The 53,438-nt window shown below is 37.6% G+C and overlaps 3 protein-coding genes across 5 annotated transcripts; 2 read left to right on the top strand and 1 right to left on the bottom strand.

Annotated features, from left to right (window-relative positions):
* Positions 1-1,361: 1,361 nt before the first annotated feature.
* LOC131548458 (5-hydroxytryptamine receptor 7) lies at positions 1,362-11,261 on the bottom strand. The gene is made up of 2 exons (XM_058789729.1): positions 10,434-11,261; positions 1,362-3,811 (listed from the first exon to the last, which is right to left on the bottom strand). Exons 1-2 carry the CDS (start codon positions 10,898-10,900, stop codon positions 3,061-3,063), a joined length of 1,218 nt encoding a protein of 405 aa, XP_058645712.1. The 5' UTR covers positions 10,901-11,261; the 3' UTR covers positions 1,362-3,060.
* A 1,907-nt stretch (positions 11,262-13,168) lies between these two features.
* Positions 13,169-44,254, top strand: ppp3ccb (protein phosphatase 3, catalytic subunit, gamma isozyme, b). Of its 3 annotated transcripts, none has more exons than XM_058789727.1 (14): positions 13,169-13,664; positions 19,084-19,278; positions 20,709-20,833; positions 26,030-26,141; positions 28,429-28,574; positions 30,132-30,271; positions 30,424-30,501; positions 30,587-30,681; positions 30,864-30,989; positions 31,306-31,383; positions 33,194-33,278; positions 33,926-34,023; positions 36,772-36,798; positions 38,258-44,254. In XM_058789727.1, exons 1-14 carry the CDS (start codon positions 13,613-13,615, stop codon positions 38,431-38,433), a joined length of 1,533 nt encoding a protein of 510 aa, XP_058645710.1. In that variant the 5' UTR covers positions 13,169-13,612; the 3' UTR covers positions 38,434-44,254. The 3 variants fall into 3 exon arrangements, with proteins under 3 accessions (XP_058645710.1, XP_058645711.1, XP_058645709.1); XM_058789726.1 differs by having other exon boundaries at positions 13,173-13,664; positions 19,081-19,278; XM_058789728.1 differs by lacking the exon at positions 36,772-36,798 and having other exon boundaries at positions 13,171-13,664; positions 19,081-19,278.
* A 6,155-nt stretch (positions 44,255-50,409) lies between these two features.
* On the top strand, positions 50,410-51,427 carry LOC131548462 (transcriptional and immune response regulator-like). The gene has a single exon (XM_058789740.1). It carries the CDS (start codon positions 50,624-50,626, stop codon positions 51,065-51,067), a length of 444 nt encoding a protein of 147 aa, XP_058645723.1. The 5' UTR covers positions 50,410-50,623; the 3' UTR covers positions 51,068-51,427.
* Positions 51,428-53,438: the final 2,011 nt, after the last annotated feature.

Below are 53,438 nucleotides of genomic sequence, written 5' to 3'. Positions count from 1 at the left end.
TTGAGCAGCACTCAAAAAAGTTATGTGATGATTCTGAGCAGCTCGCTTGCACTATTTTCTTAGCGCTAAATGATGCATGTTGAAGCTTCATCACAACTCTAGATGTTTGTGTGGTTTGGTTCATGAGAGCCTCTGTGACGCAGCTGTGATATTTCATGCTCTGCACCAAAGGGAAAACATTTTTTTTTTTTTCTCTCTCTCTACACTTATTAGAATTTATCATTTAGCATGTCCAATTTTCATCTGAATAATAGGAGGTAGAGCTATCTAATATGGGGTCAGAATCAGTTTGATTCATAAGCTCTTGAAACAATTCACTTTTATTTGATTCCGATGAAATAGTATCTTTTTGCTAATGCTAATGCTAATGCAGAGCAGTGTTCCGGATAGACTGATAAGAGAAAACTGTAGATCTAGAATCGAGCTGATTAACTAAAAAAATGGATCTTAAGAGTCACTTGTTTCAGAAATCGGGCAATGATTCATTGAAAAGAACCGGATCATAAGAGCCTTTTGTTTGTGGAATCGGCTAGTCGCGTTGTATGTTTTGATTCACTTCATAAGAGTCTTTTGTTTTCTTTCTGGAATTGGACTAACGTTACACTGGCCGCGTTGTATGTTCTTAATTCACTAAATAGAACTGGTTCATAAGAGACATTTGTTTCGGGAATCAGACTGCAACTGTCTGGTTGATTGTTATTGATTCACTAAAAAGAACCTGTTCATAAGAGTCATTTGTTTTGGGAATCCGATTACTGTCTCGTTGATTGTTCTTAATTCACTAAATAGAACTGGTTCATAAGAGTCATTTGTTTTGGGAGTAAGGCTACATTTGTCACGGGGTATGGTTTGATTCACTGAAAATATATGGCTCATATGAGTCATCTGTTTCATAACTTCACTTGGGCACGTTGTATGGTGCTGATAACTCAACAGAAAGACATTTGTTGTCGTTAGGTGCAAATCCACTAAAAACCAACCACATTAAATAACCAACACTGAAAAGCAAGTAGCATGTAAGTAATTTGTTAATCATTCAAGTTGCAATATAATTTTTAATTATATTTAGGCTAAATTTGATGTGTATATTTATTTTTAATATTATGTATTTTTTATTTTATATGTATTGCTATTTATTTCTGATATAAAATTATTTTTAATTACTTTATATAAAATCTGTATTTATTTTGCATTTCAGCCGTTTTCACCTTTAGTCAGATTTAAAATGCTGACTTGAGAGGTGAAGTAAACACATTAGTTCTAAATATATTCAAGACCTATACCATGTGGTAAACAAGACACTTGGGCTTCTAAGAGTATGCTAATAAAATACATGTGCAATCGAATATTTATTAGGGTAATGTTTATTAAGAAAACATGAGTATTGAGACCGCTAGATTTGTACACCATCTTCCAAAACAAACACTGAGTGCACAGCATGTGCAAGCAGAATACTGATACAAGCTCGCTGACAATATGTTGACTATGAGGTTCAAATTCTAAACTGAATATTCAGCACATCTTGCCACAATATATGTATATACTTTATACAAAGTTCTTGAAACCCTTTGTCAATCAACGTCTTTCGCAGTTCAGATTACATTACAGCAAACCCACTAAAACACAGACAACAACATATTTGTACATTGTAAAAGTGTAGATCTAGGACAAAAGACAATAAGGCAGTGTGAAACAGGCCTAATATCTACTCATTTAATTTCTAAATTAAATGTCAACAATTTTAAAGGGTTGATAAAGCAATACACATTCATGCAGATTTACATAGTACCTGAAGCAAGCCATCAAATGTTTGATGTAGCAATCACTGAAACTCTGAAATTACTACCCTCGCCGCCTTGTTTTAATTGTTTAATTAATTAATTATATTTATTTACATTTTTGTCTATTTATTTCATAGCTGTATTGTTAAAATGAAAGGCCATATTATCTTGTCACTCATATCAAGATTTTATCATCTCATGTAAAAATTCAAGGCTTTACACAAGCACAACAGATTTATCCAACTGTGCATTAAGGCCCTTTTACTCTCCCTATGACTCGCATTATGCTTTGACCTCCACATGAAAATCATTGCTGATAGTGTCACAGAAGGTTGATTGGATAAACTTGCTATGTAGCATGAAAGCTGGAAATGTACAGAGTGGACAGTGAAAAGTACATTGTACGAAATAGGAAAAGATTAGTTGAATGTGGATTCAAGAAACTTTCAACCCAGGCTCACTGAAAAAAAATGTCCCTGAGGTGACATTTTTGCAAAGTGATTGTACACTGGTCCTTGCGAGTTTCGTAACACTTTCAAAGTGATGAAATGTTCAAAAATGAACAAAAATCTTAATGTTCTATCACTTTTGAAAATATTGTGCCACCTAAAATCATTCTTAAAGTGGATTATAGGTCAATTTTCGCATCATCCAGCACTCTTTTCAATTCCCAGGTTGTTGTACAGTAAGGGTCAAGCAGTGAACCTTAGCTATTTTGATAAAAGCAAATGTGAAATAAAAACTGGCATGGTTATGAAGTATCTCACTTCTTTTATCATGATTTGAGTTTCACTGGACTCACACCCAAGTGCTCTGAATCGCAATTGCATTGCTCAGTGTACTAGGTGGGCTACCAAGCAAGTTTACTATGCCAGAACAGCCATAGAGCTGCTTCTGTGAGACAAACATCAAAATATATATGAGTATATAATTGTTACAAGGTTGTATTATAGTATTGTGCAAGGAACCTAGTGAAAATAAGTCTTTAGTAGCCAATGATCTGCCCTATAATCATAATTTGTGTGAAAAGGAATAAAAGTTATTGATATTCTCTTCAGTGAATTGCACGTATAGAAACATTTTTGGAGTTTTGCAAGTGGGTAGAGGGACAATTTTCCACTGAGCCTAGGTTGGAAACTTTACAATCTTAGAATGTTTCTGTGAATCAGAATTATTGTTGTCCCCAGTGAATTCTCTCCAAATTGTGCTACTTAACTTGTAGAAGAGTCAAGAAGATATATATTTGCACCATCCCATCATATAAACAGATTGTGAGAAGTCAGAGCTTTAGGGCCTCATGCACTCCCTTAGCCGAGAGTCGGCGATTAATGTTTCGATATCTGCAGCGTAGCAGGTCTTTATAAGTTGAACGTAGGTCTCGGTTGAAGAAGGCATAGATGAAAGGGTTCATGAGCGAGTTGGTATAGCCCAGCCACAGTAGTACCCGTTCCAGCCAGACAGGGGCGCAATTGCAGAGCAGGCCGCAGATGAACGGCCGCGCTGTGGTGAAGAGGAAAAACGGCAACCAGCAGAACGAAAACACTCCCATGATCACCCCAAGGGTAGTGGCTGCCTTCTGTTCGCGCCTGAAAATCGAGGCACTCCGCCGTTCGCGGTTCAAAAGGCAGGACAGGGTGGAAAACTCTTCGGTAGCTGCGCCGATCTTCATCCCATGCATGCAGAGCCCCTCTACGGTGGCCAACGCTGGATCGGGACAGGCCTTCTGAATTGGGGGAAGTGCAGTGAAGTGGTGTTTGGCCCCACTTTTGCGGGCAGCTTTGAAAATCTTGTAATACATAAAAAGCATGACCACCATTGGGATGTAGAAGGCCACAGCGGTTGAGTAGAGGGTGTAGCCCACATCCTGGCTGATCAGACACACTCCCGCAGTGTTGATGTTCTGAGCCCAGCCGCAGAACGGCGGCAGAGTGATGGATGCCGATACCAACCAGACACCGACTATCATCTTGGCCATCAGCTGTCCATTCTGTCTCGCTGGATAGGTCAAAGGCCGAGTTATTCCAAGGTATCTGCGGAAACAGAGGATAACAAGGTTAATGAGGTAACTTCAAATTACGTGTTTTAGCAGAGAACTGCATTCCTCAAAACAACTGAACCCAAAGATCTTGCATCTGCAGTACCCCGCAAAATACCTCAAAAGCACCAGACCCAAGAAATCCCTACTGACCTGAATTTCACCAACAACCTGAGTGGAAAAGACGTCGCGTTAAAAGCTGAATCTCCGGCATGTCAGATTATCCAGCTATTCTAATCTAATTTAGTCCACAAAAGTAGATATTTTTCTGCCCAAAAAGATTTTTGAACAACGCTCCTAAAAAGGTACCAAAAGGGAGTTTTTGCAGTGATGCCATAGAAGAACCATTTTTGGTTCCCCAAAGAACAATTCAGTGAACAGTTCCTAAAACAACCATTTTTACTTTGTGTATCCATGATTTTACTCAACGATTTCTTCTCTTTCGCTTCAGACTTCGATGTGCATTCACAACGCATGTGCTTTCCTCTGCTTGTAAGCAAGCCGCAGCGCATCCGGGTTCTACGTCAGAACGCAGCTCCTGCGTCAGCAGCATCACACACATGCGTTGTGGTACTCTCGTGAACGCGCATCGGCGACCGACCCGGAAGAGAAGAAATCATTGAATAAAGTCGTTATTTTTGTTTTCTTTGCGCACAAGAAGTATTCTTGTAGCTTCATGACAAAAATGGTTGAACCACTGATATCACATGGACTATTTTAACAATGTCCTTGCTACCTTTCTGGGCCTTGACCGTGGTAGTCCCCTTGCAGTCTATGCAGGGTTAGAAAGCTATCAGATTTCATCAAAAATAACTTAATTTGTGTTCTGAAGATGATCGAAGGTCTTATGATTTTGAATCGACATGAGGGGGAGTAATTAATGACAGAATTTTTATTTTTGGGTGAACTATCCCTTTCATGGAACTATAGATAACTTGCTCAAACTGGCCCTGCATCTGAATATGCCTGTAGTATTTCACTACTAGCTACATAGTGGGCGAAAAACAGTAGCTTGTCTGAATTAACAGCATGAAAATGTAAACGAAAAGTACCCGGATGATCTTCTGCAGAGATTCTCGAGAATTGTTAAATTTCATTCATACTACACACATTCATACTATACATATATGGAACAGGGCTTCTCAACTCTGTCCTTTTGATGTCAACTTTCTGTTTAGCTGCAGAAACCCTTCTCAAAGAGTATGCAATTTCGGAAGCTCCATTGGATTCATTTACATATTATAACCATACGATTGGTTGGTATTTGATACACTCACAGTCAGTTGTTAATTTTTTATGAACTCTCTCAATGCCAGCTGTAAAAAAGCAAAATTTCTTGGTGCAAATTAAACTTGCACTGAGATGTTCAATGTGATGGCTTTGTCAAAAAGTTTTAGACAACATTAGTGTATTCACTCTGGATGGCTTCAAAAAAACTCTCATAATGTTCCCCATTATGAATATGTAATGTTTGGCTTAGCAATCTTTCTTACTGCATCTTTCTCATCTCTTTCTTGAGAAGTAATATAGTTGGGCGCGGAAGATTGAATATAGCTTCTGTTACAAATGATCTAATCTCATTGTCAAGACAGAAATGCACCTCTACACTGTACATTCTGTAATTAGTGCTGTGGCTTGCTGGTTATTGCAATCCAACACATTGAGCCTTGGTGCTCATGTGGATGACATGAGTTTGAATCTGTGAAATTGAAAGAAAAAAAAATCACACTCTCTAAAGCTTTCACATATCACTGCATTCATCAAATGCAGTGAACATTTCAAAAGACTTCAGCGTAACTAAAGGTTCTATGGGTCTAAATTTTGAATGTAACATATGGTACATTGGCTTTTCTTTACCTACTAAAGCAGAAAGTCTCTATTCCCCTGCCCACCTCTAAAAATAAAAAGCTTTCATTTCACGCATGAGAATCCCTCTGATCAAGGAACGGCTTAGAGACACACTTATTGGATCGGACACTTAAGGTAGTTAAAACCTTTCATACACCTACACAGAAACGCTGGACCATGAAACCATTTCACATTAGTTTCTAAAATGCTCTCTTTACCTTTTTTTTCCCCATCTGACAATTAAAATACAATATGTTTTAGATATAGCCTATTTAACGAATTGAATTATATATTGGTAATTTTATTTATTTATTATTATTTGCTTTTAAAAGAGGTTTGTTCAAATAACCCTACATATGCCCAACAGTATTGGTGATGTTAGCAAGGCACCACTGATGATTTGCTGAAAGCCTCATTATAATACACTGATATCATATCAGCTGGGTGGACATCTTTTGATGTTGAGTACTACACTTCTGTTTGCTCTTTGTGACCCCCTTCATACCGGATGAAACACAGAACACTTGCACAAGCCTCTCAGAAATAGGAAATAATAACTGGATTAAAACAGTACTCAGTTTATAAGTCCTATTGGAGATGAACAATGTAGTCTGGGGCACTTCTCAAGATTAGGTATAGCTGCTGACTGTGGAAGATCAATCAAATGAGCGGAACTTACTGAGACGCTTAATGAGTCAGAAATGATTCGAGCACCATAAGCAGTGGAAAGCAAAACATTTAAGGGACTGCATGGACACTGGTAGTTCTAAAATGTTTGAATGAAGGCATGTTTTGCGTTCCATTATTCGGTCTATAGAGATGGTGCATAAATCAACCGAAACCGAAGTTTAACGAGCTTTCATTCAGTCAGACTGATGAATGGATGTGTTTTAATTGGAGTGTGATCAGCAAGCAGTTTTGCCAGTGTGTGAGTATAGTATTTTAGTATTTCTGTTGCAGTGAGATGCCGACGTAGGGTATTTTAAGGCATTATAAGTAGGCTCTGACTGTTCCAAAACTTAATTTTTCTGCCTTTTAAGACAAGTTCCAAAAGCAGGCAAAATTATAAGTAGAATCAAAGGTGTCCATCCCAGAGAAGGCAATTCCAGAAAGCAGACAAAGTGTTTAAATATATTTAATTTAGTACTGAAAAATATATTAAAATTCAGTGTACTTAAGAGGATTTTTTTCAATAGTGTTATTTTTTTTAGCATTATTTATATACTGTATTATTTATTAATATTTCAAATTAGCTTTTATTTTCATATTTTTAAATTTCAGTTGAATTTAAGTTTAGAATTTGCTGTTTTTTCAAATATTTCTATTAATTTTAATACTACAGTTTCACCATTCATTTCTTTTGAGTTTGTTTTTTCCAGCTTAATTTTAATAAATGAAAAACATGAGCAATACTGTTTTTAATGCTTAATAGTATTGTGCTCTTAGCTTAGCAACATGCTAACATCAAACATTGAAATCAATTGCAAGTCAATTCTTTTGAGTATATTTGTATGCCATTTGTAGCAATCCAAATGAGATTCCATGACAATTAGGGTGCTCCCTTAGAAAGCAGCTCCCATGTTGGCGACTCAGTTTTGTTGTAATTCAGTTATTGCCACAGAAATATTGAAATACAGCAATAGCCACAGGTTCGTGTGAAGCTGGCACAAACTGAGAGTTTCTGTGGCATGATGGTCTGATAAAAGCAAAAAACAGAACAAAACAAAGTTGAAGGTCTTAATATGAGAGGTTTGTTATGGGTGGTAAGGTGTCAATTACATCCGTAATATTAAATTTGCATCTCAGCGTTCAATTATGTGTAATGAAAGGCCTCTTGAACTATCAAATATATCAAAGCTAATTAATTTAAGAGAACTGCAGTAGTTGGAAACAAAGTAAATGAGACCTCATTAGAGAATTGTACTTTCAGTATAATCTACTGAATTCCAAACCTTTTTGTGTGTTTTATTAAGAGGTCTTATCTGTTCATAATGATAAATGATACTAATTTACCTCTCATCTGGGATGTGTTGTATTTTTCCCTTTCACATTTACGAATGGAGGGGGAAGGGGGCAAAATACAAAAAACATGAAGTTGTAAATAAAACTCTGAAATTCACTTGCAATTTCTGAGTGAAAATTGTTTCAAATCCTATACCAATCTTTTTTCAATGCAGTCATACCTTCTTGAAGAACATAAAATCATATATATGCCGTATAATCCCGTACCTATCTATTTTACTCAATTCATACACTGTAAAAAGCGATAAGTTGACTTAAGTTAAAAAAATTGAGGAAACCCGTTGCCTTAAAAATTTTAAGTAAATGATAATTAATAAAAATAAGTTAAGTGAATTAAGTTCACTTAACATTTTTTTTTTAATTATTATTTTTTTACTTAATTTAAACGCAACGGGTTTCCTCAATTTTTTTAAGTTAAGTCAACTTATCACTTTTTACAGTGTATGAATTGATTGAAGGTTGTTGGAGAGCTCTTTTATTGAAAAGAAAAGCCTTAGTGCAAAATGAAAAAGCTCCAGCAGCAGACCTTGGTTGGTTAGTATTTTGTCATTATCTTCTAAATGAAAACCTAAAGTTGCCTTTAATTATGACTTCAAAGTTGTAGAGAGAACTTTTTACAAAGCTGCAAATCTCTTTAAAAGAGAATATTTCTTCAGTCAACTATAATCCGTGAAATATTTATCTTCAGCACTTGAAAGATGTACTATTCACGGTACTTTAAACTTTAAAGGTTAGTGAAATAGTCTTCATCTTTAGGGCTGTGAGTCAAAGCCTAAAACTGTTTTGTAGACTTGCAGTCTTAGTCACTCATGAAACAAAGTGAAAGGATTGTTTTAAAAATAGGCATAATTCTCAGCCCACGACTAGGAAATGTTTTCAAAGGTTATTGAATAATACTGTTTAAATCATGACAATTAGGAAGAGTGTTTGCAGAAAAAAGATTATATCCTATAAAAAATAAATAAAAATAAAAAAGAACCATTAGCTGCTCAGCAGAGTATTAAATAATAGATTAATCCTGTAGGAAATATATATATATATATGTATATATGTATATATATGTATGTATGTATATATATGTATGTATGTATATATATGTATGTATGTATGTGTATATATGTATATATATGTATGTATGTATATGTATGTATGTATGTATGTATATATGTATGTATGTATATATATGTATATATATGTATGTATGTGTATATATATATGTATGTATGTATGTGTGTGTATGTGTATATATATATATATATATATATATGTATGTATATATATATGAAATATCCACATTGTGCTGTCCTACAAATGCCAGAAACATTCCTGTAGGTTTAAGGCAGGGGATTCATGTTGTTGTCGAATCAGCGCTCATCACTGAGACTTGTGAAAGCACCTAACTATTTAATCGAATTACCACAGCCAAGCAGCGTGTTTCAGCATGCGGTACTCACCTCCTGGGGTTCCAGCTCAGAACTTTATCAAAGAGCACCATCAAAATTGCATACACACCAGGACGCAGCATCAAAGTCTATTTCAGACAAGCCTCAAATGACATGGAAGCATTTTAAATGTTCAGTTTATTTATTTAGGGTTACTCTAGAGTTTTTGTCTTTCATTTTTATGAAAATGAATCAATTGAATACCTGTACGATTTTCAGTTTTCATTAAAATAATGTGAATAAACATTATGCAATGCTTAACAGACTAGAAGCTCATATACTTTCAATTATAAAGGAAACATTTTGACATTTCAGTAAATAGTTTTAGATGCTATTTTATAAGGTTTGGAGTCAAAAATACAATACAATTATATTTACATTTACATTACATTTAGTCATTTAGCAGATGCTTTTATCCAAAGCGACTTACAAATGAGGACAATGGAAGCAATCAAAATCAACAAAAGAGCAATGATATGCAAGTGCTATAACAAATCTCAGTTTGCTTAACGCAGTACACGTAGCAAGGTTTCTTTGTTTGTTTTTTAATTATATAATAAAAAGAAAACAGATAGAATTGAGCAAGCTAGTGTTAGAGGCCTTTTTTGCTTTTGTTATTTGTATAATAAATAAAAAGAAAACAAATAGATAGAATACAAAAATATTAGAAAAGTTAGTGTTAGTTGTTTTTTTTTTTTTTTTTTAAGAATAGAATTAGAAGAGAGAGAGCTAGAGTAAGAGGGTCAAATAAAGATGCAGAGATGTGTTTTTAGCCGATTCTTGAACATAAAGAAATGACAATTAAAAAGACAATTAAATGCTTCTTTTCTATAGATATGTGTGTTGGAGAAAAATCACAAATATTATTTTGCAATAGCTTTTGGATAAAGGTTAGGGTTAGTTATTTTTATTTTTTTTATTAATTAATTTATTTTTAAATGAATATCAGGTTGGGCAAGTTTTAACAGGTTTTATTGGGGCATGTTGTCACAATTTTTTTCTGTGAGTATTTAGTTTGGTTATTAATACATTTTTCATATTTGTATTGTTTTAGAAGTTTTTATGTAATTTCTATATAGATTTTACATCAAAGTTTTATATATATTTTATACATGATAGATTTTTGTTGCATATTACATAATCAAATTGTGTTGCATATTATTTTCACACTAAATGCTGGTTACAACCATGCATAGCCTATATATATATATAATATATATAGGGATCACTAGCCTAGCCAATAGAATTCCACTTTCTCTAAAACTAACCAAAACCTTTAAAGAATCTTGAACTCTATGAACTTACCTATCCACACTGATCACACACAATGTCATTATTGATGCTGTACAGCACATGACATCCATCCCAATAAAGATGTTGCAGAAAACCTCCCCAAACAGCCAGATGCCTCCTGTCAGGTCAGTCACAATGACAAAGGGCATCACCGCCACAGCCACAGACAGATCAGCGATGGCCAGAGATACTAGCAGATAGTTTGACGGCTGTCTGAGTTTCTTCACGACACACACCGCAATCACAACCAGCGTGTTGCCCATCACAGTGACCGCGGTGATGGTGCTGAGCATCATCCCAATGATCACTTTTTTAGTCAAGTCCAAGTCCAGAGTCTGCTGCTCCCCACACGACTCATTACTTTTGGGCTCCTCTGTGGTTACTACGGTGGGGGAAAACGCAGTTGTCCCATTGGGAAAGGCGATTTCGGTCTTGCTGGAAGCCCAAACCAGTTCAACATCGCCATGCGTCGTGAACATCACTGTATGGATATTTTGAGCGCGAATAAATCTTCCGCGCGCCTGAGGTGTAAAGTCAACGTCATGGTGCCTACGACCTCTCTGAGTCCGGCAACAACCAAATACACGAAAAACCCGCTCACGGAGTCAACGAAGAGACGTGAAACACACACTGAACTCTCTCTCAGCCTCCTTCCGCTGAGAAAACGCGAGCTATAAGTAGTTTTGAGAGCCGCACTATGAGTGAACCTGCGAGTAACCCTGATAGTCGCTAAAAATAGACTGTTTTAAATTAAAATATGCTTTCAGCCCACGCCACTCAAACAGAATGTATTATTTACAAGTATATGGATATTGAGTTACTTTATGATGATTTCATTAATATAGGCTAGAAGTCATAACTAAGCAACATTCTAAACGAATGTTCTGGTTCTGGTTTCTGATTGGTCAATACAGCATTCGAATCCGGTTTTAATAGCGTCGATATCACTACACGACTAGTTTTTTTGTTGCATGGCAACTGTCAGGTCAGGGATTTTGTTTTCGAGCGGAATGATTTCGCTTTAGCAACTCTAGCTATTATTTTAAATGGCATCAAAATAATTACAATAATAATAATCAGAATAATAATTCAGGCAGAGTAAATTCTCTAGTTTTAATGCATTCAGTCATGACCAATCCAATTCCAAAAGACTCTGGTAATGAAGCACTCTCACACCTTTCCCATACAAACTATAGCTTCTGCAGTGTGTTGTATATAAAATTCATAATCATCAGTCACTTATGTTCCAGCATGATATCAAATTTGAGAGGGGGTATTCAGATCTATTTTGTAGCCTAAGCAAACATTCATTTCGCTCATATTTTAATGTGCATGCATAAAATCATAGCGCCCTCTCTGTGCAGTAGAATGTCGCCCTCTGCTGATGAATATCGGCTTCAAAAACTTTCCATAGAATAGCCTACACCAAATTAGCTGTATTGAAGATATGCAACCTATCTGTAGATAGTCACCACTTCGTACGCTGCAACCTTTACTCAATTAAACGTATTCTACTGTCAAATTAGCGCTCCGTTTATTATAAATTGATATTTTAAACGTAATCGTATTTAGGCTGTACCCTCTTTATGGCTACTTTGTGTGTTGAATCAACACAATTATTCACGGTTTTGATTCAGATTTATAGCCTAAAGAAAAGAAAACAATAGGTTTGACCTAAAGCCTAAATGAGAATATTTTTCCCATACTCAGGTGATTAAGGGGTTAGTAGCCTAAAATTTCAAGTCTGCATTCACTTATACATGCTGTGGTGTGTAAACAACAACAGCAATAATAATAAAACACCTTTTAAAATCAGTTTTACCATATATCTTTCAAGTCAGCAATGAAAAAATCAGTCGTTTCTCTATTTGACCACTGGGTGACAATGGTGGATTACTCTTTATTAATTCTCTCATATTCATAATTCAAACCTGTTCCTCCTTGTGGGTCTCTATTAATGTGCTGTCTGGATATAAAACAATTTACACGTCAAGATAAACGGATTATCCTAGCGGATAATTGTATAGCGATGCATTTAACTGACTTCATAAAGCGTTAGGCGTGGATTAAAAACTACACTACCCACAAATATATGTGCTGAGCAGATGCCGCCATGTTGTAGGAAATCCGTTTGCACTATGGATTAGAGTTTAATCCGCAAGAAGGGAGTCAGGGCGTCTCAGCGGATCAAAGAAAGAAGAAAGACGAGCCAGTGAGACACAGAATTTGAGCTTTACAATAAACACGAACCAGAATACGCATTTATTATACACAAGCCGCTGTAGTCGTTTGACAAAAACAGACAACATCTCGTGCAGAGCCTTTTTATTGTTGCGCGTCGTTCACTCTCCCTCCGCCACCCCTCCTTCATAAAGATGAAGTCTGAGTCATTTTTGAACTCGGTTCTTTTGAACAGTTCGTTTGAAAGAACCAGTTCAACAACCCATATTTAGTGATTCTTTTACGTCATTACGTATTGCGTCACCTGCGTGGCATATAACATGTTGAGCCATTTGTAGACATATTGCAGATTACTACGATTTTTTTATGGGTTTTAATAAAAAGTTATTAATGTGTCCAGATTGATTTAAGTGCCTTACAATTAAGCCATAAACACATTTCCAGTTATTTTGATTAGGAAATGCTATTAGTACTTTTTTTTTAAAAATCAACTCACTCATCAGTTCTTGGCTGATTGTGAATAGGACACGTCCAAAAGAGACGGTTCTTGGTTCAATGAGTCGTTTGACTGGAGAACCGATTCAGTTCTTTTCGTCAACGAACCGTTCAGACAGGATTTACGAACAGGTTCAAACGATTCCCTAAGAAAGATCCGACTCAAGCGAACGATTCGTTCACGAGTCGGACATCGCTACTCCCTCAGAGAAATTGACAGCAGCTGGGTCGCCTGTGTGAGCAAACCCGAAGGACAGACACGGCAGAAAATAAAACTCTGCCGTTACAGTGGGCTCCCCCTTCCCCTTTCCCCCACGGTTTGAGCGTACATATCAACAAAGCGAACCCGACGAACGCTCTTTCTCCGTTTCCCCGCTCTAACAGCGGAGCGGTCAGGACTTTTTTTCCTCGCGAACTGAAACGTCAGTAGCTTAGCCGAGCTAGCGGGCTAACGCGACTAGCTGGGTTCAGCTAAAAGGAGGAATTACAATTATTACACCGAGAGACACTGAAGGATGTCGGGGAAGGAGCAGAATAAACAATCCACCACCGAACGGCTCGTCAAAGGTACGTTTTCTATGTGAAACGGTACGTTTTTGTTCAGTTCGCCTGGTTGTGTGTTAGCTAACGTTAACCCGCACTGGTAGCTGATGGGTGACATTCAGTTTATGTGTAATATAAATATAAGTAAGTCAAGACATCTGTTGTGTTGACTGAGTTTTGGATTACTTAAGTCTAATGACACATGTTTATGGTTAATTTGACAGGTTGGCTCAGTCTGCATGAGATGAATTGGCAAGAATTAAATGAGATCAATGAAGTTTTAAGCTCCAGTATGCAAACATTACGTAGATGCAAAGCTGTCGTTAGTGAATTAGACCATTGTAGGGATATTAGCGGGAATGCATGATACTCAAAGTGGTCTGAATATGCAAAGCCCCTGGGATTCATGAAACTGAAACTGCCAAAGCTGTGTCAAGTACGAAAAATAAACATTTGATTTTGCATTACAGATGTTTTTCTGCATTATTAATAGGAACATATATTACTATAGGACTGTACATATAATCTTATAATGGGAGACTGAGAATGAGAATATAGCCTATATTTTTATGTAAACTGATTTTGGTAGGCTTAACGGGTATAGGTAGTTAATATACAGAATGGACAATTTTGTAGTTATTTTTAATTTAATATTTTATGATAGAACATGTATGCATTTCTGTGTGTATTATTAATTAAGACATTAACTTTAATCAGATTTTGGTTGGCTTAATACAAGTGTATTTCAGAAATCCCGTAGGTTTACATTCATCGTCATTGCGCAACGATTAATTCACTGTAGTACATTTGCTTTCATCCTTTTTCTTCCTCCTCCTTTAGGGTTTAGGCCACATTAGAGAGAACTGTTTCACTTCAGCTTTACTCTTTTGTCTGAGGTAGAACTAAACTAATTGAAGTTATCCATGTGATCCCAATTAACCTCATGCTTATAATCCTACTTTAGACACACAAAAAAGGATTGACCCTTGGATAGGTGATGCATTTGATTCGTTTAAGCATCAACTCCTTATCAAGGGCTCGTGGGAGTTTTTTATGTCAAAGAGGTGAGACGCAGTAGAGTACTACAACTAATTGGATCATTAGGTCTGTGGCTTCATGGGTATAGAGGCACCCTGGGAACTTTGACTTGTTTTTGATTAAAACTAGTGTGTCCGCTGACATATATAGTGTGTACTTTCCTCTCATTCCCTTATGCGCTGCTGTCAGCTCGCTGTGTTTTGGCTGATCGGGCTCAATTAGACAGTCTCTGTAATGAGCTGATAGCACGGGGCTCTTCAGTAGTCTAGTTCTGCATCCGTAATGACTTGCATCTCCATTCCCAAGTCAGACCATTCAGCGATTAAAATCGCTACAGACAAAAAAACCCTCCTCATTAAAAAGAGCCGACTCTGTTTCTGTCGAGAATCCCTGTTCTTCTTTTTTTGCATGAACAGGAGCATTTCAGCTTCAAATTGGTTCCAGGTTTCACTGAATGCCTCCTTTCAGTTTAAACACTCCAACACCTGGATTTTAAGCCACACGTATGCGTAATCGCAGGCTGTCTGAAAATTTTTTTTTGTGGGGTTTGTTTTGTAAGCCATGATGGACAGACATCTGCATTGAGAAAGGTTTGAACTGGAGAATCATAGTCAGTCAACCTTTATTTATATAGTGCATGATACAACAGAGATTGTTCACAACAGCTTTACAGTATTGAACAAGGAAGTAACCGAGTCAGTGATGATGCCAACTTCATCACATATGGGACAATTATACAAAGAATCAGGACAGCGGAGAGGGAATATTGTCTGATGCAAGTGTTAATTGTAGATTGTTAGCACCTTGAAAGCGCTACTACCCAGTGACCAATCAGTGTCTTGCGCCAGCATTCTTCTATCACGTCTGTGATAATTCTGTCTTAGCATATTTTCTGGCTGATGAGAGATGAATTCAGTCGACTCAAGTGTTAAAAAATGTAAAAAGCCTGTGGAGAGCAAGCCGGCCTGTCGTTTCGTCCATTGTGTTTGGAAGGTAAAATGACTAAAGCTTGTGTTTGAGAGGACTATAAGCTCTGCGAGAATGAACTCCAGCATGATTGAAGTGCTGAGTGGGAGTTGAGGTTCTCGCCAAGGCCGCGTCTTGATGAGTCCTCCCACAGTTAAAGCACGGAGCGTGGGGAATCAAGGATCGCAGCAGCACTTTTCTACTCCGCACTCATCAGTTGAGCCATGCTTGGAACAATGTAATGGAGGCGGAGGAAAGATGAGGTTAAGTGCCTTTAAAAGCTTTGATTAGTTGCTAGACGTTTCCACGCAACTCTTTTCTCACTTTCCCCTGCTGAGAATGGCGGACAACACGGTGGTTGTTGTGTTGTGCATTTAAACATGGGTCAACAGTCAGCTGAAAGCTTGAAAGGTTAGCATGAAAGAGCAACTCAAGCTGTGTTGCTGTCTGGCATTTTTTTTTTTTTTTTTTTTTGGGAGTAACATCAACACCCTGCCCACCCTGAAATCATATCACCATCTCATGCACGTCATCTGGAAATAAGCGAGTTATGCAGCTGATGCTATAAAGTTTTGGACCCCTGTCAGGCTGATGGTGAATTTGATGTTTTGACCTTTTGGCTTATTTACAGATAGAAACTAGAGCTGTCAGGGTCAGCGTCACCCTGCTTGTGTAATTATTCTGTCCTCATGCATGATTAACGGACCTCAGGCCCCGTCTCTCACCCTTTCACCGCGGCTTTTCTCTCTAGGATCGCTCATACCGCCCAAGATAGCTCTCGACATCCTTACTGAGAAGCTCAAAGTCCATATGTTTTCTTACCTAGTGTGTTCTCTAATATCAGCCCCCCCAAAAACAACAAAAAACAGTTAGTGCGATAAAACCACAGATCAGGCCGAACACAGGAAGTTACGCCTTTTCTAGCTTCCTTATTAATATACATGCGGTCTGGTCCAGAAGTCTCTTAAAGGGATAGACTACCCAAAAATTCTGTCATTTACTGCAGAAAAAAAAAAGATATTTTGAAAAATATTTCAACTGTTTTGTCCATACAATACAAGTCAGTGGGGTCCAAACCAACCACATCAGACCCCATTGACTCTCATTGAATGGTCAAGCAAACTTGGAGAGATTTTTCAAAATGTTCCTTTGAGTTTCCATAGTAGGAAAGGTTTAGAATCGTATACAGGTTATCCTTGTAAGATTACAAAAACCAACAAATGTATATTTGAGGGCATTCAATGGTTGGACAGCTATGCAGTGAGCAAGTGCAAAAGCACTGGGTGTCTTTTTAGTCTCGAAAACTGACCTACTTTTAACTGGGCCTTCGTTGGGTTGGGTTTTGATATCATCAAGGGCCACAAGTGTAGGACTGTCGCCTCACTGCTGGGTAAATACATATTTTTGGTACTTTGATAGTAAAATCCCCCTCCTGCCTTGAGGGCTTCATTTTCACATGCAAATGAGCCACACTGAGAGCTTACACATTTTCGCTGCCATCGCCACAGAAGGGTGAACTCAACCCTCCAGCCAGATAATAGCCCTGTTACAGCTTTAGTTAAAACAGGCAAATGAGCAGGTGTTCTTCCTTTATTTTGTCAGGCATGAAAGATTCGTAGTTTTTCTCTTCCTCATACTGGCATGCAACAAGAACAACACCTTCTGATGGTTTCTGCCTGAACGGAATCCAAAATCATCCAAAATCGGTTGGTTTTTATAAACCCAAACCGGTTCTTTGCTCTTAATTCCACCATTGGAGTCCCTGGAAGGTTCCTAGTCATCTCAACTCGAAGCTTTATTGTGGTCTATCATGCCTGTGGTCCCAGCACTGAAAGCCATGGCCATCGGCCAGACCCACATTCTTCTGGAGAGCGAGCTTTGCCAACCTGGCCTGTGACCCTGGCGGAGAGGATTCCATACCAATGCCAACAGCTGGCCTTCTACCCCACCCCAACTTCAGGACGTGACTTCCCAGCTCCTCTTAAACTGGTTTAAATGTTGTGGAATTCCTGCAACTGAAAATAGCTCGAGGCTCCGGGGGTTGCAGAGCGGTTCTAGCAGGCACTTGTTTGCATGCTGCCCGCCTCAGCGCTCACCCATGCACATGGTCTCTGAATGTAAAATCCCAGCCCCCAGGTTGTTGAGGGTTTATTTAAGCTGTCTTCTCCATGACAGCTAGGGCTTCGTGTCTTCTTAACAAGACCTATTGGTTGGGGGAAGGGACGGGACCAGCTGTGGCCATGCGTGTTCTGATAACCCACATAGCTTTGTGGGAGAGTCCCAAATCCTGACCAATAACGGTAACCCTTATTACCATGTATATGTTTCATTTTTAGCTTCTGGCAATCAGCTTGGCATTGCATTTTTCAGGCAACCTCGTAACTGCGAACTGTATGTTTTCAGTTGTCATCGTGAATTGAGTAATAATGTGTCGTCTTGCAACCATGAGGTTTCAGACATTTAATTTGAATTGTATTCTGGCAAAGACGTTAAAGTAAACTGACTGATGTCATTTGTCAATTCACTCACGCAGTCACATGTCAAGAAAAGTTTATGAACTGATCCGATTGTGAAAACGGTGATGTCACAGTGTACTGAGGTTGCGTCATTTTTAAGATTTGGGGTGTTCAAAATCTGTAATGCTTAATATTAAAGATCAGCATACTAAAATAAGCAATAAAAAAGATACTTGTCATGTTGACCTACAAAAAATTGGCTAAAAAGAGACTTGGGAGTGGGCTCTTTTTAGCAAGCGTTTAGCAAGTGTTCAGAACACCTTAGCAACTGTATAACACCCTAGTATCATTGCAGAGAGTTTTGCACAGGCAAGCACTAGGAATGTTCAAAACTGCACATTTTTCCAACAGCTTGTCTTAAAATCTTGAATAATTCGGCGGGTTTTAGGTTCTGAAATGTAAAAATCCAGTTTGACAGACAAGCTTTGAGTTACTTGTGATGGAAGCCTGAGAGTGGCATGTTAAGAAACTCTTGGGCTGAGATATTTTTATTCAGTGTAACACCATAACAAATTTTTCTGATTTTGGTTCTGCACTTTTATCACACACCATCTGGCTTTGAAATTGTGGAGAAGCTGCGTTTCCTTAACTTGGAGACTCCTCGGTCAACAGATGCTGTGATAGACTCTGAGACTTCACCACACTGTTATCGACTGCACGGTCGTGACAGTAAACATGCTGCTTTAAATTTAGACATTTGTTGTGACTCTCTATTGGGTAGTTCCAAATCAATATGGGATCTGAATTGCTCTGGCACAAAGCTGTAATCCATTTTGTACAGTCAAAATGGCTAAAAACGTGTATAATGTCTTTTTGTATGTACATTATTATTTCTCTAATGGATGAAATGTTTGCCAGCAGGGTTTCCCTGTGACTAGCAAGATGAAAAAAAGTGAGTCTTTCTTTTCTCTTTCCCACAGCAGTGCCGTACCCTCCCACGACGCGGCTCACTTTGAAAGAGCTATACGAGGATGGCAAGCCCAAGGTGGAGCTTTTGAAGAGCCACCTGGTGAAAGAGGGCCGCCTGGAGGAAGACGCGGCCCTACGTATCATCAATGATGGCGCCAACATCCTCCGCCATGAGAAATGCATGCTGGAAGTGGAGGCCCCCATCACAGGTAGGGTGTTGCACACTTGATGACTCACTGTGCAGCGACGCTACAAACCTGTCGTGATTCACAACCAGCGTCTACATCCAGGATGTGGTTCTCACAGGATCTTTGCTACACCTAATGCCGTATGATCACAGAAAAACACGATGCCCACTCGCCCACAAGCTTTCTCATAAAGTAGAGTTAGTTTACAGCGATATGGTTCCTCTCATGGAGAACATTATCTAAGACCAATAAAAGTACCCTCAAGGTTCTGCGGTTACTTGATCGGGCATCTCTGATATCACATTTAATCTTTAGGTTTAGTTTTGACCCCGACCTAATCCTCAAGCCAGCAAGAAGAGCGTGATTATTTTCATATGGAGCTAGTCTTCCACAGCAACCCCTAATGTGGTTGCTCTGTAAAGGTCAGAGAAACAGTTGCATCCTAGACTCTCTCTCTCTCACACACACCCCCACACTTTAATTCCCCAGCGGAGGCCACAGGAAACCCCCAGCACTAGCCATACACTCGAGCAAACACACAAACAGGTGTGTGGATATAAATGGGCACATCTATCCATATCTTCCCCTCCTCAACCCCCACCCCCACCCCCCTCTCATGTTTTTCATAACACGCGCTATGTACATGATAATTGGCTTGCAAAAGGAAACCGAAGAAATTGTGCCATGAATAATTGAGATGGTGTTTCTGCCTAAAACATTTTACTTTGTGGAGGTTTAAGCAGAAGTAGGGTTGGTTTGGCCACATCCTGTTTGTGGCGACCACTATTGATATGTTTCACTCAGCCGTTTTGAGTGGGCCTAGTATAAGTGCTCTTCCGTTTAGTGGTTTTAATATTTGTGCACCCTCAGTTGCTCAAATATTAATGGAATAGTTCACCCAAAAATGAAAATTCTTTCATGAATTACTTTAAGACCTTTGTTCATCTTCGGAACACAAATTAAAATATACATATAAATATATTTAATAATATAAATATATCATACAAAATACGAGTTTTCTGACCCTGCATAGACAGGGATAGACCATGTTCAAGGCCCAGAAAGGTAGCAAGGACATAATTAAAACGGTTCATGTGACATCAGTTGTTCCGTAATTTTAAGAAGCTACGAGAAAACTTGTGCACAAAATATCTTAATTTGTGTTCCAAAGATGAGCAAAGGACATTAGGAGTAATTACAAAGGAGTAGTTAATGACAGAATTTTCATTTTAGGGTGAACTATCCCTTTAAGATTTCTGGTCCCATCTTGAGCTCATAAAGACCTTGACCTCCTTGCGTGTACTCAATATCTGATATTTCTTCATTTCTTTCTGCAATGTTCTCCAATGTTTTCGTTTTGCCCACATCCTTTTAATGATGTCACTCTGTTTTTGTTGTTTCTTAAACAACTTAAAAGTGTTTGTCTTAACGTGTTTTGTCTCTATCTTCAGTGTGCGGAGATGTCCATGGGCAGTTTTTTGACCTGATGAAGCTCTTTGAGGTGGGGGGTTCCCCGCACAATACACGCTATCTATTTTTGGGAGACTATGTGGATCGAGGCTATTTCAGTATTGAGGTGAGTGTAATTGTAATGTTCGCAAGTTATGTAAAATAAGGTTAAGTGGTAAACAACTGTTTTTGTGTTGTAATTCCTAAATGAGCATAATTAACGGAATGCTACAAGTTCAATACATATTAAGCTCTCAATACGTATTACATATTAAAATCAGCAGTGTCGGTGGAATGCTGTCGATTACCTTAGAAAATGATCTCAGCTTGCTCCTCAGTTCACAAAAAAAGCATGTAAAGTAATGCACTTACAATAGAAGTCTATGGAGCAAAACAGGGAAAAATGTTCAAATGTGCACATTTTATTGAACATACAGCCACAAGAATTTATATTATAGCTGCAATCTTAACATAACAGAAATTTAGCTGGTTTAATTGATCACCTGAGAACACAACAACCTCAAATGCATACCAAGTTTAACTACCAAATTTACTTTTTAATTTATCCAAAATATAAAGCCAAAAATAACTGGTTTCTGTAAAAAAAAAAAAGAATGGTGCGTCACTTGCTTGTTACAAAAGTTGTCAATAGAGCCAAATTTGTTTTAAATCTCTTTATAATCACTATATAAAGTCTTTTGAATATTCAAGGCCTTTTGAACACATCTTTGACGAATGAACACATCTTGCTCATTGTAGACACTTGAGATGTTCACATTTAATAAAACTTGGCCCTCAGAGAATGCCATGTGGCTGTGCTATTCACACAGCCTCTGTTGTACCAGCATGCATTGTGATGATGCAATCAGCATGTCACCTCTGCCTGTAACACTGTATCATCATTGTAAAGCAGCCACAATGATGAAGCAGATGGCATTAAAAGATCATTGATCCGCCGTCCTGCAGCCAAGAGAACGCGCTTCTCAACATCAAATTACGTGTAAATAGTTACAGAAATCTTCCAGTCTGGTTTATCAGCTGGCGTTCTTTATATCATTGGCCTTGATGTCTGCCACTCTGAATGGGCCAGCAAGCGCAAGTCCTCAAAAAGCTTCCACCTCTGCACCACGCTTTGGTTGCAAAGTTCAGGGACGGGAGAAATGTCATGGTTAAAAGAAGCGGCGTAAGAGAGCGGACACACTGCTGCTCAATACCATCAAACACAGCTGAGGGTCCAGGGCCACCGGCCACCTGAGACGCATAGAAAGAGAGTGTGTGTTTCACAACAAAGGCCACACTGAGTTCCTACTCCCTCCCTGGACATCACAGACCACAAAGCACTGAACTTCAGTCATCCACAACACCACCTGCTAATGCCCTCTGACTGGGACGCTGCAGTCATCAAACACTTTCGTAGGTTACGCCACCAGACTTTGCCCCACCCTGACACCCAGAGCTGTGTGGAGAACGCTTCGTTTTCAGTGTTTATGATGGGCCCCTTTAAAGATTGCTGCAACCTAAACGCTGAGTATCCTTCCTCAGAGGATGGAGAAAGAATTGTGTATTCTGCAGATTAACACAGAAATCCTGTTCACTGTTACGCAGCGGTGTTCTGTGGATAATCTAACCGTGTGTGAACTGTAAAGACTTGCGGGTGTTTAATGGGATCGTGGAGATGAGCTAATGGAGCACACGGTGACTGACAGGTTAAGAATTGAAGCGAACATTAATAACTTTAGGCAGGTTATTTACACAGTTTCAGAGCTTGGGGTTTAGCGATGATATCAGAAGTGGATGTGAAAAGATTAAAATCATAGTCTTGCTTAACACAGCAAAGTGTTTTCTCTGCTCAGATGTGTTTGTGGCTCAGCATGTTTGGATTGTACATCAGCTTCAGTTTCTTAAGTTCTTATCTGCTACTGGTAGACTCTAGCTTGCTGCTTAAGGAAAACTTACTGTATACAGTTACTCTACTGTCCACAAGTTTGGGGTCGGCAAGATATTTATTTATTTTTGTAATGTTTTTGAGAGAAGTCACTTAAATACAGTTTAAAAAAAAAAAAAAAAAAGTAATATTATGAAATATTATACCAATATAAAATAACTGTTTTCTATTTTAATATATATTGTAGAATATAATTTATTCCTGTGACGCAAAGCGGAATTTTCACCATCATTACTACAGTCTCAAGTGTCACATGAACCTTCAGAGTAATTCTAATATTTTGGTTTCTTATGATCAATGTTGAATACAGCTGTGCTGCTTAATTATGTGGAAACCATGATTCTTTGAATAGAAAGTTTGAAAGAACAGCATTTATTTGGAATAGAAATCTGTTGAAACATTATAAATGTCTTTACTCTCACTTTTGAACAATTTAATTCATTATTGCATAAAAGTATTCATTTAAAAGAAAAACATGCACACTGTTGATGTCAATGTGTATGTTAATGATTTTTTTCTTACTCTCACTTTATCAACCCAACAAAAAAAGTATTTTAGAAATATATTTACCTGGATGTTTTTATAATGAACTTGTTTTTAACAGAACTTAATTGAAAACAGTGTGTATTAGTCCAGTTGTCATATTGGGAAAAAAAATAAATACACAATAATAACTAGATATGTACATTTCCTGAAGAAAATGTGAGTGGTGCTTGCCGTGGTGAAACTCGGCACTCGGTTGCTGAGTTGGCTTGAGTGGTTTCTACGGCACTGTTAGGCGGTTGCTAGGGCACTCGGGGTGGTTGCTAGGGCCATTGCTATGCGGTTGCTAAGGTACCTGAGGTGGTTGCTAAGGTGTTGCTATGCGTTTGCTAGGTTACTCGTGGTTGCTAAGGTGTTGCTATGCGGTTGCTAGGTTACTCATGGTGGTTGCTAGGATACACAGTATGGTTGCTAGGGCCATTGCTGGGGTACTTGGGGTGGTTGTTAGGGTGTTGCTATGTGGTTGCTATGGCACTTGTGGTGGTTTATATGGTACCTGGAGTGGTTGCTAGGCAGTTGCTAGTTTCACAGATTGTTACTATGGAGTTTTACAGATGTCTTAGCATTTTCTTATCCTGAATTAGCGCTTTGCGAAAGACTATTAGCATTTAGCTATTCAGTGCTAGCATGAGTAGAATGTTTGAAGTCCGGTTTGCTAGCATGAGTCAAAAGAACCAACTCCCATGTCTGTACAATATTCTGATGCAAAGCTGTAGGTCTTGCTAGGTGGTTGCTAGGGTACACTGTTTGATTGCTAGGGAGTGGCTTGGCAGCTGCCAATGATTATACTCCAAAGCCCATATCTCTATGACATTCAGATTTGAAGATGCACCTCTTTGGGTTTGGGTTGTTAGGGTCGTCAATAATGGTTGCTAGGGTGTGGCCAGGAAGTGCCAGCGGTGGTTCATGATTGGTTGTTTGCTGTCTCGAATCAAAAACACCCACCCCATGTCTCTACTACACTGTGATCTAAAGATATCCATTTGGCCCTTTAAAATGGCAGTCTATGGGATCAGTTGCTAGGGTGCTCTAAATGGTTGCTAGGGCGTTGCTTGACAGCTTCACAATGATCCTGAGAGATTGGTTGGCTGAGTAAAATGAGCCCACCCCCATGTCTTTATGACATTGTGATGCAGAGTTATGTTCAATGCAAAATTCCTATGTAAATTACCATAGCAGGAAAAACGTGTGTTCAGATGCTGTTTTATGGGCCGTCCCTCACCATAGTATGTCTATGGGGCAACTTTGGGGCCCTCTTGTGCCCCAGGGGAACAACTTATAACCCATTGCGGGGTATGTTCTCGCACAGTTTGATAACCTCTTTAAATGTGGTGATTCACAAGTTTCTACGAAATTCTCGCTTGGAGCTACGAGCCGTCAAAATTGGCCGCAATGCATTGCTTATGGAATTTTTCGGCCGATTTTTCGCCCACTGTACGATTATCGTACACCTGATCACTTATAAAAGATACAGCACACCATTCCTCAATAGGCCGCATGATTTGACACCTCTTTCATGGGTCTGTGACAAACGGTACAGGAGTAGCGCGCCAAAGTTTTGTCCAGAAGAAGAAATATGCAAGATAACAATAGTGATGCCTTGCCTTTGGCAGGCACCACTAATTAAAAAAAGATTTATACAAAAACAATGGACCCTTTTCACAAGACTGTGATGACGCGTTTAACGGTCATCAGCAACATAAATCCTCAAGTTTTTCATATTTGTATTTTTAAAAAAATGTATGTACATTTATAACACTATTCTTTGTATTGTATTACCTTGCATCAAATTACAAAAAAACTAGTTTACGCTAATGCGAGAGTGTTTCTAATGAAGCGTCTATGGGAGGGATGGTAAATTTGACATCGTTCTCTCTTCTGACTACCGTTATCAGTCTCTCTCAGTTTTTTCCCTTTTATTGAAAGTCATGAAAACCCCATCGTGGAGTTTTTCTATTGCTATTTGAGCAAATGGGAGTGCAAAAAATATATTTGTGGTACTCTCCCATTCACCGCTCTTCAGGTTAACCCAACTATGACGACTTCCGCTGCTGAGAAACCCGGAAATGTGAAAAAGGTCCATTGCATCCAGTCCACTCTTTTAAAAAAAATATTTATTGATATGACCATTTGAAATGGAAGGAAAAGTCAGCCCCAACTCGCAGTGGCAAATGAAGTCAGTCATTAAAGTATTCTATGCATGAAAAAAAAATTGCATACCGTATGTGCTAGTGTGTTGTACAATGATTTTCATTTTTCAGTGATCTATTTCTTTAATAAAATATCAGGAGTAATGGAGGTATAATCCTCTTAAACACTGAACCTGCTGTGTCGTGGCCTTCCAGCATATTAGTTTGAGCTGAATCAGAACGCTAATGATTGTGTTCAGCAGTATTGTGTTTGTGTAGGCTTGACTGAACAGATTTTTCCATTTCTACTTGGATATCAGTCTCTTGATATCACATGGTTCATACTGACACTTAGCACTGGGTAAATGCAAATGCATCTTATTGTGTATTGCATTGCGATGCATATGTTACATTTCAATACACTGTCGTTCATCATGTTTTCATAGCCAAATGTACAAGACACACCTTTTCTGCAGGATGTCTAGTTTAGTGCTTCAAAAACGACTCTGACCACACTGAGAAAAATTGGTTTCGATGTTTCAGTGACCTGGATTTTCATTATTTGAGCTCTAGGAAATGGTATGCGCGCATGCACACAAAAACCTGAAGTATCAGCGCAATTGTGAGAAACAGAATAGGGATATATGATAGCATTGCTATTGTGTGTTGTGTTTTTGTGACATGCTTTTTCTGTTTGCATCTGCAGTGTGTGCTCTATCTGTGGGCCCTGAAGATCAACCACCCGACCACCCTCTTCCTCCTCCGAGGCAACCACGAGTGTCGGCATCTCACGGAGTACTTCACCTTTAAACAAGAATGTAAGCTCAGCTCTTTAGAAACTCAGAGCGTGTGTGTGTGTGTAAACGTTATCAAGAGAATGAAATGAGATTTTGCCACATTCTATCATTCAAGTCTGTCATGGCAATTTTTTCCCCATTACCATCGTGGCATCCCGAGAGAGATCATGTCAGGGGAGTATTGAATGACGGGCTGCAGGCACAGAGCTCAATCACGTCCCTCAGCGCTCGTCAGGGCTCTTCACTCCCCACTTAGATTTACATCAGCCCAGTCATGACAAACGCTGACAGCTAACTGAATCCCGCACATCGAACGGCTGCCTGCTTTCCACCAGCAGCTGATGATCAGCAGACCCACACAGAGGCTGAGCAAAATTGTAACACCCTTCATTCAGCAAGTTATATAAATCCCTCATCGACTTAGGTGTTTATTAAATATTTTGGCTAATGTAACTTTGCTTCCAGCTGTCACTAGTTTTCTCAGCCCTCATTTTTACAATGATACATTTTACTATGATTAAAGTGTGTCGGTTATTATTATTATTATTTAATCATTGAAAAACTCTTGTTTTGGACCGTTTATTTTAAACCTTTACAATTTATATCATAGCCAATACAAATAGCTAATTTCTGTTTGCTTTTTTAGTTTTCAGTTTGCACCATGTTTGGAGGAAAATATTGAGCAATATTTTGAATTTTAAAAAAATAAATATATTCAAAATCCTAAACTAAATGTTAAATTCAAAATTGGGTAGGATATAGAATTTTTTAGAAAATATCGATATTTCTTATCTACACACACACACACACACACACTTTTTACATTTAGATTGTGTGATTAGAATTTTAAAAAAAAATTTATTTACAAATTTAAATTGGTTTATATAAATAAATGAATACATATTTTTTACATTTAAGTGGTATGAGTCTGTGTAGAAGTAGAATCTTGATCATTTTGAATTAATATATACATTTATTTATTTAGTTTGTGCAATACATTACAGAAAATAAGGTTTGGCTTTTTAATCTAATTAATCAAATACATGTACTACGGAACCCCTAAAGGGAATAAATACAAGATGGGAAGAAAATACATATTTCAATACTTTCTCTCGCAGTTATGTCATTGGGTAATTATACTGTATTGTATATAATTGCGGACATCAGGGAGCCGCTATTATGCCTGGCATTGAAACTGCTTTTGAATGCGCGATCGCTTCTTAGTTTCACTTTTGAGATTCGCGATTGTGTGAGTTACTCTGTTTATACTATGGGGCGGCAGTACTTGCCACACATTTTACAAGATTAGATGTTTGTCAGTGGTGCTGAGGATCTGCAAACCATTCGCCATGGTCCTCAGTCATCTCTCCTTACTCTGTTTATGTGGTAAGTGAAATTTTATGGGCAACCGTTTGCAATCGTTATGTGTTTCCTGTGTCTTTCTGAATATGGATTCATGCTGCAGGCACACCCCCTAACTCTTCCCTCCCCCCTGGCCCCCGATGTCATCGTCCATCGCGATGTTTCACTGTAGACATCGTCCAATGCCAATTTTGTAGACCTTGCCCAACCCTAGTTGCAGACATGCTAACCAACAAAACTTTGACCTTTCGATTCATGTCAACAAAACAAATTGAACTCTGAGGTCAAATGAGTCTGAGGTTCTGCACCAAAAACTCTCCAATGAAAACTCCTTAATTTAGCCAATCAGGAACCACCCAGTGGACAATGGCATTCCTGTTTGGGTCAGCAGAATCTTGGCTGTTAATGCGTTCATTCAGCCTAGTTCGAGGCTGGCTGTTTCTCTGTCCAGCTAATCAAAGGGCTTTTGATAATGTGCTATTTCACCACTTGCTGGCTCATTGCAATGTTGTTCTTTGCTCATCACGAGGCAGCCTGTTTCTCATCTGTCAGTGCTGCTGTTTACAATACGCTGCACGCCTGGCCCGTTTTAAAATGTCAGGATTTAACGGCGGTATGCGGCACTTGTTCCACGTGTAACCTGTCTCTGGCCTCAGCCTCCTTTAATCAGCCTCCCGCCGCGCTGCTTTCCTCAGTTCATCTCAATTAGCACGCGGGTCTGCTGCAACATCACCTAACAAGGCATGCAACATCCTCCTCCTCCTCCTCCTTCATCTATTCCTCCAGCCTTGGAAAGTTGGCAAGCCCCGGTCTGCCCTCACCCACCCAGCATTACTGTGATATGTCAAACGGACGGTGTAACAGCCTTGGCTTGAAAAGCTCATTCACTCTGCTTGCGCCTGTTTGGAGATACATGGGTGTTTTTATTGTGGTTCTCTCATCGCAGGCAAGATTAAGTACTCGGAGCGTGTGTATGATGCCTGCATGGACGCCTTTGACTGCCTTCCCCTGGCCGCTCTGCTCAACCAGCAGTTCCTGTGCGTTCATGGAGGCCTGTCCCCCGAGATCACCTGCCTCGACGACATCCGGAAAGTAAGAAAAATGTGGGGCTGTTGTATTGTGTGCGCGATACTCATGGTAGGACAGTATTGGAAGGTGCTGAATTTGTTATGAAGGTGATACTTTTTTCACTGTTGTGATGATTCTTTAAAGGAGATGAATTTAGACATGCAACTTCTCGGAGGGAGTTGTACCGCTAAAGCACAGCAAGATATCAACATGCTGAAACCCTCTCTGAGAAGTTACATCTTTCAACTGATCTCCTTTTAAAGCACTGCTGCTAAGAATATTCAAGCTTAAAAAAAAAAAGACAAGTATGAAATCTAAACTCGCTAGTCTACCTCAACATTCAAAACGATCAGTTGTTTAGACAACTAGCAACCATCCTGAACTATTCCTATTTATTATTATTATTATTAATAATAATAATAATAATAATAATAATATATTTTCTAAGCATTTAAACACTTTAGTATAAGAAAGTATTTATGTAAATGTTTTATAAATAGCAATAACAATAAAAATAACAAGACACTTTTTAAATGTAATTTGTATAGTTACTATTATTATTATTATTATTATTATTATTATTATAACTACAACAAAATAGATGGTTAGGATGGTTGCCTTGAGTCAACTAATTTATTTTATTATAAATTCTCGGTAACACTTTACAATAAGGTTCATTAGTTAACATTAGTTAACTACATTAGATAACATGAACTAAGATTGAACAATGCTTCTACAGCATTTATTAATCTTAGTTAATGTTAATTTCAGCATTTACTAATGCATTATTAAAATCACAAGTTGTGCTTATTAACATTAATGTGCTGTGAACTAACAATGAACAACTGTATTTGTATTAACTAACATTAACAAATATTAATAAATACTGTAATATGTGTTGATCATTGTTCGTTCATGTTAGTTAATACATTAACTAATGTTAACAAATGACACCTTATTGTAAAGTGTTACCAAATTCTCATTATGTAATATTAAAACTTCCGTCTATAATTTAAAAAAAAAGACACTTAAGTTTTTTTAATTATCATAAAATGGTTACATTATTTTTACTATTCTACTATATACTATACTACTTTTACTATAATTGTTATATCGTATGTAATTTTGATCATAATAATCATGCTAAACTAAAATTTCTTTTAGAAGGTTTAAATCAGATCAACCCCCCCAACGCTTTATTTTATTTGTCATTATATAATAATAATAGTAATATACATTTTTGTTTAAAATGTCATTATTTTGTGATATTAATAATTATTGTAATAACAATTTAATGTCTTCTAAAAAGAATTAGAGAGATGTGTAAGCACCTTTAGTTAAAACGCTTTTTGGTCTATTTGTTTACAGACCACAAAATGATTGTTTTTTTTTTGTTTGTTTTCTTTCTTCTTATGTGCTTTGAGATGGTTTGCTCAGTGCTTTCAGTAATCACTGATTTGTACATTAAGCAAATGCGAAGGGATTGAATGTTTTGTTGCAGTGATGGATAAGATGGTGCTGCAGAACAGAAATGCTGGGTTTTTGAGTTCTGACTGTTTGTTTTGCACTGTTGTGCTGCAGTTAGACAGGTTTAAAGAGCCTCCAGCTTTCGGGCCGATGTGCGACTTGCTGTGGTCTGACCCTGGCGAGGACTACGGCAGCGAAAAAAGCTCGGAGCACTTTTGTCACAACAGTGTGAGAGGATGTTCCTATTTCTACAGGTACTCCAGCTGACAGTCTGCCCACATGCACATTTGTTTGATAGCTGCCTACACAGTCCCCGTTCACAGTCGCACCTCTCAATGTTAGTCATGCCGTTCTGACTGATGGACTGCTGGAATCGCTAATTACACCTCTCTCCGTCTCTTAACAGTTACCCTGCAGTATGCGACTTTCTGATGAATAATAACTTGTTGTCAGTTATAAGAGCACATGAAGCCCAAGATGCAGGGTGAGTACACTGCACACCAGACTGCTCTGAACTGAATGTAAACAGCTCTTACTGACAATGTCTCCCATTTCACCGATCCCCTTAGGTATCGAATGTACAGAAAAAGTCAGACAACAGGCTTCCCCTCTTTAATCACAATCTTCTCTGCACCAAACTACTTAGATGTGTATAACAATAAAGGTAAGAGCTCTTAAGACAGTTTTGAGCCAGTGCCATTGTGCTGAGATGTTTAATTTTTGCCCTTATGCAATAAATTCATGCAGTCCAGATATACAAAGCTTTTCTTTTATTATTATTTAAAGTCTCTCAGGCTTTTTAACTGCTCTTTTTTTTTTTTTTTTTTCTTACTTTAACCCCTCAAGCTGCTGTGTTGAAATACGAGAACAACGTCATGAACATCCGGCAGTTCAATTGCTCTCCTCACCCGTACTGGCTGCCCAACTTCATGGACGTGTTCACGTGGTCACTGCCCTTCGTTGGGGAGAAAGGTAAAGAGCAAATGGGAACGGCATAATCTTTTATTTTTTTCACATTGATTGACATCAGAAGTGCATTTGCAAAATTATGGGATGTGGTTTTAGAAATGAGTTTTACTGTGCATCAGTTCTGATGGTTATTGATCCTCAAGGAAACATTCAGACAAATTGTCTGGATGGAGAAACCAAATGGATATCTGTACATAATGATCATATGTTGAACACTGAAGCATGTGATTTAGATGGTTTTAAAGCCTTAAGCCTGTAATTAACAGTAGAAGTATGTTTTTTGCTTTGTTAAAGTTGGTCTTCTCTCATTTGCTCTCAGTAACAGAGATGCTGGTCAACGTGTTAAACATCTGCTCAGATGATGAGCTCATGTCAGAGGGAGATGACACATGTGAAGGTAAGAACTTGAAAAGTTGTTTTTCTGAACTTCCTGAGCTTCCACTCGTGGATGGGTGTTTGGTGCTTTTGTTGCATTGTAGGTTTTTGTAAACCCCAAATAAATCCAGTTCAGCCCCACTGTGGTCTTATAGAGGTTAAGCATATAAGCAAAAATTTACACTACCTTTCAAAATTTTGGGGTTGGTAAGAAATCTCTTGTTTACCAAAGCTGTGTTTATATGGGGAAAAAAAAAAACTAAAATCTGTAATATTGTGAAATATCATTACAGTTACAATAACAGTTAATCTATTTGAAACATTCTAATATGATGAAAGGAAAGTTCACATGAGCAGCATTTATTTGTAATTTTTGTAAAGTCTTTACTGTCACTATTAATCAAATTAATGTATCCTTTCTGAGGAGGATTTTTATTTTATTTTTTTCCAAAATGAAGAAATTGAATCGTAGTGTATTTCACAAAAATAAATTGTATACGGGTTACCACCTTGAAACAAAGTTGTTGTTGTTGTTTTTTTTTCATCACACTTTATTTTAAGGTTCAACTTGCTATTAACAAATTAATTATGAATTTGGCCTCATTAAACTCCTAATTTGCTGCTTATTAATAGTCGGTAAGGTAGTTAAGTTTAGGTATTGGGTAGGGGTGTAAAATATGGTCATGCAGAATATGTGCTTTATAAGTACTAATAAACAGCCAATATGTTAATAATAGACATGTTCATAAGCTACTAGTTAATAGTGAGAATTGTTCCCTATGCTAAAGTGTTACCAGTTTTTTATTTCCCATTCTGGAACTTCAATAATAAACATTTACTTTAATTAAAATGTAAAAAGTGTGCTCCGTTAACCTCATCACTTAAATGTCTCCTTTCTTTCATTTCTTTTGTCTTCTCATCATGGATTTCAGCTCTGTTAAATATACCAGCATGCCCCTTTTCTCATCAAATAATAGTTCTCTGATTAGTGTGTATTAGTCCTCAGCGCATAACCCATATATTTCTATTTAGGACACTATATTCTTGTGCAAGTTGCTTTAAATACGAGCTCAGCATCAATTTTGTGATTTAAATGGGCTTCCTGCTCTATTGTTTCATCTGTTTTATGAAGATATAAAACTGCAGAGAAAGGAAATATATAAACAGTGCGTTTTATACTTCACGAATGCCTTCAAAGCATGTTCTTTTTGCTGTCATTTATCAGTGAATCAAATATATTGCTAACCTTCTACCCAGACATGCATTGCCCTTATCGGCTTACCTAAGCTGAGACAACCTTTGTCTCCATTCAGTCACTTCAGTAATTTAAAATGAATTACTGCTCTTAACACAAGAGCCATGAAGTACAGTGATGCCTCTTCTGCTGTAATGAAACCGGATGAACCCGTTCTGAACGCCCCCACCCCTCATCTGAGGAGCTGTCATGAAGGAATACAGTGTCCCATTTACTGTTCTTGATGCCCATTTGATTTGTCCTTCTTTTTTTTGAATGGTGCATAATTTTAACTTGGCCTGACACACTTCCTCTGTGTGTGTCTGTGAGCCTTTGAGTTTTGAAATGGGGTTTATTCATTCCTTATGGGAGTTCAGGATGTAATGGCTCATTTGATCTGGAGAATGTTTGACTCCTGCCATCAGATAGGACTAGTGTGCAGATAATGATGTTGATTTAAAGTATTTCATAAAATTTACAAGGTTTCAAGTTGACACACATACTGCAAAATTATTCCCATCAATAAAACTGCACCTTGACATTCCCTCACTCTGTTTTTCTTTTTCTGTCCCTCCCCATGTGTGCATGTTTGTGGCAGGTGGCACCCCGGCAGTCCGCAAAGAGGTGATCCGAAATAAGATTCGTGCCATTGGCAAGATGGCCAGAGTTTTCTCTGTTCTTAGGTGAATATACACACTTGACGAACAAATCCCTCATGGCCAATGATTTTATACACACACACACACACACACACACACACCCACCCACCCCTTCTCCTTGTAATACCTATGTCATACCCTTGTCATTATATAAACGTATGTCCTCGTTTGTCACAAAAACAAGCACACACACTCTGTTCTGCACATCTGAGATGTGGCCTTATTCTTTAAAAGCATAAGCAACAGTATTTGATGTAGTAGTATCAAAGAGAGTTTTATGAAATATGAACAACACATATAAGGTAGATCTATCTGTCTTTCTGCCTGTAACTATCTCATACTTTTAATATTTTTATAATGTGTAAATATAATACATATGTATGTATTTATATTATTTATTTGAAAAATTTAAGGTCAATAAGTTGACTTGACAAGATTAGTTCAGGTCATGTCACATGGTGCGACTCCCCCAAAAAACTATAATTATTATTATTTTTTTTTTTAAAGATTTTCCATGGACACATTTCTTTGTCATAATTTGTTTGACATAAATGCAGAAAGTCAACTTAAAACATGATGCTTTCATGAAAATATTCATTAAGACTCTTTATTTGAAGCCAAAATGTAGCTGATTTTGTATCCCTTAACCATGTGTGTGGGTGTGTTTTCAGAGAGGAGAATGAGAGTGTGTTGCAGTTAAAGGGCTTGACCCCCACTGGGACGTTGCCTCTGGGTGTGCTATCAGGAGGCAGACAGACCCTACAGAGCGGTAAGTCTCGCTCCCGGCATCATTGAGCTGTCTCTGCGGTAGTGTGGAGGCCGATACCTGCTCTCCACCGACCCCCTGCTACTGTTACACTCTTTCTTTCTCAGTCTTTACCTCTCTCTCATTCTCTCTCTCTCTCTCTCTCTCTCTCTCTCTCTCTCATTCTCTCTCTCTCTCTCTCTCTCTCTGTCTCTCTCTCTCTCTCTCTCTGTTTCTGTCACCGCCTTGCCCAGCAGCTCTGCCTCTCTCACAGTGTAGCACACCCATCAACTTGATCGAAAGTGATATCGTTTAAAAACAGGGGAGATTTAAAAAAAAAAAAACAAGGTTTTGGTCTTGAAGGGGATTTCAGTCAACACTCTTCAGATTTCCTGTCCTGACAGGGACCTGAAAAACTTCCAAGCGCTGCTGAGATCGTAGCGAGTGCCAAGGAGCTGCTGCCGGGTGATGCTTTCACAGTGAGAGGGGCTCCTGTGAGCTTATGATTATGACGCAATATGACCCAATTTAGCCAGCGCCTGTCGGTGTGCCATGCTTCCTCTCCCTGCCTTCACTGTAAAAACTCATCAGCCTGCTCCAGCCTGCTGCTCTCCTACTAACAACCACATTAACATGGTCAGGTTTGTTTTTGATGAAAGTAGTTGCTCTTAAATTTGGTATGATTCAGAATGTTTCGTTATATACAATTACATACTGCACATACTAGGGGTTGGGGATTTGAACAAACCTCTAACCCTAAAGGTGCAGTCATATTAGCGAAATTTCAGCAAAAAAGGCCCGTGTTCTGTTGTCAAAAGTGTAAACCAGTTAAAACTAGTTAAACCATGCAGCTTTCTGTTGGTCAGCATGTAATAAAACTGTTATACAGTATTTGTGTTGAAAGACTTGAAAGATCTCTCAAAATTGTGCTATTATTTTTCAGAGTGGACAGGTTTAAATGGTTAGTTAACCCAAACATGAAAGTTCTAATTCTATCTGACCCTGCATAGACGGCAATGCAACTGACACATTCAAGGCCCAGAAAGGTAGTAAGGACATTAAAATAGTTAATGTGACATCAGTGGTTCAACCGTAATTTTATGAAGCTACGAGAATACTTTGTGTGCAAAGAAAACAAAAATAACTTCATTCAACGATTTCTTCTCTTCAGTGTCAGTCTTCAACACATTTACGAGAGTATCACAACACATGCATGTGGGTCTGCTGATGCAGGAGCCAGCGTTCTGAAGTAGAACTTCCATCTCTCTTAGTTAATTGTCTGTATATTCTGGTTCCGATAAATAAGGCTAGGCAAAAAATTGCAAGTCATCCTCTCTGTCGAAATCTTCAAACATGTTTTATGTACAGCATGCGTTTTCATAGTGATACTGTAGTGAATGCGCATCAAAGACTGACACGGAAGAGAAGAAATTGTTGATTTAAAGTCATTCTACAGGCGTGAAGTATTCTTTTAGAACCACTGATGTCACATGGACTCTTTTAATGATGTCCTTTCTCCCTTTCTGGGCCTTGAACGAGGTAGTTGCATTGCTGTCTATGCAGGTTCAGAAAGCTTTTGGATTTCATCAAAAATATCTTCATTAGTGTTCTGAAGATTAGTGAAGGTCTTTTTCATTTTCTTTGGTGAACTAACCCTTTAAGCTTTTCAAGTTATATGTCTATAGTATTTTTTTTTTTTTTTCTTTAGCCAGGACAAAGTCAACCAGTACATTCTAGCAACTGTATAGCAATGTGCAAAATTATGGGCATGTAGGATCAGGAAATGACGCAAGCTGGGCTTCAACTCTTTTGCTCATGAGCACAATAGCTAAACGTGTCTTGAGTATTATACTCCTAGGCAACTCCTAGACCACCGTTCTGACACACCCACAGTTTTTTGAGCAGCAAATCCGCATATCAGAATGATTTCTGAAGGATCATGTGACACTGAAGACCGGAGTTATGATACTGGAAATCCAGCTGTGCATCGCAGGAATAAATTACATTTTAAAATGCATTCAAATAGAAAATAGTTACTTTAGGTTGTAATATTTCACAATATTACTGTTTACTGCCTTGAACATAAGTGACTTTAAAATGTATTAATGGAAAATGCACTTCCAAGGGAATTTTCATACTTGGAGATCTATGACATTACATTTTTGGAAAGCCCAGCTGTTTAGGTCATTTGTCAAGGCACAGTGAACTACAACACGGTCTTATGACTGTAATGTGTTGGTGGTTCACTGGGGGAGGGGATGTAAATAAAAGGACTCCTCAGTAGCTGAAAATAGAAAAAAAACGACACCGCTTAAAGCTGTCTTGCCTCTCATCTTCCTGTGAAGGCCACAAATAAACTGTCATCAATGCACAGTACATTGCATGGAGTTTTTTTTTTTTTTTTTAACGGCGAAAGCCTTTCCTTGTTTGGCTATTGTATACCTTCAGCTTTAAAAATAGACTAGGTCCATGTCGAGACTAGTTCAGAAGGCGCTGCATCTCAGATTCAAGAGCACGGGTTCTCAAAAACAAACCTGACCAGGAAAAAACTAGTCTTGAAATCTGTTTATGTTCTGGATGAAGCAACTAAACTAACCTCTCAGGTTTCTTCCTGTGTGGCATGTGAAGCATTCGGGCTGGTGTTGGGAGGGGAAGATGAATGAATGGGAAACGGGGAGGGGGTTTGAATGGACTTGTGATTGCATTGATAACTTGACTCACTTTCTTTCCCCGTTCGTTTTGGGCATGGCACTACTACTCATGCTTACACAGCCACCATAGAAGCAGAGGAAGCACGAGGTATGCAAGACATCTGTGAAAACTTCTCAGTGTTGTCTGTCTGTTACCCTCCCTCTTGGATTAACTGTCTGTCCTTCGTGTGCATTACGTCCCTTTGTAGTTGCCGATGTCATTTAGTATTTATTTGTGTGTATGTAGTTCACGTGCTTGTTATGTTTAAAGCTAGCAGTTTTGGTTGATTTGCACGTTGAGATGTTTCTTTGTTCAGTTTGCATTGAAAGTGAAGTGTGAGATTTCTGCGCCACTAAACGGATACAAATTCAACCTGCAACATTCGCAAAACATTTTGCATAATGTCACTCTTTATAACAAGAAACTTGTGTTAAGAAAGTAATTAAAATTTTAAAATGATAGTTGACAAATATGAATTTCACTGACCCTCATCATGTATGACTTTCTTCTGTGGAGCATCAAAAATATTTGAAGAGTTTATTTGTGAAAACAGATAACTCTTAAAAACAGAACTTTTCAAAAATCATGTTTTTATGATATGTTTTTGTCTTTTATTGTGTTAGTTAGCTGTATTTTTTTAGTTATTTTTTTAACCAAATCAAAATAACCCAACTGCAGTTTGTGATTTAATTGGAATGCACAATGAAAAAACATGATTTTTGAAAAAAGCAAGTTATCTGTTTTTGCAAATGAACTCTTCATTTTTAAAAACATCTTTAACAAAGTTTTGGACTCCACTGACTTGCATTGTACGGGACAAAAATAGTTCTTTTAAAATAACTTTTGTGTTCTACATGAGAAAGTCAGTTGTACAGGTTTGAAACGATACAAGGGTGAGTAAATGATGATGTTTTCATTTTTGGGTGAACTATTCCTTGTAACGCTTGATAAACTGTTAGATTTGGCTTTTGTAAGAGGACTGTTTCAGAAAGTCTCGCAATCGTGAACGCTTCAGACACAGCTGTTTAAAGTGGGGAAGCCAGAGGCAGGGTTGTGAGCAGACCACAGCATGAGACTGAATCTTTGTTTTTATCAGTTTCACTTCCTGACCAAAAAGCACATAAATAAACGCAGATCTAGGCCTGTTTTTGCCCTTTAATGTCAGGGTTGACGAGGGTACATCAGCGTTTCTGGTTAATCTTATCTAAACTAGTCAAGCTTTACTGTACTTCTCTCTTTCTTATTGCAACTGGTTGATTGGCTGACTGGTATATTTAGCAGTATTTCATCAATCTTTTTTGGGTGCTCTTTGGGGAAGAACAGCCCTCTGTAGTCATGCTACTTTTAGTGACCGAAAATGTTTGTATCTAATAAGTTAATGCTGGGATGTAGGACTGCTTGATTTGGGGTGGGGGGGTAATTTTTTTTTAAATTTTTATTGAGCTCCAATATCAGTTTGACGCTATAATAAAAATAAAGGATACCAATAACACCCTAAACAAAACCGATCATTGCTGTCACTCCATAAGCATTAGCGTTAACTAACGTCCTGCTTCCATACTTCCAGCCATCCAAGGCTTCAACCCTCAACACAAGATCCAAAGCTTTGAGGAAGCACGCGGACTGGACCGGATAAATGAGCGAATGCCTCCGCGCAAGGACAGCATGCAGCCAGACGGCACTGCCAACTCCATCAACGCAGCCAATTCCCCCGACAAGAACGGCACCAACGCACAGGCGTAGTAACCCAGCAGCTACCTAGCGCTCTCCCTCATCTTTTCTTTTCTGTCTCTCATATTTTTTTTTTTTCTCTGTCTCTCCCTCTGTTTTCCTCTCATTCTCTCTCTTTTTGGTAGAGGTGATGCCCCCTACATGCAAAACTCTCCAGGACCATTTTGGGGAGAATCGCACAATACCATGAAGAGGGCGTAATGAAAAACAAACCATGGTTCTTATTTATTTATTGATATAGATGATAAGAAATTTAAGATCTGTAATGGTGGGAAAATTGAGATGAATGAATACGTACAGGATGAATATTACATGTGTATATAAAATACAGAATATATATATAGACATAGCATTGGGGTGGTGTAAGGTCATCTTAGATTCAGTAGTTTAAAAAATAAAAAAATAAAAAAAAATAATCCATTTTGTAAATTTACGTTTATAAATTAGGTTTATTTCTGACTTTTTTTTCTTTTCTTTTTTTTAACAACCAAGACTTGCTCAGCAGAATTTCTTTATCGTCGTTTGTGCGCTTGGCAAAATAATTCTTGGCCCGACATAATTATATAGAATGCTTATTTGTGAATAATACCCAAAGCGAGTATGATAATTGTTGACGCAAAAAAAAAAAAAAAGTTTTGGTATTGAAACAATATGTGGGGGAAAAAATACCTTCATAATGCCAATAGCTAAGATGAGTGCATTAATAACAAGTGTTGGCACGTTTATATGTACATGTACATTTTCAAGTGTTCCCTCAACCAAATGTAATGTTTACTTTGTTTCATTTGTTTTTATTTTTTTCCCTGTTCATAACTCAAACCACACCAATTTGTAATCAAAAAGCGGAAAAGCAAAAACCATCCCAGAAGTTTCTCAAGATGGTTGGAGGAGCGATTGTGTCTGCATGTTTTTGTTTACTTTCAACCCTCCATTTTGTAGTCACTCGCGCTTTTATAGGCCTCTGCCATACTTTTGCGCACTTTTACACCTTTCGCTAATACCACAGTAGATAAAGGCACGATTGAACTGCCATGATTTTACGCGGATTTTTATTATTGTTATTTTTTTTGCTGTCCCGCTTTAGCAGTTGAACGAATCCTATGATGTGTGCGTTAAATGTGATTGGATGAGGTGGACGTTAAACAGCTCAGAAAATGAGCATACATGCCTTACATCCTGTATCTCATCTCGGCTAAAGTAAATTAGTTAAACCGTTTTTTCTATTGCCTTTATTTTCTGTTTTTACATAACAATTGTAGCCCACCAGTTGAACATTTTAAACTTTACAAACCCATTTAATTGTTTTTCAATTTATCTAATTGATGTATCTATAATAGTTTGCATCAGCAAACTCCTTTTAAGTATCTTCTGCGCTAGTATTTCTATAGCTGAGCTGTGCGCTCTTCTAAACGCCTGTATTGTCTAGAGTGGACCATTTTCCACGCATATGATTGACTGAAGCCTCATCTTTTGCTTTTACCTGAAGCAAAGCAAAGTTATTTTGATTGATTTTACTGTACTGTGTGTTTTTGAGAATTAAGGACAGGATTTGCAAGAACTGTTTACCAAATCGTCTTTTCAAACTTCGTTTTTTTTTTTTTTTTTCTATACTGTACCATTATCGTTGCATAATAATCCGGCGACTGGAGATTTCGCTGCGCAAAGACTCAAACTTCCTGTGCGTTACACATTTGAGGTCATGTGCCATGCTAATAAATATAGCAAAATTTCTGTGTGCAGGCATCGAGACTGTCGCTCACACGTGTATTTTCCATTTTATTTAACGCCGCAAGCACTTCAGGGTCTGTATGTCTTGCGCAATCTTAAAATGAGACTCGGCGAGGGTAAACCTGCATGTTATCATTACTGTATTTAAAAGTAACTCTCATCCAAAGAAGAATCAGTGTTTTAAAGTAATATATGGCTTTATCATTGACAAAAAACAACTGCTGATTGTATATGATCATTGCCTCTTCATTTGCTTGAGAAGAGGCGAGCACTCAATCGGCGACGTAGTCATGTAGACTCTGTAAAAAAAAAAAAACGCCTCTGTTAAGTTAACGCTTTACTTTTTGCGATATAAAACACCTGAGGGAGGCCTACGACCTTAAACAGGTACCAAAAGTTGATGAATAGATCATCATGACCACCTTTTCGTGTCCTCTTTTAAAGTGTTTGTCTTTTCAAGTCTTTGTTTTATGTAATGAGCCTCTGCAAACTATTGTTTTGTTTAGTTTCCTTCATGTTTAATTTAAAAGGGGATGTCTGGTGTGTGAGAGTTGGGGGTTTCAGGTGGGAGGGTGGGTTTTGTTTGATATCGGAGAGGAATGGGGGCGTTCAGACCACTGAACCCGTTTTAGGAGGGCTTCTGTTACAAATTCCAAACATATCTTGCAGAATCTACAAAAAAAAATGTTTGACATTGTCCATTTAAAAAAGAAAAAAATGAAAGTAAAATTAAATATAAAAAATGTGGGGGAAAAAAAAAATGGTGTTGTTTCATTATTTCTTTGTCCTTCTTGATTTGTGTGTTTTTTGGGAAATTGGCCCGTTTCCAGATACTTCACCCACTGTATTGCATCTGCTTTTAGCGTTTGAGCGGCTGATTGATGGCAGACTTGTTTTGTGAGACCAGCTTTGTCATTTTCTCTTCTTTATCCATGTCTGTGCTCGTCAAGGTTTCCTACGATTACGACGTTCACATTTTGAACATTCTGTGCTTGAAGGACAGCTAGTGTATTGTTACCTGTCTGAACACGGCCCACACACACATATGATCATGCCAAGCGAGGCTTGAGATTGAATGATATTTGTGCTTAAGATGAAGAATGCACAGTAAGACAGTGTTATCTAAAACTATTTGAAATAGAATATAAATATTAAATGACACAGTTAAACTGCATTAGCGTCTAATTGATATTGAATATGTATATATAAACATTAGTTATTTCACTTTTTTAGTTACCTCTACATAATCTGATTAAATGTGGACTGTTCGTGTTGTTTACGTCCTTAACAGGAGGTCATCATCTGAAAAGCTCAGTTTCAAGGCCGAAGGTCTTGTTGAATGGCGTTGTAGATTAGTTTTTTCAACTTCTCACACACTCGTGTGAAGGATGTTGCTGAATACAAAATAAAATCACACTTCTGTTTTATTGAAAGGCCTTGAAATGAAGCACGCCCTCAAAATAACATTTGTTGCACCACAGAATATTTCACAAGCACCTATTTAATGCAATTATAAAGCCTGCTCTTTTCCAACCAGCCTGAAAAATTCCCAGAAATGCTAAAAGGATGAATGTCAGTTTCTTACTAGCTGTCAGCACATAGTGTGGAACGTGCATTGAAAGTCCTGAGGGAAAACAAACCACTCACCTCATTTTAAAAATAGATTTATTAACTGGACGTCTACTGTAGTTATTACTTCTAACTGCTCAACCCAGTTATGATTGCAATTATGTTAAACATGAGCTCTTTCCATGTGAGGGTGAAAACTAACACAATTGAATATGATAATATGTAACTTAAATGTACTTAAGAGCCCATGAAGCAATTTTTCTTGGATTGCTGAATTAATATTTGCTTATTTTACCTGATTATCTATTTGTTCCTGTCAGGAACAGGTTTTCCAGTTACTTCCACTCTCTCTGGAGCAGGTATGAATCATGAATTTGTTTGGAAATGAGAAAAATAAAGGTTCTTTGTTGGTTTCTGTGGTTCCAGGAAGAACCTTTAACATCTGCAACCTTTGTAATGATTTTTACACCCTTGAAAAAAAGTTTTCATGATGCAATAGAAGAACCTTTCAGTGAATAGTTCCTACAAGAACCATATTTTAGTGTGAAGAGCATGTTAATAAGCTGATCATCCACTGAAACACCACTCTTTTGTGAACGTGCGTATGGCAGTTAGCTAGACATTATGGTTTATAAAGTTTTAATTATGGATATTTTTCTTACAAAGCATCGCTTCAGAAGGCCTTTTTATCATAGATGGATGCACTTTTTTGAGCTTTTAGATCTCAACTCCCACTATAACTCCTTTATGACATTTTTTTAAATATAACTCCAATTGTATTTGTCTGAAAGAAGAAGAAAGTCATATACTCCCAGGATGGGGTAATTTTATATTTTTGGGTGAACTATCCCTTTAAAGAGGACACTTTAAACTCTTGTGGAATGGAAAGGTTCCTTGGGTATTAAAGGGTGCTCGTGGTACCATCAATACCAAGAAGAACCTTTATTTTCAAAAATGTTTGGTTGAAAACATTCATTAGATTATTAAAATGAGCTTCACACATGGTGTTGCTGCAAAACTGCTTTTGCAACCTTTATTTTTTTTAAGGATTTAGTCATTAAAACTGTACAAAACATGGGTATAAACTACTCGGCGAAAGCCTGCTTTGCTTGATTTCATGTGACAGCTTGCGGTTCTTGCAATATATTTGGTTTTAATTGCATTACATTAAAGAATATATAAATATGCCATCATGGTCAAACATTTATATAGAAAGTTTTCTTCTCAGACCTTTTCAGCCTTCATTTGAACCGTAACTAATGTCAAAAAAAAAAAAGTTCAGTTAACTAGGTCATTTCTCTTTCATCATTTGCATGGCCTCAGGAGAACAAGATCAACATTGATGTATAATGGTGATGCTGATGGTGTAGCAGCAGTAAGATATGAAGCCACATCATTTACCTTTTGTTCTTTATTACAGAGGCAAACAAGTGACTGGGTGATTTAGTACGTCCATCCTGCTGGTTTCTTTTAAGTGCTCATGAACTCGAGTGTTAAGTCAGTAGTGTTTTAACTCAAGCGAGTGGAGAGCGCCCTCTTTTTGAACAGTAAGGTATTGCAGGGTCACATTAGTGGCTTTACAGTGCAGTTAACATCGCTTTCTGTAGGTGCGTAGGTGGATTGGAGCGGTTATTCAGGCTTGTTGCTGTGATTTGCTTCACAAGCTCATTTTTTATAATCTCCTGAAAGCACATTGTCCCTGTAGAGATGCTATTGTACAAACTGCAAACTGGCTTATTTAATGTAAGCCAGTCTCATCCATTATGCTCAATGAGAAATGAGATTATCTAATCCAATAGATGAAGCACAGTCATCATGTTGAGTATTTAATCTGAGGGATCATTTATCTGTACCTGTAATAATGCTTTTGTAATCTGATGGCAGCGGATGCTTTTAAAAATCTCTCTTCTATTCATGTGTCCATCACTTTCTCTATTGTGGAGGCGGGCACTTCTCTCTCTCTCTCTCTCTGTCTCTCTGTCTCTGTCTCTCTGTCTCTCTGTCTCTCTGTCTCTCTGTCTCTCTGTCTCTCTGTCTCTCTGTCTCTCTCTCTGTAATGTGAAGGACGTGATCATGTAGTGTGCTAGCAAGAATTCAACCCACATTCAACGGACATCTTGATGGTGAGCTATTAGAAGAGCTGAATACAAGAAACACATTTCAGGACATGAAAGAAAACCTTCCACATGTACAGTATATGAGTGTTAAAGAGAGATTAATAAAAACTGGCTCCGTTAACCAAAATTACATTCAGGCTTCATTGTAGCTGAATTAATAAACCTTAATTTGCTGACTATGTTGAATGGCATTAAACTGATGTTTGTTCTAGAGATACTTGTGTACTATCTGAATGTCTTAATATGCATTATGAGAATGTATAATAACTGCAGGAGGTTTATCATTTGAAATTATCACTAAGACTTTGTTTTTGAAAGAAGACAATTGTGCTCACCAAGGCTTCATTTATTTGAATACAGTAAAAACAGTAATATTGTGAAATATTATTACAGTTTAAAATAAATGTTTTCTGTTGTAATATATTATAAAATGTCATTTATTCTTGCAGGCAAAGCTGAATTTTCAGCATCATGACTCCAGTCTTCAGTGTCACATGATCCTTCAGAAATAGTTCTAATATGCCGATTTGCAGTTCAAGAAATATTTCTTCTTATTGTTAGTGTTGAAAATAATTTGTGCTGCTTGGTATTTTTGTGAAAACTGATTGATGGACAGTTCAAGAGATTTTTATATATATATATATAACAAATATCTTTACTATAACTTTTAACCAATTTATGACATCCGTGGTGAATTAAAGTATTAATATTTAAAAAAAATAAATCTTACTGACACCAAGCTTTTGAAAATTAAAATAGGCTATATATATATATATATATATTTCTATATCTTTTATTGGATCTGATTGGATACTGTGCACATTACTTCTTGCAGCTCTGGTTTTATTTATTGAAGATATGCATATCAAAGTGTGTGCTTAATAGCAGTAGCCAAACAGTTGGAATCCTGCAACTGCCCATTTTGGTGTAAACGGTTTGCAGAGCATTATTGACCACCCACACACACTGGCTCAGCTACTTTTGGCTGTTCTTTGTCATTTATTTCTCTTTATCTTGGACTGTCTTTATCAAGGCCGTTCTCTGAGAATCCTTCTTTACTTGTGTACCCTACAAGAGCCAGATTATAAGGCTTTGAACACAAGGCTGTGCTGTATTGTGACTGCTAGAGAGTGTTTGTTAGGCACGACATGCAGAACAATAGTTACGTGATCCTTTGGCCTTGATTTTTGCTTTTTAAAAAAATGTTTCCATTAAAACAGTATTTTATCAAATTCCATCACTATGCAAAATGATAGTCCCTGACATTTTTATTACTTTTATTTTACTGCACAAATTTTCATTTGCTTTTAAAAAGATTTTAAGGCTTCAGATTGCCCCTATTGGAGCTTTTTCCAAAAAATTAAAAAAATAAAAATCAGAATGAGATCATCTTTTTGTGTGCAGATTGTGTGGTATCCTTGACTTAAAACGTTCAAACCAGATCTGAGCATTTCATATGTGCATAAGAGAATAACGTGTGAACAGCTCCACCTGCTGTCTCACTTTTGGACGTTTTTAAAACTGCAGATTGCACACAAATGTGGTCTCCTCATGTATGGTTAATTGAATATTTGTTCACTTTGACTAAGTGGGATTTTCACTTGTTAAAGAATTTTTTTTATTGATTTATTTTTTTTAAAGGCTATTAAAATAGCAGCTACTTGGCATCCTGTTTAACTGTACAGTTGAATCAAATCATGAATGGTTCACCCAAAACAAAAACATAGGCCTATACATTTACAAGGGGTTAATTCTGACCTAATAAAGTAATCCTTGATCAGCATACCAACCTTTTTGTTCCTTGTACATTCAGGCCATATAGGAATCCATGCCACAGCAGTTAAAAGGATCCAACCAAAGGTGTTCTTTAGAAACTGATTACTAGTGACCAGTTGATTCAACTGAAAGCAAAAGCAGACAAAAAAACACATTTGGAGTTCATCATATTCTAATGTTCTTCAAAGAGTGTCCAGTGACAATTTATTTGTCCACATTCAAAGCAGAAATGCAGCACAACACAACAAAATCAAGTAAAAACTTATTTTAAGGTGTCATTGTTACACAAATTACATGTAGGCCTACTTACTAATAATAAATTGTGCATAATTACATGCAAGTAACCCTAAACCAAACCCTTATCCTAACCTTACCCATATAGTAAGTACATGTAGTTCATTAGGCCTATTACTCAGTAGGCTACTTACAGTAAATGTATAATTACAATGTTACAAGTACACCTTCAAATCAAGTGTAACCCAAAATCAGTGAATGTAGACATATTTTGTGTTTAATGACAAGATGAAATTAGTATATTTTACTATCTCAGCTTGTCCCTCACTCAGCACTTGTCCCCGTGCAGTGTAGTCACATGTACAAGGCCTACTTCTGCATTAGCTGGAGAATAAACCCACGCATAGGCGTAAATCCCGGGGGGGACGGGGGGGACAGGACCCCCCCTATCTGAGGCTTGTCCCCCCTAAAAATATCATTATAAGCGACTCTGTGTATTGAAAATAATATAATGGACATATACTTAAAATAACTGTGTGAGTAGTAAAACAAAATAAACGCAAAAAACCGTTTTAAGTTCAGAAATGTTTTGATTCCCCCCTCCCTTTCCTCACAGTGGTTTGGTCCACTGCCTGCTTTCCTTCTTTACGGATACACACACACGAGTCCGATGAGAGAGAGCAAGTTAGTTATGTGTAAGTAACTTAGGCTGTCAAGGCTATTTTATTCTCTTTAAACATCGGGTGAAATGATTCTTTCTCTTTAATACAGATGATGCTGGATCATTAATAAATTAGTCATGATAAAAAAATTATGACATCCGATGTTTTTTCTATGAGCGATTATAAGGTTAACAAGTTTAATACGTAGCTTGTCACCCACTACAACTAACATGGCGATAAGCCTGTGTGTGAACTGATATTAGGCTAATATTGTAGACCTACTTGTTGGGTTTCGTTCAATATGATGTTAAGTGGCAGATCAGTGGGTTTAATGCGGTTGAATTAATGCAAAAGAGACATAAGGTTACTAGGTTTCAGACGAAACCTAAAATACTATGGATGACGCAAAATAATAATTAATATGACCGCGTGGTGAACCATCATAATTAAACACGGTCTCCATGCTATGTACACATGCTGTGTACACATATCTATCCTTACAAGTACAATTTTGGCTGTATTATTTGTGTCCCCTTCAAAAATTGCTCTTGAGAAATTTTACGTTTATTGTCCCCCCCCTACTGTCAGATGAAATTTACGCCCCTGAACCCACGGTAGCTGGAACAAGCGGCATGGCGAGTCACATCTCCCCGCAGTACGTCAGGAACACACGGTACTACATAAATAATTCACTTCGCAAACTCAGCATTTGCGTTGTTTCTGTTTAACTCTACACTCTGCAGTTGTGGATGTAAATTATGTCATCATTTACTCACTCTCGTGTCGTGTGACTGAGTTTCTTCCAAGGTTGATAGCCAGAGAGTGCGGCAGGCAGGGCTGCGGGAGCTTGTCATGCTACACGCGGCTCTACTCGTGGGCTGAAACCGCCTCAGCCAGTGCGGTACTGGCAACATAATCCTAAAAAACAGGTCACAAGCATCATTGCTTACATATAACCGCATAGCAGTTTCTTCTTTTCGAGTAAATGCAGGCTTGAGACAGAATCTTAATGTATTCTTCCCATAGTTTAAACAAAAAATGCCGCTAATCAGTGAAAGTCGTTCACTAACAAGGGTTACATTATTTTTCAGGTTTTTTCCCTCATAAAAAAAAACTAGTCGTGAATTCGATGAAGTGTCACATCCAACATCTTGGCTAACTATTAAGTATTTAAATAATTCCCTTAAATTGCTTTTAAAAAATATATAATTTAACTTTAAAAATCAATATATGACTAATTCCTTCGACGCTTCAGTCGATTTGGTTGATCAACTTCAATTAGCCTAAACTTGACTCTATCTTTTCGGCCACAAGAGAGCGCTGTTCTCAAGTCACTAACTGTACACTTTGTCGAAGTTCATATTCATTTAGCCTGAGTCTGACAATATGTGTCCAATTGATTAAATACGTGCCTAAGTGAGGCAGACACAAAAAAAAAGTATTAAGTAAAAAAAAAAAAAAGTTAAAATAAAAAAGTTAAAATAAATTGCAATAATGAAAAGGCATTAGCCGATGCTAGGCTACTGTGGAACTAGTCGCGTGGCATTAGGCCTACTGTGGAACTGCTCTTTTTCCAGGACTTCTTTATGAGTGACTGTAGGAAGGGCATGTGAAGGAAATAGATAGTTGGTTCTGGACAAATAAGAGTCACTGTTAGTTACTGTTGTCATGACTTCACAACAGTGCCCTCATGTTGATGGTTTTCAGCCACATTATAATCAGTGAATAACTGGGACTGTATTCAACAATCATTACTGTATGTGCAAGTGGGAAGTCAGTGTGATGTGATACTTCCTTCTATTGAGTGAATGAGCAGTACAACTTAGATTTGTTTAAAGTAGTTTCGCTTTGAGTATAAATCACTGGGAGAGTTCTCACAGTATTCCAGTGCCGGATGTTACACTACTGCTGCTGTACTGAAGCCCAATGTGTGCTATACCATAAAAGACCTTAGCAGGCCTTCCTAGAGCCCAAGGAATATTCCCAGCTGTTCCCCTCGACGGCAGCCCCACACAACTTTAATAAAAATAGCTTCATGTGTCCTCTTTCCTCAGAAATGTTGAGTATCAGCGTAAGAGCCCTTAATTACTAGTGAAATACATATTTATAGTAGACCTTTGCCATCATTTCAAGGACTGGAATGGCTTGTGGGAACTAAATATAAACATTGATCGCGACATTTGATTAGGCTACACTAGCTGGCAAAAGTACAGTCTGTTCCTTAACTGCTTTTTTACTAGGCTTGTGTGTGTGTGAGAAATTCATAACTGGAATAATCTTGTGCAATGAATCACTTTTGTTGTTAATGTAGTAACAAATGCCAAACAATTTCCTAAAGAAATAATATTTTTCTTTCATATTAAGAAAGGCAATTTTAGCCATCCTTTAGTTTAGAGCATTCAAAGAAAGAAATAATTTGTTTTTAAAAAAAAAGGTAAATATTTGTTTAATGAATATTAAATAAGAAACATGTTCACGAGCTATCCAATGTGAAATAAAAAAAATAAAAAGTGGCAGCTATGCTTCTGGAATTTAATGTTTACATTTTCATTTATTAAAAATATTATTTTAACAATATATTTTTACATCTTTTTAAATAAAAATGCTTTCATGCTTTACAGTTCTAAAATATATATTTTACAGTAGTTTACAGTAAAATTAATTAACTTGATTGTTAAAGTGTCATTGTCTCTTAAAATATAGTAGAATTTTTCACTTATATAGTTAACCAAATAATAGGTTTTTATTGTAGCATTTTACATTGTGCTAAGATGATTAGCATTTTTATAGTATAATAAATTCATACAAGCCAGGCTTTTAATGCCATGGAAAAATAGTATTCTTCTCATGGCACATGCACTATAATGAATGCATGGGAGAAGTACTGTCATGCGGAAAGAACAATCAGTGCTTATTTCTAAACATTATCTCATAAAATGAGAGGGTTGCATGTTGTTCCTCATTCCCAAACCAGCATCACTGATGAGATCTATAGCAGTCTGCCAATGAAACAGCTCGTTTACTACGTAATGTCCTGCAGGAGCAAGACAAGCCTGAAAGCAAGTGCTGAAATATTTAAAGTTGTTGCTAAAATTTTAAATAGCACTGGTCATTTTCATAAAGTTTGAAGGTGAACATCATGCAGGTAAATCCCAGGTGTCATAAAACATTTAAATGTTAAACTTGTAGAGATGAAATCATCTGAATTAAGCAATTTAGCAATCTCACCCTGTGCGTCCCCCTCATCATCAATAAAACAGACAGTATGACAAAATACACAGGAGAAACTCATTTACCACTTCTGTAGCAAAAGTATCTCCAAAACCTGAGTTACAGTCGATATTCCATAACCTATTATAATCACGTCAATAATGATGTATAATAATAATGATAAGCCTATAATACCACTCCTTTATAATTTAGACTTATAATTATTTTATTTTTTGATTGAATTGGGAAAGAAAAATAATATTAAGCTAAAAAATATATTGTTTATCAGTAGTATGATGTAAATCAAAAGCTGTAAATGTAAAAGTTTTAAAAGAAAAAGTTAACTACTATTTTAATCCTCTGGGGTACTAGAGTAGTTTAATCTTTTTCTCAATAGAATTTATTTATTTTTTATTTATTTATTGATGAATGATCAATAGAGGTATGACATTTATATAAAAAAGTGCAATTTATATTAAAAATATTATTGTTATTAGGCTATTTAAATATATATATATATATATAGATTCATTGATACGCTGTGTAACTTGTGTATAGGCTAATACAATTTTAATAGCCTATAATAATATACAGATATATAACTATAAATTCTTGCAAATAAATAACTGCATAAGCATAATGTAATTGGTGCCACTCTTCTCAGTGCGGAAATACAGAATTGCTGTCTATCTTGGAGCGTTAGAGTAATAAGGCAGTTTCTTGTAGAAAGTCTGTTAAACAAACGCTGAACTAAAGAGAACCGAAAGATTTCATTGTTTGAGGTCGCTTACAGTGAGCTAGTTACTCATTAACGAATTCGTTAGTTCATCTCTGAGTCAGAACGGTGTCCCTCAGCGCGTCCTGCTGAGCGCAGCGGGTAAAGTTGGGCGTTCACTTACCGTCCGCATGACATCATCTCGAAAGGGAATTCTCGCACTCGGCCAGTCCCCTATAAAACCGGCTGTTATCTCCAATGCTGGAGTCACTGAGAGCACAGCTGCTGCTATCAAACACGGGACGTCTCGTAAACGGTCTGTTTCTACCGCCATGTCTTCATACGCGTCTTCAGACTCTCGCCGCGTCAGTCCCGCCGTGAGCAGCGTCAAGTTTGACACGGCGCACCGCAAGAAAGCGTCGCCAAACATCTTCGAGAACGTCAACCAAGACGTCCTGGTGAAACTCTTCGAGAAAGCAGGAGACCTGAAGGCGGTGGAGAGAGCCAGGAGCATTCTCGCGCTGCACCAGGATCCTGAGGGCATCTCCAAAGCGCTCATGGCTCTTCAGCAGGACAAGAAGGACAAATTGATGCTCATTACCGGACTGACGCGCCAGTCGCTGAAGTTTCGTTGAGGGAAGTTTTCGTTGGGAAGCTGTGCAGATGTCTGCACAGAGAAAGAAGCCGTGATCACATATGCTGGAGCCTGGTGTTCCTCAAGGCTTTGTGCTGAACTTGTGGTCGGTGTCCTTACAGAGTCATGCTGGCGTGCTGTGAAGATACAGAGAGAGGAGAATGAACTGATCCGAAGCGAGAAAGTTGAGCTTAAAGACACCTGAGCATTGATGCTTCTTGACATCAAGGAGAGCATTTGAAATATGGACTGATGCCACGGGTGAAATTTGCATAAATTATGAAGAGGTTTCCTATCAGCCGTGTCATATTGCCATGTTACAGTCTGCTTGAAAAAATTAAATAAAATTGTTTTGATAATGTTCCTTTTCTTAATGTGTTTTCCTTGCCAGTTACCCAATATGAGTCAACACTGTCAGATAATAAAATGTGCCAAATATTTATAAATATTGCTGAAACTATAGTGAATGAATGTCTGCAGGGTGGTTTCTAAATAGTTTTCAGCTCCATCTGTTAAATTCAGGGTTGCCAAAACAGCCATATTTTTATAGGTAGGCGACAAGGTTTAGGACTAAATGTTTGTTTGTATGGTGTTGTTAATGTACCAACATAAAAAGAGAAACAATTATGTAAAAATTCAAATTCAGTGATAGAAAGTATAGTCATAATTGCTTATTAGAATACAAAATAATAATAATTTTAATTAATTTTAAGAATTATCTTCAGGATGCTCTTGCTCAATTTTTAAATGGAGACTCGCTCAATTTTTAAATGTGTTAATAAATCGCCTATATATTTCAATCTAATGAAGTAACTTATGATTTTAACTTTAAGGTGTTCTCACATTTACCGATGCTCGACGAAATTTCGTGGGCGAAACCAGCAAGAATCCACACGATCGGGAATGTCGCACAAGCGTGAAACATTTCCCCCAGCAGATTTCCCGTTGAGTTTGTTTATTTATTTAGTTAGCACGCGAATTTGCCCCTTTGACCAATAGAATGCTGCTTGGCTTCAAAGTGAGCTGTGTGCTTAATTTAGCTACACTACATTTACATTTATTCATTTAGCAGGCGCTTTTATCCAAAGCCACTTACAATTGAGGAATACAATAAGCGATTCGTTATAAAGAGGCAAATAGGAAGAAAGCAAAGGATTTTATTTTATTTTTTATTTTTTTTAAAGATGAAGTCAAGTGATGACGGAAGAGATGAGTTTTCAGGTGTCGCTTGAAAATTGTCAGGGATTCAGCATTCCGGATAGGAGTGGGAAGTTCATTCCACCAGCCAGGAACGGTGAATGAAAACGTTCTGGAAAGTGATTTTGTGCCTCTCTGTGATGGCACCACTAGGCGTCGCTCACTCGCAGATCTCAGACTTCTGGAGGGGATGTAGATTCTCATGAGTGTGTCACAATTCAAGGAAGCCAGGAACGAGGAGACGAGGAATTCACAAAACGCGAGTCTTTAATAATACAACAGGGAAACATAGAGCACAAGGAAGGCATACAAGAACCGACAAAACCTAACTGAAAGGACTGGGGCTTTTAAAGACTTCAAAATCAACAATCAAAGGGAGACAGAAACTGGGTCACAATAAAATAGGCCTTCCCTTTTGCCGGTGAAATTTCGCTAATGTGACCTCGCCTTTAGGCTACATGTGATTTTAGGGTCATATAAGTGAAAATATAATGTCTTTATTTTGATTAAATAAAGAGACTTTATTTGAATAATCTCTCCAACCTCAAGCGTACTGTTAGTTCACACCCAGTTCACACACAGAACAAACCTTTTTGTTTGTCTGCCCCTTTAAAAGCTTGATCTCTTTATAGTTGGATGGATTCTCACTGGCTGGCAATGTTTTTATCGTTCATCAGATCATTCTGAAGGTGATTATATCTTTATAGCTGTGGTGCTATAAACTTCCCATTCTCAGATTTATTGGTTCTTTAACAATGAATAAAGTACAGTCAATGTATTTTATAAAACAACCTTTAGTGCAAACATAGAAAATATATTCCAGACAGGGAATCATTTTCCTTTACACTTTCTTTTAATACATATTTTGCATGAAGCTTGTAAGTTAGTCATTAAGACTTGTTGGACATTTGCAGCCAATGTAGACAACAGAAATATGATTTTGAAAAAATAAAAATAAATAAAAATACTGACAATAGCCTGGTAGATCTGAGAGCTGGTAGGCCTATTGAGTAAACTATTTGATGCAAGCCAATCATTCATTCATCATTCATGCTAAATCAGCAGAGTCCCAGCAGATGTCATGGAACCAGTCGTGTCTGTTCTCTGAGATAAGGATGTTTTCTGATGTTGATAGGCTGAGCCGCCCGTTGCTGTTATCCATTAGCAACAGTCAG

This window comes from Onychostoma macrolepis, chromosome 10 (genome assembly GCF_012432095.1).
Source record: "Onychostoma macrolepis isolate SWU-2019 chromosome 10, ASM1243209v1, whole genome shotgun sequence".
NCBI classification, from domain to species: Eukaryota; Metazoa; Chordata; class Actinopteri; order Cypriniformes; family Cyprinidae; genus Onychostoma; species Onychostoma macrolepis.
The sequence above is the reverse complement of the archived record's forward strand: the minus strand, read 5'-3'. Positions and strand labels throughout refer to the sequence as shown.

Bases quoted from the DNA above. Each gene is read 5' to 3' on its own strand.
- LOC131548462 (XM_058789740.1), top strand. From the start codon at position 50,624: ATGACATCATCTCGAAAGGGAATTCTCGCACTCGGCCAGTCCCCTATA.
- LOC131548458 (XM_058789729.1), bottom strand. From the start codon at position 10,900: ATGTTCACGACGCATGGCGATGTTGAACTGGTTTGGGCTTCCAGCAAG. The intron at 3,812-10,433 runs GTAAGTTCATAG...CTGTTTCCGCAG, and splicing joins TGTGTGATCAGTGTGGATAG to ATACCTTGGAATAACTCGGC.
- ppp3ccb (XM_058789726.1), top strand. From the start codon at position 13,613: ATGTCGGGGAAGGAGCAGAATAAACAATCCACCACCGAACGGCTCGTC. The intron at 19,279-20,708 runs GTAGGGTGTTGC...CTCTATCTTCAG, and splicing joins AGTGGAGGCCCCCATCACAG to TGTGCGGAGATGTCCATGGG. The intron at 20,834-26,029 runs GTGAGTGTAATT...TTGCATCTGCAG, and splicing joins GAGGCTATTTCAGTATTGAG to TGTGTGCTCTATCTGTGGGC.